This window comes from Bufo bufo, chromosome 1 (assembly GCF_905171765.1).
Source record: "Bufo bufo chromosome 1, aBufBuf1.1, whole genome shotgun sequence".
Classification (NCBI taxonomy): Eukaryota; Metazoa; Chordata; class Amphibia; order Anura; family Bufonidae; genus Bufo; species Bufo bufo.
Window position 1 is genome coordinate 810,542,211 of NC_053389.1, and position 72,077 is coordinate 810,614,287.

Sequence of the window (72,077 nt, forward strand, 5' to 3'; positions counted from 1 at the left end):
CCCGCCTGACGACTAATGTCCCCTCGACTCAGAACAACTATAATTGGGAGATAGAAGATTGTCTTACATGTGACTCCAGTGGAGTTATCTACCTTCTCCAGTGCCCCTGTAACAGACAATATATAGGACGTACCAAGAGGCCATTCAAAAAAAGAGTGGCCGAACATATTGCCAACATCAGGAAGGGGTACGATAAACATTCCCTATCTAAACATTATAAAGAGATGCATAATCAGGATCCATCAAGTCTGGTGTTTACGGCACTGGAGAAGGTGGAGAAACACTGGAGAGGCGGTGATTTTATCAGACAAATGTCTAGGATAGAATCCAGACGCATTTATGAATTTGGATCTCTACAACCGAAAGGCCTTAATTCGGAGTTGGAAATTTTTGGATTTATGTAGGTTGGATGTCTCGAGGCCGACGGCACGTCGCATGCTAGGCCGTCTATCGGCGCTGCGACGTGTCCTTGGCTCCGAGATACCCACCCTTCTTTCTCTATCAAATCCGAATAATTGTATCAAACTCTAGGATTCCTATGAAACTTTCAAGATTCCTCACATTTATTATTTATTGTTTTATATTCTTATATTGATATTTTAATCTTGAAATTTTTTTTAATAATATTTTATTATAAAAAGTCATTTTATAAGTGTTGGCAATCAGATATAAGTTTATATTTCACATAATGATATATCACACCAATTGGGACATCTGGGCCAAAAAACGCATGTGTCCCCAAAAAAACGCATAAAAAACGCATGGAAACTGCAAGAGAAAAAAAAATTTTTTTTATTTTTTATTTTTTTTAAAATCAAGGCTGTATAGAATTATCCCTTGATTATGTGGGAGGATTCCCTTGCAAACTGGGAGTAGCATGAACAACAGGTGTCCGAGATTTGGGAAGCAATCAAAGGAATGGATAAAAATGGAGGCAGAGCAGGCAGACACTTGACCACTGAGGAAGGGAGAGTGAATCTACCCGTAACGCGTATGGTGAAACAAGTGATGTACCTGCATTGAAAAGCCTCCGATAATATTGTATGGCCATACAGAAGAAAATTTATACAGTAAAGGATTAACTATTCTTATCGTCGAAAGCTGCACCAAAGGAAATTGCGGAACAGAGTGGCAACTCCTGCGATCTTTGGAACTCCCGCGAAATTTAAACCAGCTTGCTGTATGGAGCGACTGAATAAGCCGGCAAATATTTAAAGCTCCATTGAAGCAATAGGGAGAAAGCAGACGCTAGACGGTAAGCCAAACATCGATTTAAAGTTTTCTTCAATCCAAAGCTCATATCGACCATAAAAGGATCAGCTATAAGAGACTTTTCACATTATCAGGATTCCTGTGGACACTTTATGAACATATTGCGCTCCCAGTGAATACACCTACAACATTTTCAGTGACATTCAGTTTCCCAAATTGGGATAGAGCGCTAGAAGATCCCCTCTTTCCCAAATAACAGCATATACTTGAAGTTTCTTGGTGTGATATATACTATTGAATTTATCGACACTATTGAGTCATATGAATATAGTGTTGATCATATCTACCACAATATATGTGACTGTAATGTTGTATATTATTGCTACATTGTTCTTATAAATTTTATTACTTGTATTTTATGGGGATATAATAAATATTTTCTGCACATGTCAATTTGGTTGCCAAGTGTATGAGTGCTCGCTCATTACTCTATTACTATATCTGATGAATACTGCATTGTGTAGGCTTCAGTGTGATAATACAATAACTGGTCATTGTGTGTAGTTGTGGCCAATTAGTTATTGTGACGGACTAATATTCTCTTTACATGGGACAACGATCTAGCAGATTGTTGGGAAGAAAGTTTTGCTTCCTGACAGTCTGCTGATCGTTAATGGAGGAGACCGATGCATTTCCATGCACCGAGCTCCTCCAGAGTACGGGGAGGAGCGATCGCTAATACCATCTCTCTTCCCCATACTGTCTCCCTGCAGCAGATCGTGTTTACACTGCACAATCTGCCACTTAGAAACGATTATCTTTTGTGCTGCACAAAAAATACAATTACCCGATGAACAAGTGTTTTGCTTGTTCATGAGGTAATTGCCAGTGCATTTATACCGCCAGGTCATGGCTAACAATCCTCACTAGTAACACTGGTTAGCAACGATCCGTTCAATTGTCGGCCCGTGTAAAGGGCCCTTAAGAATCTATTGGAGTCTCTGTGTTTAGGTTTGAAATCCTTCTGAGTATAGCTTAATGTAATCATGCCCTTGCTTAAAGAGGACCTTTCACTAAAATAAAAAATGTAAACTAAGTATACAGACGTGTAGAGCGGCGCCCAGCGATCTCCCTGCACTTACTATTATCCCTGGGCGCCGCTCCGTTCTCCCGGTATAGGCTCCGGTATCTTCATATGTTCGGTTCAACTGGGAGGAGCCTGCCGGCGTCTCCTTCTCCCAGGCTGTAGCGCTGGCCAATCGCAGCGCTCAGCTCATAGCCTGAGAGAAAAAAAAAACTCTCAGGCTATGAGCTGAGCGCTGCGATTGGCCAGCGCTACAGCCTGGGAGAAGGAGACGCCGGCAGGCTCCACCCAGTTGAGCCGAACATATGAAGATACCGGAGCCTATACCGGGAGAACGGAGCGGCGCCCAGGGATAATAGTAAGTGCAGGGAGATCCATGGGCGCCGCTCTCCATGTCTGTATGCTTAGTTTAATTTTTATATTCTAGTGAAAGGTCCTCTTTAAGTTCTTTTATACATAATCCCTAAATATCATGGCTAAAATAAAAATTCTTGAGAAAATCTAACTCCAGCCTCCTGTGTAGTGCCATCCAATATAGCAGGTAAATAACAAGGCAAATAGCACAGGAGTCAAACTGCTGCCCTTATCGACATGGCTTAGGCTGGTTACGTATTATACACAGCTCAATAAATGAATATTCATGAGTGGCCATTTTGATTTAGATGTTCATTCAGTGAGAAGGGTGATAATGTGTGCTTTAGGATGTGTTGTTTGTTTCATATATATTAGTGTTTAAAAGTTTGTGAACCCTTCAGGATTTTCTGCATAAATTTGACCTAAAACCAAAAATATTAGACTTGGTTACTTATTTATTGAGGTAAATGATCCCTTATCACGTCTGCGAATGTCAGAATTATGTGAATCTTGAGGCCTTTTTGACACATCAGAGAATCACAGACATATGCTCTCAGTGTTCTCCACAGATGTGTGCTGTCCGTGGTCTCCACACCAGAACATTGGCGTTTTTTTTTATGTTTTCTTATATCAGTGGGTCTGTGGTGACACCATGAAAGCTTGACCTGTTTTGTCCGTGATTGCACATCCTTCTTGCACATAATAGTCTGTGGGTCTGTAGATACCACCAGCACAATATGGATGTCGTCCATGTTTGTGCTTGGTTTTCACAGATTGTTACTAGAAGATGCTCTGGAAACCAATTTTCAGCCAAGCAATATCCGTGAAACACAGATGGCCTGAAAATCACGGAATCACAGATCGAACATGCATGGATAACGGACAGTGTTATGGATGAAACACGGACATTCCCCGGACATGGACATGTGAATGAGGCTATAGGATTGGGAGATAATTTGAAGGTTAAATTATAGTCTGTCACCCTATTGATTGAAAACAATCAGTTATAAGTTACCTGTTATATTTAAAGAATAGGGATCTATAAAAGTGTGATCTTCACAACATGTTTGTGGCATGGACAAAGATTTTTGAGGACCTTGGTATGAGTTGTCAATGCTAATCAGGCTGGAAAAGGTTACAAACACATCTCTAAAGAATATGGACTCTCCATATACAGATTGTGTACAAATGGAGGAAATTCAAGACCATTATTTCCCTCCCTAGGAGTGTTTAAAGAGGACCTTTCACTAGAATAAAACATCTAAACTAACTATACAGACATGTAGAGCGGCGCCCAGGGATCCCCCTGCACTTACTGTTATCCCCGGGCGCCGCTCCGTTCTCCCGTTATAGCCTCCTGTATCTTCATAGTTAGGCTCCATCCAGGGGAACCTGCCGGGGTCTCCTTCTCCTATGCTGTAGCGCTGGCCAATCGCAACGCTCAGCTCATAGCCTGAGAGAAAAAAAAGCCTCTCAGGCTTTGAGCTGAGCGCTGCGATTGGCCAGCGCTACAGCATGAGAGAATGAGACGCCGGCAGGTTACCCTGGGTGGAGCCTAACTATGAAGATACCGGAGGCTATAACGGGAGAACGGAGCGGCGCCCAGGGATAACAGTAAGTGCAGGGGGATCCCTGGGCGCCGCTCTACATGTCTGCATAGTCAGTTTAGATGTTTTATTCTAGTGAAAGGTCCTCTTTAACAAACAAAGATCATGCTACGAGCAAGATATAAAAGTCCACAAGGTCAGAAAGGAACCCAAGGTAACCTCTAAATTGCTATTGTCTGCAATATGGACCACAAAAGAATATGTTCTACAGTCGTGGCCAAAAGTTTTAAGAATGACACAAATATTAGTTTTCACAAAGTTTGCTGCTAAACTGCTTTTAGATCTGTTTCAGTTGTTTCTGTGATGTAGTGAAATATAATTACACGCACTTCATACGTTTCAAAGGCTTTTATCGACAATCACATGACATTTATGCAAAGAGTCAGTATTTGCAGTGTTGGCCCTTCTTTTTCAGGACCTCTTGCAATTCGACTGGCAGGCTCTCAATCAACTTCTGGGCCAATTCCTGACTGATAGCAACCCATTCTTTCATAATCACTTCTTGGAGTTGGTAAGAATTAGTGGGTTTTTGTTTGTCCACCCGCCTCTTGAGGATTGACCACAAGTTCTCAATGGGATTAAGATCTGGGGAGTTTCCAGGCCATGAACCCAAAATGTCAAAGTTTTGGTCCCCGAGCCACTTAGTTATCACTTTTGCCTTATGGCACGGTTCTCCATCGTGCTGGAAAATGCATTGTTCTTCACCAAACTGTTGTTGGATTGTTGGAAGAAGTTGCTGTTAGAGGGTGTTTTGGTACCATTCTTTATTCATGGCTGTGTTTTTGGGCAAAATTGTGAGTGAGCCCACTCCCTTGGATGAGAAGCAACCCCACACATGAATGGTCTCAAGATGCTTTACTGTTGGCATGACACAGGACTGATGGTAGCACTCACCTTTTCTTCTTCGGACAAGCCTTTTTCCAGATGCCCCAAACAATCGAAAAGAGGCTTCATCGGAGAATATGACTTTGCCCCAGTCCTCAGCAGTCCATTCACCATACTTTCTGCAGAAGATCAATCTGTCCCTGATTTTTTTTTTGGAGAGAAGTGGCTTCTTTGCTGGCCTTCTTGACACCAGGCCATCTTCCAAAAGTCTTCGCCTCACTGTGCGTGCAGATGCGCTCACACCTGCCTGCTGCCATTCCTGAGCAAGCTCTGCACTGGTGGCTCTCCGATCCCACAGCTGAATCCTCTTTAGGAGACGATCCTGGCGCTTGCTGGACTTTCTTGGACGCCCTGAAGCCTTCTTAACAAGAATTGAACCTCTTTCCTTAAAGTTCTTGATGATCCTATAAATTGTTGATTGAGGTGCAATCTTAGTAGCCAAAATATCCTTGCCTGTGAAGCCATTTTTATGCAACGCAATGATGGCTGCACGCGTTTCCTTGCAGGTCACCATGGTTAACAATGGAAGAGCAATGATTTCAAGCATCACCCTCCTTTTAACATGTCAAGTCTGCCATTTTAACCCAATCAGCCTGACATAATGATCTCCAGCCTTGTGCTCGTCAACATTCTCACCTGAGTTAACAAGACGATTACTGAAATGATCTCAGCAGGTCCTTTAATGACAGCAATGAAATGCAGTGGAAAGTTTTTTTTGGGGATTAAGTTAATTTTCATGGCAAAGAAGGACTATGTAATTCATCTGATCACTCTTCATAACATTCTGGAGTATATGCAAATTGCTATTATAAAAACTAAGGCTACTTTCACACTTGCGGCAGGACGGATCCGACATGCTGTTCACCATGTCGGATCCGTCCTGCGGCTATTTCGCCGTGCCGCCGGACCGCCGCTCCGTCCCCATTGACTATAATAGGGACGGGGCGGAGCTCCGGCGCAGCATGGCGGTGCACGCCAGACTAAAAAGCCTGACATGCAGTAATTTTAGTCCGGCGGCCTTTCGCCGTGCACCGCCGTGCTGCGCCGGAGCTCCGCCCCCGTCCCCATTATAGTCAATGGGGACGGAGCGGCGGCACGGCGAAATAGCCGCAGGACGGATCCGACATGGTGAACAGCATGTCGGATCCGTCCTGCCGCAAGTGTGAAAGAACCCTTAAGCAGCAACTTTTCCAATTTCCAATATTTATCTAATTCTCAAAACTTTTGGCCACGACTGTATAAATTTCAGAATGATTACACAGATCCACAAAAAATATGAATGTGTGCATGGTCCTATAGAAGTCAATGGGTCAGTGTGGTATCTAAAAAATGTGGATAGCACACAAATGAAAAATATGGTCATGTGCATTAGTTTCTGCAAGCACCATTCAGATGAATGGGGTTGTTGCAGAAATGTTTTCACCAAATTTGCTGTATGAACAAACCCTTAGGCTGAGTTCACACGGGCGTTGCGGGAAAATGTGCGGGTGCGTTGCGGGAACACCGAGTGCAAAACATTGTAATGCGTTTTGCACTCGCGTGAGAAAAATCGCGAATGTTTGGTACCCAAACCCGAACTTCTTCACAGAAGTTCGGGCTTGGGATCGGTGTTCTGTAGATTGTATTATTTTCCCTTATAACATGGTTATAAGGGAAAATAATAGCATTCTGAATACAGAATGCATAGTAAAACAGCGCTGGAGGGGTTAAAAAAAAATGATAATAATTTAACTCACCTTAGTCCACTTGATCGCGTAGCCCGGCATCTCCTTCTGTCTCCTTTGTTGAACAGGACCTTGAACAGGTGAGCATTCATTACAGGTAAAGGACCTTTGATGACGTCACTCCGGTCATCACATGATCCATCACCATGGTAAAAGATCATGTGACGTACCATGTGATGACCGGAGTGACGTCATCAAAGGTCCTGTTCCTGTAATGAATGCTCACCACAGGTCCTATTCAACAAAGGAGACAGAAGGAGATGCCGGGCTACGCGATCAAGTGGACTAAGGTGAGTTAAATTATATATTTTTTTTTTAACCCCTCCAGCGCAGTTTTACTATGCATTCTCTATTCAGAATGCTATTATTTTCCCTTATAACCATGTTATAAGGGAAAATAATAATGATCGGGTCTCCATCCTGATCGTCTCCTAGCAACCATGCGTGAAAATCGCACCGCATCCGCTCTTGCTTGCGCATGCTTGCGATTTTCACGCAACCCCATTCACTTCTATGGGGCCTGCGTTGCGTGAAAAACGCAGAATATAGAGCATGTATAAGTTCTACATAAAGTATTTTTTTTCTTACCATCTAAAATAACGTATCTCAGATGGAAACGGTTAAAATGGATGCAAAATGTGCATAAATGAGCATAACGGATGCTTAACCACTTCAGCCCTCCTAGCTTAAACCCCCTTAATGACCAGACCACTTTTTACACTTCTGACCTACACTACTTTCACAGTTTATTGCTCGGTCATACAACTTACCACCCAAATGAATTTTACCTCCTTTTCTTCTCACTAATAGAGCTTTCATTTGGTTGTATTTCATTGCTGCTGACATTTTTACTTTTTTTGATATTAATCCAAATTGACCAAAAATTTAGCAAAAAAATGCCTTTTTTCGCTTTCTGTTGTAAAATTTTTCTAAAAAAAAACTACATTTCTATATAAATTTTTCTCAAAATGTATTGTTCTACATGTCTTTGATAAAAGAAAAATGCAATAAGTGTATATTTATTGGTTTGGGTAAAAGTTATAGCGTTTACAAACTATGGTGCAAAAAAATTAATTTACGCACTTTGACTTTCTGAGCACCTGTCATGTTTCCTGAGGTTCTACAATGCCCAGACAGTAGAAACACCCCACAAATGACCCCATTTCGGAAAGTAGGCACCCTAAGGTATTCGCTGATGGGCATAGTGAGTTCATGGAAGTTTTTATTTTTTGTCACAAGTTAGCGGACAATGATTTTATTTTTTATTTTTTTCTTACAAAGTCTCATATTCCACTAACTTGTGACAAAAAATAAAATTTTACATGAACTCGCCATGCCCCTCACGAAATACCTTGGGGTATCTTCTTTCCAAAATGGGGTCACTTGTGGGGTATTTATACTGCCCTGGCATTTTAGGGGACCTAAAGCGTGAGAAGTAGTTTGGAATCCAAATGCGTAAAAAATGCCCTGTGAAATCCTAAAAGCACTCATTGGAATTTGGGCCCCTTTGCGCACCTAGCCTGCAAAAAAGTGTCACACATGTGGTATCACCATACTCAGGAGAAGTAGGGCAATGTGTTTTGGGGTGTATTTTTACATAAATATCTCTGTAAAAGACAACTTTTCCCATTTTTTTTTATACAAAGTTGTGATTTTACAGAGATATTTCTCTCACCCAGCATGGGTATATGTAAAAAGACACCCCAAAACACATTGCCCAACTTCTCCTGAATACGGCGATACCACATGTGTGACACTTTTTTGCAGCCAAGATGCGCAAAGGGGCCAAAAGTCCAACGAGTACCTTTTAGGAGGGCATTTTTAGGCATTTGGATCCAGATTTCTTCTCACGCTTTAGGGCCCCTAAAATGCCAGGGCAGTATAAATACCCCACATGTGACCCCATTTTGGAAAGAAGACACCCCAAGGTATTCCGTGAGGGGCATGGCGAGTTCATTGAAGATTTTATTTTTTGGCACAAGTTACCCGAAATTAATATTTTTTTTTTTCTCACAAAGTCTCCCTTTCCGCCTACTTGTGACAAAAAGTTAAATCTTTCATGGACTCAATATGCCCCTCAGCGAATACCTTGGGGTGTCTTCTTTCCAAAATGGGGTCATTTGTGGGGTGTTTGTACTGCCCTGGCATTTGAGGGTCTCCGCAATCATTACATGTATGGCCAGCATTAGGAGTTTCTGCTATTCTCCTTAGGCCTCATGCACACGACCGTTGTTTGGGTCCGCATCCGAGCCGCCGTTTTGGCGGCTCGGATGCGGACCCATTCATTTCAGAGGGGCCGCAAAATATGCGGACAGCACTCCGTGTGCTGTCCGCATCCGTGGCTCCGTTCCGCGGCCCCGCAAAAAAAATATAACATGTCCTATTCTTGTCCGTGCTTTGCGGACAAGAATAGGCATTTATATTGCCGGCGCCCGTTCCGTTCTGCAAATTGCGGAAGTCAACACGGGCGCCTTCCATTTTTTGCGCATCCGCGGTTTGCGGACCGCAAAAACGGCACGGTCGTGTGCATAAGGCCTTATATTGACATACGGGTAATGAGATTTTTTTTTTCCGTTCAGCCTCTGGGCTGAAAGAAAAAAATGAACGGCACAGATTTCTTCATTCGCATCGATCAATGTGGATGAAAAAATCTCTGCCCAAAAATGTGCAAAAAAAAAAAGCTGCGATCGCTAATAAAGATCTAAAAAGCTCAAAAGTGATCTTTATAGCGCTGCAGCGATTTTACGGTGTTTTTGCAGTGATCAGAAAAAAAAACATTTCTGTCACTGCGGTGGGGCGGACTGAACGCAAGTGTGCGCACAAGATCAGGCCTGATCGGGCAAAATGCGGAAAGCACATTGCCGGTGTCCGTGTTTTGCGGATCCGCGGATCCGCAAAACACATACGAACGTCTGAATAGAGCCTTACAGGGGGGTGATCAATGACAGTGGGGTGATCAGGGAGTCTATTTGGGTTGATCAGGGGTTAATAAGGGGTTAAGTTAAGTGACAGAGGGGGGGATGTAGTGTAGTGTGGTGCTTGGTGCTACTTACAGAGCTGCCTGGTGGTCGATCCAAGCAAAAGGGACCACCAGAGGACCAGGTAGCAGGTATATCAGACGCTGTTAACAAAACAGCGTCTGATATACCTTTCTGGGGTTAAAGAAATCGCATCTACAGCCTGCCAGTGAATGATCGCGGCCGGCAGGCTGTAGATCAACTTGTTTACCTTGCGATCCTGTGAATGCACGCTCATGTGTGCGCGCGTTCACAGGAAATCTCGCGTCTCGCGAGATGACGCGCCGATGCGTCAAAGAGGAATAACTCGGCCGCCCGCAGGACGCATCCCTGCGTTAGGCGGTCGGGAGCTGGTTAAAATGCAGGATCTGTTTTATTGCTTTTTTTCTTTCTTCTGACTGATCAGAAGAACGGAAAACTAACAGTAATGTGAACGCGGGCTTGGACGGTAGTGCTATATAGTACATTATACCTACTAATGTCACCTGTTGTGTGCATGTTGTTTCATAAGCACCCCCCATTACAGTAGTAATGTAGCACCAATGTACCTACAGTTCATGGGTGAGGGAGGGGAGGGCCTGGGGTAGAAGGTTGGAGGGACCAGAGATGGGTAGTCAGCGGTGCTTGGAAAGGACCATGGGGGCCCAATTCAGATTCCTGCTATGGGCCCAATGAATTCTATGTACGCCCCTGCCTATAGCTATTCTCCTTGGAAGGGTCATAGATTTCTTATTAATGAGGACTGATAGCGTACAATGCTTATATAAGAAGTAGGGGATCCAGCTGTTGAGCTATATATGGTTGAGAGATTTGTGTCGTCAATCTTTACATAACTGTATGTCATGTCATCGTTCTTGATATACTGTACATGATCACATTCTGATCCATGAGATATCAACAGCCCTCCTTCTCTTGAAAATATATACTCTTATCTCTTTAGAAATTGTATAGCTATCTCTCCTTCCTTCTCTATGAGAAAATGCTACAGACCTCTGAGGGTGGACGTTATTCTAACACACAGTAAGAGGTGACCTAATCTTTACCCCCCTTCAGCACTGCTTTGGCTAATCAGCTTAATGAGTTCTGAGAGAATTGTTAGAGAGGGGGTTAGTGTGACAGGTAGAGAAGAAGCCCTGACATTTGTCTGTAAAGAAAACGAAGGATCTTTCTTCAATATTGCTCCAGTAGTCAGGAAAATATCCCTAAATTATTGAGAGCAGATCATTTATAGGAATAAACTTCTCATTTTTGGATTTACATCTGAGGACGAAATCATAAAGTCACATGAAAAAAATGCCAGAAGATGATGGACTTACTGTATTATGAAGTCTACAGGGTGCTGAAACATGACACACAATCGAACTACTGAGTAGGACTAGAGAATCTGACAGCAGTAGAGAAGAAGGAGAGATTAAGAGGAGGAGAGCGAAGAAAAAGAACCATCCAATAAGTAGAAGATAGGGTAAGGGAAAAAAGCAGATTAAAGATCAGGATTAGGTTTCTCTCTGGCTCTCTCCATCTTCTTGTCACTGCACAGATCTGTGGATCTCTAGGAATCTACAACTTTCCAAGCCAACCTGGAAGAAAACCACTTGTGTCAAAGTTTCTGATCAAAATCCAGGATGCCCAGGTTAGTATGTATGTCACAGGTATTTAATTTTATGTCTAGAAAATGTTTTTTGTGTATGTTTAGAGATTAAAGATCTTCTGCTATTGGGTAGAGTAGAAATTAATTTGAAAGTATATGCTAAGAGAAACAGTCCTAAGAGACTAAGATTATATACAGTGAAATCTCTCCAACTCTACAGCTTAAAGTTGCATTGCAAAATATTATGCTAGAGGGCGTGATCTGCTCAAAGAAAATGGTCAACAGGCATAGTATAGAGGATGGTGCTAAAATCTGTTAAAGGAAATCTAGTCTTGATAAAAAAAGCTTGTCTTTTTAGGAGAGTTTTCACTACATGTGGTAATATAATCATAGATTTATTTATTTTTGCTGTTGCACCCTATGTGTCCAGTACGGTTTCTGTACAATGTGTATATAATTGTGGTCCAAGTTTAACTGTGCTACTGTCACAAAGTAGATGTTACCATGATAAGATTGTCCAAATCCTGCTTGACCTCTCTGTATTCTTTGTAAGGAAGATCTTGGCACCGAGCATTCATTTCTAGGGCAACGACTGCAAAGTCTTAAAGATTTACACTGCAATGTTCTAAAACTTGTCATTCTTTATGTTTTTTACTTGATTCTTCCTTTCTGAACTCTCGCCTGTCAAAATTTGACACAAATAACCAAGAACCTTTTCATCTACCTTCACAATGACTTCCAACCGTCTTTGAGATTGTGTTGACATCATGCCTCATCCAAAATCTCTACTTTTCCTTTCTAACCACCCAAGGTGGACCATATCATCTTCAACAGTTTTATATTTCTTGGTTTTAATCATCTTACCAAACACAATTTGGGCAGCCACCTTTCGAATTGGATTAGTGGGTCCTTGGACATGTGACCCATTGATAGCAAAGGCTCTTCCAGATGTGGCAGCTCGCCTGGCTATCTCTGACTTAAACTCAGACCATAGACTTGCCTCTGGTATTTGGTTTGACCATGTGTTATTGACCCAAGGATGTTCTGCACCCCGTGCTTTTGCAGCCTTTGCTCTTATGGAACATTCAGTGGCTGCTTTTGTTGGACCAGCCAACCCTGCCTATTGTTCTGCTGCAAGTCTACTTACAAAAGGTTGGAATAAACCAATGCTCTCTTGGTCTTGCCTTGGAATTTTGAGTCCTCTTCCACATCCAGTTCACATTATTTATGCTGTATTAAGCTTCTTTCACTGGGCTGGTGTAGCTGTGGTCATGGCACCGCAAGAGCATTGGATTGGTGCTGGTAGAGAGCTAGCCGATGCTCTCCGTAACTGGGGCCTTCCAGTCGGACCAGTTGTTACCATGGAAGAGGGGATAGACGGAGCAAGAGAAGCATTAAAAAGGGTAAAACGACGGCGAAGAGTGAGAGGTTAGTTGTTTAATTATATATATCTTTAGTTATATTTTTCCCCTTGATTCTCTCCGTTTTCCACTACTTATGCTACCAAACACAATCCTAATCCCAAGTATTTGGTTTATGATGGTGTACTGTATATGCAAGTGGTGTGGTGGCACTAAAATAATAATAGGACAAGACAATAACGACAATTTATATAAAATAGTTAAATAATCTCTTTCATCTTCCATAGTGGTGGTCATGTGCATGCACTCCGTCTTGATTGGTGGAGAGGAGCAACGTCATCTTCTAGAAATAGCTCATGAACTTCGCATGACAGATGGCACAATGGTTTTTATTCCCTATGACACCCTTCTGTACAGTCTTCCATATGACCGCCCTTTCCCTGTCTTCACCAACAATACAAAACTACGACGTGCATATGATGCTGTCCTCACTGTAACCATCACCTCTCAGCATGGCAACTTTTATGACACTTTTCAAGATGCAAAAACCAATGATGAAGTTCCAAGAGATATTGATCCAATGGAGGTAATTCATATTTGCATCTAGGTCACTTAATGGAACTAAAGTTGGTTTAACTACACTATCTTAATTTATACTTTTGTTTTGTGCCTACCTTTAGGTGTCCCCACTCTTTGCAACTATCTACAACTCTGTTTATCTTATGGCCAGAGTCATTGAAAGGACTTATCGATCAGGACAGAAAATAACAGCTACATCCATTGCACGACATGTTGGGAATTTACAAGTGGAAGGTTTTGGCTACCCGCTAAACTTGGATGAAGATGGAGACCCCCAGACACCCTATGTCATTCTGGATACAGATGGGGAGAGCAGATTACTTACCCCTGCATACAGTATTAATACAGCCACAGGAAACCTACATTACCTGAGGAAGATCCATTTTCCGTTCAATTATCATCCTGGCACGGACTCTGACTGTTGGTTTGATCGGAGCTCAATCTGCATTGGAGGTTTGCCATTATGTCACTATTGATGGTTCAATTTACAAAAGGGTTCCTTTTTTTTTTTTAACTTGCTTTGTACATTCAAATGTCATTAATACATATCATCATTAAGGTCTAATAGGTTATTCCAGAGATTTAACGTATTGGCCCTGACCTACGGTGTACCATTTCTTGTACTGTGTCTTTTCATATGGCAGAAAGACATTTGGGCCTCCTCAGGCATGTGGTGTGCTTCAATATTCACTCCATACAGGGTTATCTATCCTTAACTACCAATAGGTTCTTCAGCTGGAACTTTTTCTCTACTGTTGTGTCAAAGCCTGAGACTACCTGATGTTCCGTTGTGATGTGATAGACCAGTCCAACCCTAAAATTTGAATTCTTTAATGACTTTTAGTGGTGGCCAGGGAACAACCAAAATTCTAATCAGGTTTTCACCTACTGGATTGACTATTGACTATGACTGCTAATTCTAGGTTAGTTCACATAAATAGTACATTAGTACATATCTGTCTTGCTTTTATTTACAGGTGTGGATCCTGCATTCGTTCTGCTGATTTTTATACTGCTTGCAAGCTTTGTGCTTACAGGAGTTTCCCTCACTTGCTACATAAGGTAAGGTCTTTTACTTGCCTCTAGATGGTTTGTCTATGGGAGGACTTGTGTATAGTGATGAGCGGCAGGGGTCATATTCGAATTCGCGATATTTCGCGAATATTTTGTAGAATATTCGTCGAATATTCGCAAATTAGAAAATTCACGATTTTTTTACTCGAAAAATCGGAAAGGTAATGATTGTGTAATATGTGAATTTTCGTAATTCAAATTTTCGGATTCGAATTTTTTTATTGCGAATTTTTCAACTTACAAGTATTAGACAAAGAAGATTATAGCACTATATTAGCTAAATTGCTCTATATTCGATTTTTTTCGAATATTCGCAATATTGCTATAACTTACTTTTTTTAAATATTCGTAATATTCTAAAACAAGAATATATAGCAATATAGCGAATATTCGAAAAAAACGAACATAGAGCAATTTAGCTAATATAGTGCTATAATCTTTTTTTTTATAGTTGTAATTTTTTTCCAATCTGAACTTCAGATGAGAAAAAAATTATAACTATTAGACAAAGAAGATTATAGCACTATATTAGCTAAATTGCTCTATATTCTTTTTTTTTCCGAATATTCGCTATATTGCTATAACTTCGTTTTTTCGAATATTCGTAATATTCTAAAACAAAAATATATAGCAAAATTTGCAAACACTACTACTCCTAAAGTCAAGTATATTGCAGCCTTCTTATTGGCCCACAAGCTAGAAGCAGTGAGGGATCATGTGTACTGATAAAAAAATAAAATAAAGAAAAAATAAAAAAAAATCTAAATTACGAATATATACAACTATATTCGAAATATTCGCGAATTTTCGAAGTACCTATATTCACGATAAAAATTCGAAATTCGAATATTAGTGATCAACACTACTTGTGTATACAGCATCAATAACCTATGTCGAAATGTTAATAAACATGTTAGGTCACAGTGGTATGTCATTGGTTTACATGGTACAGACCTAGGTGAGTGGAGGATGGTGGGATTTTTTGGGGATTAAAAGCTTCAAAGTCTCTTTACACCTGGTGATACCTTCTCCTCTTGTAATGACTGCCACATTTTCACCTGTTATGCAATTATATCTCAGGGTACTTTCACACTAGCGTTATTCTTTTCCGGCATTGAGTTCCGTCCTAGGGGCTCAATACCGGAAAAGAACTGATCAGTTTTATCCTAATGCATTCTGAATGGAGAGCGATCCGTACAGGATGCATCAGGATGTCTTCAGTTCAGTCTTTTTGACTTTTCAGGACGGAACCGGCATTGCATTCTGCGCATGCTCAGACCAAAATAAAATTGAAAAAAATAAATGCCGGATCCACTTTTCCAGATGATACCGGAGAGATGGATCCGGCATTTCAATGCATTTGTCAGACGGATCAGGATCCATCAGTTTGCGTCCATATTGCCGACTGACTGCCTGCCGGAATCCTCTGCCGCAAGTGAGAAAGTACCCTAACAAAACTGTTTTGGTGAAGCGGGTAGCAACTTCCCAAACATTATTGTTAGTGATGGACGAACATCGTCCGGGACGGTTCGTGAACGCGATCACGAGAACGCAATCAAAAGTTCGCGAACCGCAAGTTCTCGGCGGGCCCCATTTACTTTAATGGCAGGCGAACCTGAAAAGCCTTCAGCTCATATTTGCAGCCACCAAATACTTACTAGAAGTGCACAAATAGTCCCACAACATGGACAGTGACATACCAGAGGGGGATCAATGGCAAAAGTTCCCACAAAAAATATGTGTCTTAATCAGGGGCCATTTTTTTTGTGTCTTAAAGGGAAATTCTCTTAAATGTGCCCTGTTGCGCTACCTAAATGCACTATATAGAAAGTACATTATTGGTATATAACACCCCGCTTCAATCACTTTTTTGGGGGGGGGGACTGGTATATCACACCAGTAGAAATTATTTTTTCCAATAATGCTTGTCCCTCTATATACCTGCAGTATCGCAGCAGAACCACACACAACTGCCGCACAATACAAATGCACTATAATATACCGTCTAACATAGAAAGTATATTATAACATTGTACAAGGAAGGCAATCCATTAGAATATACATAAAGATAAAACGTAACCTTTAATAATGTTACTATTAAGGGCTCATTCAGACGGCCGTATGCAGATCTGTTTTTTTTGTGGATTAGATGCTGACCCATTCACTTCTATGGGGCCCTTTTCTATTCCACGGTTCCGCAAAACAAATGAAACATGTCCTATACTTGTCCGTGAAAATCAGGACATGGCCCCATTGAAGTCTAGGGGTCCGCAAAAATACTGAATGCTATCCGTTTTTTTTTATGGACATGCTGAACTGTCTGCAAAAAAAGGATCCGCATTTCTGCGGACAGCATATGGCCATCTGAATGAGGCCTAAGGGTCCATTCACACGTCCGTAAGTGTTCTGCGGATCCGCACATTGCCGGCACTATAATAGGAAATGCCTAATTTTGTCCGCAAATGCGGACAGCACATTCCGGCCCCATTGAAAATGAATAGGTCTGCACGCGTTCCGCAAAATTGCGGAACGGATGCGGACCCATTTTGCGGACGTGTGAATGGAAAAGATATCCCTCAAAATAAAAAAAAATTCAATTATTAAAGTTAAGCAAAAAACATAGATGTGGTCGGCAATTACAAGTGCTCGGTGGCACCAAATCAGAAACCATATGTCCTACCACAATCCGGGGGGTTCCAGTGCACATCGATGAATCCCGGAGGGAAAGCAAAAAACATCCATCCCTGGGCTACATGATGATGTGGTATTGAAAGACAGGGTGGGCAAAGAACTGTCCCTGATATTGCCCTACAGGGGGTGCTATTCTGGCCCTGATAGCCCAACCACAGAACACCCGCCCTGATAAGAGCGACCCCGTCCGGAACCTTACCCTATATAAAAATGGCCCTAGTAAGCCCCTAGCCCCTAGGCCCCTGACTTCCAGGTAATCACTATATAGATCTATATTATAAGTATATCGCACCCCTCTGTGTATCACACCTATCGATAGCACACCTATACTAGTGCTTAAAAGGACTTTTGTGGCCCTATTAGTTAGCGTTTGGTGTCCCTAACAGCCTGTCCCTGCTCCACACAGCAACCTCTCCCTACACTGGCAAAAGACTGAATGTAAAATGGCGGCCAGATCCGGTTTATTTATAAGGTAGGGGGTGTGTCCATGTGCGGAAAAATGTCTCAATTGGCTGTCCTGTACCACCTGATGGAAGTGTCATGGGTCAAAGTTCTTCACAATGTAAAAGAATATGGCGGGCGCAAATATCTCCATATGTTCGCATGTTTGGCGAATCACGAACACGCAAAGTTCGCCGCGAAACGAACCGCAAGGCCATCTCTAATTATTGTATCCTGGCTAATAAAGGAACCAATAATCATATTCCCTAAGACCCTTAGTATGGGGATAACTATGACTGAATGGCTACTCAAAGGGGGTTGTATCATAGCTACAACCCCAGTCTATATGGACTTAGTCAGGACCCTCTCCTGTGAGAGCTACTCCTACTTTAGATTCTTTCACTTCTCTCATGCAGTAATACATTTCCTAGAAATTTTGAAATGTATAAATGGAGGACATGCAAGACATGGTTGCGCCTGGTCTTCCAGTGCAGAAGCCACCATGTTTTGGGGGTTGTGTGGCTTGCTGCAAATTTGCACATAGAAAACAAGTGAATCACTATCTGATAGCCAGGGGCAGTTTACTTCTAAAAACTGGTTGTTGTGTAAAGACAATACTTTTGTGGGCGCATGCTTGGATGAAATGTTGGTGCATAGAGATAATGGTGCCCATTATCACAACTGGGACAACCTTTTCCATAGCATCACCTACTACCACAGGAGCAGTGATGGGGCCATCTTAGATGAACAATCTCAGTTTGTAGCGCTTACAATAACTAAATTTTTTTCTCCATACAGGAGAAGAATTCAGCAAGCCAAACTCATGAAAGGTCCTAACAAAATGATTCTTACCATGGATGACTTAGTTTTTATATACACTCAAAGCAAAAAGGTGAGAACTAGTTGGATGGTGGAAGAAGGGTAAGCAGAAGTCAGCGAAATCTTAATGTAGGCCTCTTGTTTCTTTGCAGAAATTGTGTGATGATAGCAGGTCCAGTATACTGGGAAAAAGTGTCAGTGAAATCAGGACTCCACGTCATTCCATATCTGGGAAAAGTATTGCAGCAGCTACTCCATACACAACAAGCGTGGCAGTCTATGAGGTGAACATTGTTCATCATGGTGGGGCCTTCATTAAGCAGGTTGTCTGAGGTGAAATGAAAATGGTAAAAGGAAGGGAAGTTGCTAAAGCAATCCTTCCAACTGCTGCAGCCATGATGACCAGGTGACCTCTGCAGCCATTCACTGCCTTCAGCGGAGACTTAGGGGCGTCTCCTTCTCATAGGCTGTGAGCTCTGCGCTGCGATTGGCCAGCGCTACAGCCTAGGAGAAGGAGACGCCCCTAAGTCTCCGCCTACTATAACCAAGTCCCGGAACATACCGGAGGACATAACGGGAGAACGGAGCGGCGCCCAGGGATAATAGTAAGTGCAGTGAGATCCCTGGGCGCCGCTGTATATGTCATGATACTTAGTTCACAATGTCAGGATCGGTGAAAGGTCCTCTTTAAGACCATCCTATATTTACTCAGTTTTTTGATCTCCCTCCAAATAAAAGAATCACTCATTTATTTGGATTAAAAGTGTTTGTAGAGCAGCACTCACGGACGGAAAAACGGCCACACCGGCAACGCAACAGCCAAACCCCAACCGCAGATCCTTAGCAGTCAACCATATAGCAAATGAAAAGAGGTAGCAGCAGCATCTCCGGTGGATCCTTTATTCGGACGGACTTTACAGAAAGTGTGCCATAAAATTAAGCAGCAACGTTTCGGCTGTATCCCAGCCTTTGTCAAGTCAGGCTTCACAAAGGCTGGGATACAGCCGAAACGTTGCTGCTGAACTTTATGGCACACTTTCTGTAAAGTCCGTCCGAATAAAGGATTCCACCGGAGATGCCTCTTTTCGATCATTTATTTGGATTTCCAGCTTCTTAACGTGCATCCCATTTTTTTTTATATTGATAAAATTCACCCCCCCCCCACCGAGAGGGAACTGTGAAAGGAATATCTATTTAGCCGCTCCCAAGCTCCAAGTAAATATAAGTATAAGTGGATATTTGATGTAAATTTTATGCAAAATGGAAATGAGATCCAAAGGTCACAATATTCCTTGTCATGTTTATACTGGTATCTCTTATGGAAATGTATTGATGACTCTTGTTTCTGGACATGTATTATGGTCAATAATCCAGTGACATGATTTATCTGTTACCATTCTCTAGGGGGATTGGGTATGGCTGAAAAGATTTCCTGGTGAGAAGCTGGGAGATATCAGACCAGCTACGAGGAACGCTTTCTGCACGGTAAATGAGTAATCTTCTGCACTTCTAAGGTCAATGATTTGAAAAGCATTTTCTTAAAACCACCATATTGTAACTATATAAAGCTTTATATTTTGATGCGTTTTTAACCCTGGAATGAGGACTTTTACTAAGAAAGATAAGTCCAAAGACTTAGTCTGCAGATCTTTTTGCTGTGTAATTAGAGTAGTCATTCCCGAAAGGTTGAGAGCATTAAATCCTGTGGTAGGCTTTTCTGCTAAGTAGGTCTTGTTTTCATCCAGTCTCTTTACACACATAGCAGAAACATGTTGAAGTATATCTAAGACAGATGGTACAATAGTTGGTTATTTTTGGAGAGCCAATGGGCTCAAGAATTTTTAAATATACTGTATCTGTGTCTCTATAATACATAGGTGGATCTCAGTAAATTAGAATATCTTCGAAAAGTTAATTTATTTCAGTAATTCAATAAAAAAAAGTAAGACTCATATTCTATAGATTCATTACACACAAAGTGATCTACAGGGTGGGCCATTTATATGGATACACCTTAATAAAATGGGAATGGTTGGTGATATTGACTTCCTGTTTGTGGCACATTAGTATATGTGAGGGGGGAAACTTTTCAAGATGGGTGGTGACCATGGCGGCCATTTTGAAGTCAGCCATTTTGAATCCAACTTTTGTTTTTTCAATAGGAAGAGGGTCATTTGACACATCAAACTTATTGGGAATTTCACAAGAAAAACAATGGTGTGCTTGGTTTTAATGTAACTTTATTCTTTCATGAGTTATTTACAAGTTTCTGACCACTTATAAAATGTGTTCAATGTGCTGCCCATTGTGTTGGATTGTCAATGCAACCCTCTTCTCCCACTTTTCACACACTGATAGAAACACTGCAGGAGAAATGCTAGCACAGGCTTCCAGTATCCGTAGTTTCAGGTGCTGCACATCTCGTATCTTCACAGCATAGACGATTGCCTTCAGATGATACGAGATGTGCAGCACCTGAAACTACGGATACTGGAAGCCTGTGCTAGCATTTCTCCTGCAGTGTTTCTATCAGTGTGTGAAGAGTGGGAGAAGAGGGTTGCATTGACAATCCAACACAATGGGCAGCACATTGAACACATTTTGTAAATGGTCAGAAACTTTTAAATAACTCATGAAAGAATAAAGTTACGTTAAAACCAAGCACACCATTGTTTTTCTTGTGAAATTCCCAATAAGTTTGATGTGTCACATGACCCTCTTCCTATTGAAAAAAAAAAAGTTGGATTCAAAATGGCTGACTTCAAAATGGCCGCCATGGTCACCACCCATCTTGAAAAGTTTCCCCCCTCACATATACTAATGTGCCACAAACAGGAAGTTAATATCACCAACCATTCCCATTTTATTAAGGTGTATCCATATAAATGGCCCACCCTGTACTTCAAATCAGGGGCATAACTACCATAGCAGCAAACCATGCGACTGCTATGGGGCCCTGGGCAAGAGGGGGCCCAGTCTTAGGTGCGAATATCTTCTCTTCTACTGGAGGTGAAAACTTAATCAGGGCTCTACTCTCTAAAGGAACAACTTTTAGCAAATGAGGCAGTGGAAAAATGGCCCAAGGGTCATTGAAAACGGTTTAGGCAGAAACCCTTCTGTCCTGTGGGGGGGGGGGGGGGCTGGTTTGATCCTTGCTTATGGGGCCCTTACTTCTCTATGTACTCCACTGCTTCAAATGTTTATTTATTTTAATGTTAATGATTATAGCTTACAGCTAATGAAAAACCAAAAGTCAGAAAATTTTAATATTGTAAAAAAAGTTCAATCTTGTAGACTCTTGGTGTCACCCTGTAATCAACACAAACACCTGCAAAAGTTTCCTAAGCCTTTAAATGATCCCTCAGTCTGGTTCAATAGGCTACACAATCATGGAAAAGACTGTTGACTTGACAGTTGTCCAGAAGACAGTTGTTGACACCCTCTACAAGTGTTGTATCCAAGCTTCTTGATGGAAAGTTGAGTGGAAAGGAAACATGTGGTAGAAAAAGGTGCACAAGCAAAAGAGATAATCACAGCTTTGAAATGATTGTCAAGAAAAGACCATTCAAGAATTTGGGGGAGAGTGACAAGGAGTGGATTGCTACTGGAGTCAGCCACACATAGACATATCCAGGACATGGGCTACAACTGTCATGACCCAGAGACATCAGAAGTGTCTTACCTGGGCTAAGTAAAAAAAAAAAAATGACTGGGCTGTTTTTTAGTGGTGCAAGGTCCTATTTTCAGATGAAAGTAAATTTTGCATTTCATTTGAAAAATCAATGTCCTACATTCTGGATGAAGAGTGAAGAGGCACAAAATCCAAGTTGCTGCAGGTCCAGTGTGAAGTTTCCACAGTCAGTGATGGTTTGGGGAGCTATTTCATCTTCTGGTGTTGGTCCACTGTGTAATATCAAGCCTAAAGCCAGTCCAGTCATCTACCAGGAAATTTTAGAGCCCTTCATGCCTTCTTTTGCTGACAAACTTGCTCACACTGCCAAAAGCACCAATACCTGGTTTAATAACCAGCAATGACTGGCTAGCAAACTTGCCTGACCTAATCCCCATAGAGAATCTATGGGGTATTGTCAAGAGGAAGAGACACCAGACCCAACAACAAGCAGACGAGCTGAAGGCCGCTATCAATGCAACCTGGGCTTCCATAACACCTCAGAGGTGCCACAGGCTGATCTCCTCCATGCCACCACGCATTGATGCATTAATTCATGCAAAAGGAGCCCCAACCAACTATTGAGTGCATACACTGGACATACTTTTCAGTAGGCCGACATTTCTGTATTAAAAATCATTTTTTCAATTGGTCTTATATAATATTCTAATTTTCTGAGATCCTGACTATTGGGTTTTCATTATCTGTAAGCCGTAATCATCAACATTACAAGAAATAAACACTTGAAATAGATCACTGTGTGTGTAATGAATCCATATGATATATACAGTCAGGTCCATAAATATTGGGACATCAACACAATTCTAACATTTTTGGCTCAATACACCACCACAATGTATTTGAAATGAAACGAACAAGATGTGCTTTAACTGCAGACTGTCAGCTTTAATTTAAGGGTATTTACATCCAAATCAGATGAACGGTGTAGGAATTACAACAGTTTGCATATGTGCCTCCCACTTGTTAAGGGACCAAAAGTAATGGGACAGAATAATAATCATACATCAAACTTTCACTTTTTAATACTTGGTTGCAAATCCTTTGCAGTCAATTACAGCCTGAGGTCTGGAACGCATAGTCATCACCAGACGCTGGGTTTCATCCCTGGTAATGCTCTGCCAGGTCTCTACTGCAACTGTCTTCAGTTCCTGCTTGTTCTTGGGGCATTTTCCCTTCAGTTTTGTCTTCAGCAAGTGAAATGCATGCTCAATCGGATTCAGATCAAGTGATCGACTTGGCCATTGCATAACATTCCACTTCTTTCCCTTAAAAAACTCTTTGGTTGCTTTTGCAGTATGCTTTGGGTCATTGTCCATCTGCACTGTGAAGCGCCGTCCAATGAGTTCTGAAGCATTTGGCTGAATATGAGCAGATAATATTGCCCGAAACACTTCAGAATTCATCCTGCTGCTTTTGTCAGCAGTCACATCATCAATAAATACAAGAGAACCAGTTCCATTGGCAGCCATACATGTCCACGCCATGACACTAACACCACCATGCTTCACTGATGAGTGGTGTGCTTAGGATCATGAGCAGTTCCTTTCCTTCTCAATACTCTACTCTTCCCATCACTCTAGTACAAGTTGATCTTGGTCTCATCTCTCCATATGATGTTGTTACAGAACTGTGAAGGCTTTTTTAGATGTCGTTTGTCAAACTCTAATTTGGCCTTCCTATTTGAGGCTCACCAATGGTTTACATCTTGTGGTGAACCCTCTGTATTCACTCTGGTGAAGTCTTCTCTTGATTGTTGACTTTGACACACATACACCTACCTCCTGGAGAGTGTTCTTGATCTGGCCAACTGTTGTGAAGGGTGTTTTCTTTACCAGGGAAATAATTCTTCTGTCATCCACCACAGTTGTTTTTGGTGGTCTTCCGAGTCTTTTGGTGTTGCTGAGCTCACCGGTGCGTTCCTTCTATTTAAGAATGTTCCAAAAAGTTGTTTTGGCCACGCCTAATGCTATCTCTCTGAGGGGTTTGTTTTGTTTTTTCAGCCTAATGATGGCTTGCTTCACTGATAGTGACAGCTCTTTGGATCTCATCTTGAGAGTTGACAGCAACATATTCCAAATGCAAATAGCACACTTGGAATGAACTCTGGACCTTTTATCTGCTCATTGTAATTTGGATAATGAGGGAATAACACACACCTGGCCATGGAACAGCTGAGAAGCCAATTGTCCCATTACTTTTAGTTCCTTAACAAGTGGGAGGCACTTATGCAAACTGTTGTAATTCCTACACCGTTCACCTGATTTGGATGTAAATACCCTCAAATTAAAGCTGACAGTCTGCAGTTAAAGCACATCTTGTTTGTTTCATTTCAAATCCATTGTGGTGGTGTATAGAGGGAAAAATGTTACAATTGTGTCGATGTCCCAATATTTATGGACCTGACTGTATGTTTCCCTTTTTGAATTGAATTACTGAACTAAATAAACTTTTCAATGGTATTCTAATTTATTGAGATGCACCTGTGGGACAATGAGTTAGAGACCCATTTGGCTAATTTCTCTTTGGGAATCTCCAAGCAAATGTAAAATTTGAATTACCTACACTATATCTAAATGTAACTTCCACATTTCTCACAATCAAATCCTGCTCATGTAACTTCAGGATTCCTAAACTGGTTTGCGTTTTATTTGTCATGGTTATTTAAAATCTCGCTCCAATTTCAACCTCCCACCCAATCTGACATCATAAATAAAGATATGCTATTGCATGATGAGCAGCATTGGAAGGACACTTCAAAGAGAACATGTCATTATGTTTCCCCGTAAGAAATACACATAGTGGGGTGTACAGGTCCTCTAAGCCAGTGTTTCTATATGCATCCAAATTAGAGTATTCTTTTCTGGCGAAAGAACAGAATACTGGAATTGCTGGATCTGGCATATGCCGGACACTGCTGAAGCCCCGAAGGATCATCTCTATGCTGATGACTGTACCTCATCCTGTGACATCAGCATTACTACAAAACACTAGTGATTGTCCAATGTCTCTGACATCATGTCCTCTCTCTATGCGAAACTGAATCTTTCCAAAACGAAACCTCTTTTGTTTTCCTCATTTTTTAACCTACCTAAACCTGATATTTCCCTTTCATGTTGTGGCATTACCATAATGCCTAGGCAGCTTACCTGCCATCTGAGTATTTAAGGCTGATCTTTCCTTCACCCTCTATATTCAATCTCTTGCCTGCTCATGTCACCTGCACCTCAAAAATATCTCTCCAATCTATACAGAATGCCAGGCTAATCTATCTGTCCAACCTCTACTCTGATGCCTCCACCCTGTGCCAGTCATTGCACTGGTTGCCCACACAGTATAGGATTCAATTTAAACTTCTCACTCTCACCTATAAAGTTCTCCACCTTGCTGCACCCTTCGTTATATCTTCTTCCTGATTTCTGTCTACCACCCTACCCGGCTTCTCTGCCCTGCCAATAGTTTATGACTAGCATCCTCCATAATCTAAACCCTTTGCTCCTGTCTCCAAGGCTTCTCTTCAGCAGCATCGGTTCTCTGGAATTTCCTACCCAATGCAATTGGGTTAATTCTGAAAATCCACAGTTTTAGGTACTCCCTAAAGGGTGGCCTATCAAATATCCTAATCTAACTCTTTTACATTTACCCCCCACCTCTTCAACCTCATACTTCAGAGCCTGATCCATCATCCAACAGTATCCACCACACCACATGCATTGTAGATATCAGCTGGTGACTGGCATATGTAGCTTTATATCTCCCCCCCCCCCCCATCTTGTATAACACAAGCACTTGTTACCTTCCGTGTCACCCCTATATCCTCATAGATTGTAAGCTCTTGTGACCACAGCCCTAATTCCTCTTGTTTTAATTGTTGAATTGTTTGTTGCACTGATTTTGTTCTGTACGTGAACTCTCTGATTGTAAAGCACTGCAGAATATGTTGGCACTATATCAATAATTACTATCCCATTCACTATAATGGGGTCTGGAGGGTTTCTGGCATAAATACTAGTATTCTGTCGGATAAGCAGTGATTTTTCCCTTTTGCTGGAATCTCCAATGGAGCCTCCTGTTGGGACCTCCTCTGCAGAACCTAGCTACTCAAATTACATAACTGAGGACAGTGCATGAACCCATATAGACACAATGTAAGTGTACACCATTTGAGACTAGTGTGGAAAGTTTTCATTATCCTCTACGACAATCTTTAGTAGCCAGTTGGAAGATACTTGTGATCTATGGGGGTCATTTACTAACCAGAAATAAGTATATACAGTACAGACCAAAAGTTTGGACACACCTTCTCATTCAAAGAGTTTTCTTTATTTTCATGACTATGAAAATTGTAGATTCACACTGAAAGCATCAAAACTATGAATTAACACATGTGGAATTATATACATAACAAACAAGTGTGAAACAACTGAAAATATGTCATATTCTAGGTTCTTCAAAGTAGCCACCTTTTGCTTTGATTACTGCTTTGCACACTCTTGGCATTCTCTTGATGAGCTTCAAGAGGTAGTCCCCTGAAATGGTTTTCACTTCACAGGTGTGCCCTGTCAGGTTTAATAAGTGGGATTTCTTGCCTTATAAATGGGGTTGGGACCATCAGTTGCGTTGAGGAGAAGTCAGGTGGATACACAGCTGATAGTCCTACTGAATAGACTGTTAGAATTTGTATTATGGCAAGAAAAAAGCAGCTAAGTAAAGAAAAAAAGAAGAACTCCTTCAAGACTGTTGGAAGACCATTTCAGGGGACCACCTCTTGAAGCTCATCAAGAGAATGCCAAGAGTGTGCAAAGGAGTAATCAAAGCAAAAGGTGGCTACTTTGAAGAACCTAGAATATGACATATTTTCAGTTGTTTCACACTTGTTTGTTATGTATATAATTCCACATGTGTTAATTCATAGTTTTGATGCCTTCATAGTCATGAAAATAAAGAAAACTTTTTGAATGAGAAGGTGTGTCCAAACTTTTGGTCTGTACTGTATATATATATGGCGTATTCCTGGTGCAGATTGCGGCACAAAGGTTATTTGTGCCGCAATCTGTGACTTTTCCCCGCTCATGCCAGGTCTAAGAAAGACGGCGTGGTCAGGGAAGGGGACAGGTCAGCAGGCCCGTCTCAATTATCATTTTCAAATTGTAACAGAAAAAAACTATTATAACAGAATATTTTTCCCCATTATCCTTTTTTTCAGCTTCGTGAATTACGACATGAAAATGTGAATCTCTATTTGGGTATGTTTAATGACATGGGAGTCTTGGGAGTAGTAACGGAACATTGCTCTCGTGGAAGCCTGGAGGATCTCATCCAGAATCAAGATATGAAGCTTGATTGGATGTTTAAATCTTCACTTCTTCTTGATCTTATCAAGGTAGGCACATAACAAGGCAAAAGAGTATGAGTGGTGGAGCGTGAGTCTCTCAGACCTCTATACGAAAAATGTACCTGGCCTCATCACCCAACAGGCTACTATATTCATGTTGTATAGAATCTATGTGATTATTTCACTGTACAAGTAGAGATGAACAAAGTTTTGAAAAATTTGATTCAGCAACTTTGGCGAAGTTAGACAAGAAATTTGATTTGTTACAAATTAATTTGTTGGGAATTGCTATAAATCAGGCATAGCCATGCCACTCCACCTTAGGGAGCCATGCTCCAGGCGGGTTGCGACCATTCTGTGGTGAAGAACAACATGGCTAATTAGCCCGCAGCTGCCTTTCATTCAATAATGAAGACCCCAATGTATAGTCCTTCTTCATTGTCAATGGCCGCGTGGCACCTTCAAACAGGGGCTGTTGATGGTATGGGGTTTGGCTGGTTGGGTGGGGGCACAATATGCAATATGCTCCTGCAGGTTATTTGACAGTAAACACAGAATATTAATCACCTCTGACATACCCACTACTCCAACCCCAGCGCTCTCCTGCCATACAGGTGGGAGCCCTTCTTCTGCCATCTGCTTTTCCACATCCTCTAATATCGATGGGAATATGTCATCAGGAACATCCAGCTCCTCCTTTCTCTGCATCTTGATGACCTTTCTAGGACATGGAGACTTTGAAGGATCATTTGGAAAAAGTAAAACCAGCAAAAGATGAGGATAGTCATCATTAAGACCTGGCCCCCGTAAGGGGTGCAGACTGGATGGTATTGGTTGGCAAGCTGGCAGTGGAATAATAACGGCTTCCATCTTATTGGTATTAAATTACATATCTTAGTTTTCGGCTGATGTAGGAATAAGTAAATATTGGAATAAATAAATAAAACTGATGCAGAATAAGTCTCCCTGCAGTCTCCCTGCACTGTCCCTCTCCAATATTCTTCTATTAATCATTTTTAGCAACACTGTCCCTAGCGCATGAGCGCTTGCCACGTCTCTCCTTATGCTCAGCTCACAGGACAATTTGTTTATTTATTTAAATATTTTATTTAATTATTTATTTATTTATTTAATCAGCGGGTTGTCATAAGTATTTTATTTATTCGAATATATAGTTTAATTTTGAGACTATTTATTTATTGTCATATTACTTTTATATCCAATCTTAATGATTCTAAAGTTAGGCTATTGATGGGCATGCTAAGTTCCAGCTATTTAAAGTCACATTGATATGTAGGGGTTAGGAGAGTACATCCATGTTCCAGCAGAAAAAAAAAAACTAAAATCACAATTTTATTAATATACGTTAAAAAGATCCAGAACGGACCTCCAATACCAAAACAAAAAATTACAAAAAAGTGGTTTACTGATAGACTGCATCCAGATAAATAATGATGCTACTGGGGAAAGGGGAGTAGATTATCCCTATATTTACCCCTATCCTAAAACCTCAGCCCAGGGAGGACCCCTGATGGTGGAGACCCCCTGTCCACGTTCCTAGGCTATTATTCACCCTACGTTATCCCTACGGGTTAATATACCAATATAGTCTGGATACCCCCGGGTATGAGGCAAGGATAATGAAGTACCAAAAGTACAAAAAATACTGGATGCTAAAGACAAAGTGCATATATATATAGTCAGGGTTGACCATATAATCAACAGCTGAAATAAACCTCGACGCGTTTCCCCCTAGTCAATGCTATGGGATCATCAGGAGGTAAAGATATCAATGATAGCGGTCTATCTAGCACTAATGTAACACAATATATACTGGGTCAAAACCAGGTTACATATCAAGATAATCGCTTTACATATAATTTATGTGATTTAAGTGGGGAGCGTTCTGAGACCGATCCACTTAAGGTGTAGCACCATTCCAAATCAGCCACAACCACAGATATCATATGTGGCTATAATGTCGGTGCTGCGGTCACGAATCCTGATTCTGAAGGCCAGAGAAAAGTGTGTTCCACATCCTGTTGGGCAAAAGTGATCATATACCAGTATCAAGACGATGTTCAACAATAATATACATCGAAATAGCTGTGATATAGTGCACACTCACAGTTTGGAGGTATAATACACCCCAATCAGACAGCGTTCCTGTCGTCCCACTGTGGAAAGCCTTGATAAGACCCACACTATGATCGAAAAGACAGGGTCACCAGTTGTAGATCAGCAAGTGAGTGTTGATCCATTCAATGCATATAGTCCATTCAACTTACATATTACAGGCCTCCTTTCAGTTGGCGCTCCCCCTGGTAAGCGATATACTGATGTACTGCAAGCATATTTAAAGCGCTACCAATTAGCGCCACAGAGACCATTGGTGGACAGTAGGCCTTCCGGCAATGACGTCTCTTCCTGGTCGTGGAACGCAAGAGCGTTCCAAGGAGTGATTTCCGGTCCCCGTAAGACAAGTTCCGGGCTTTGGAACGCATTGCGTTCCAAATCGTATATCCGGTGCTCAGATAGCCCCGTCCACATGTCCCGGTCACATGGCCCTATTCAGTTTCCTGTTGGTGAGCTGCAAGTTAAGCTCCTAGCGTCTGCATCTTGCGTTCCACATGCATCTAATCACTTATTAAAGATGCAGGTAGTGCCAGTTCATAAATACATCATATCGTGGGGATTAATATAGTCAATAGTCAGACCCCACTTGTTCAAGAGCAGATCAACTAGGTATTTATAGGGTCATGTGATCCCCAGATGTTGTCCAAGATTACAAAGTAGCGTAAATAGAGTTATGCCACAATTATGTAATTCTTCTTAAAGACGATCCACAGTCAGTGCCCGTCTGTGGACAATGACATGATATAAGTCACTGATGTCCATTCCAATATATCAGATTTTGATGCTTTACGCATCAGGCCTAATTTTGGAAACACTACAAGGTTCACTGTAAAGCTTAGCCGTCAATCTACAGATAGGGACATCACAGGAACAGCCACGCTTATAAGAAACAGGAGAAGGTTATTCTTTCATTTATGCCCAATGGGGCCTGGAATCTAAAACGATGAATCCATGTGCATTCTTTCTGTAATATTTTCCTGTCCCAGTCCCCGCCCCTAGGTGACAGTTGGACCAGTTCCAGGACGGAAAATTTCAAGCATCCACGGTTCCCCCCGTGAGTTTCATTGACATGTGAGGCTACTGGAGTGATGTTCTTTTTAATTACATTATTCACATGTTCGCATATTCTCCTCCGTACCTCTCTGATTGTCTTGCCTATGTAGTCCTTTGGACAAGGACACTGGCAGATATATATTGCCCCCTTGCTACGACAATTACAGAAATCCCTGATTGTAAAGACTTGTCCAGTGACTGCACATGTTATTGTCTTGGAGGTGGAGATGTACTTACATGCTTTGCATGATCCACACCTAAACATCCCCGCAGATTTGCGGTCAAGCCACGTACCTTCCCTAATGGGGGAGTATAGTGGCTGTGGACAAGGCGGTCTTTGAGACTCTTACCACGTCTAAAACCAACACTCGGTTTCTCTGTCAAGATGTCACATAGATCTGGGTCCATCCAAAGTATGGGCCAATATCTATTAAGTGTCATCATGACCTGTTCGTTAGCCGAGTCAAAGGTGGATATGATTCAGGGGGATTTATTCTTATCATGATCTCTATGCTTAGGGACTAAGAGGCTGGTTCGATCTCTGAGGATATCCCCTCTCTCTAAACCTCATTTGCAGCTTCCTCGCTTCATTGTAGAAAGTTTGATCGTCCGGGCAATTCCGTCATACACGGAGATATTGTCCCCTCGGTATCCCCCGTTTGAGGGGTATGGGGTGATGACTCTCCCCAGTGTAGAAGGGAATTTGTGGCGGTCGCCTTCCTATGGATGTCGGCAGTTAGTTTGTCACCGACCATCGTAACACGGACATCCAGAAAGGCGATCGTCTTGGGATCAATCTCGAACGTAAATTTGAGGCCAATTTGGTTATCATTGAGCTCAGCTACAAAGTTACTGAATTCATCTGACCCACCTTTCCAGACCAGAAAAATATTGTCGATATAACATGTCCAGACAATAATTTTGTCTGTCCACCACATGGTCTGGTCTGGAAAGATGCAGGTGTCCTCCCACCAGCCCAGGAAGAGGTTGGCATAGGTAGGGGCACAGGGACTCCCCATCGCCGTCCCCCTGAGCTGGTGGAAGAAACGTCCATTAAATAAAAAAAAGTTGTGGGTCAGTATGAATTCAAGAAGCCTCAGGATAAAGCCGTGCGATCCGACGGCTCCTGAGGGCAACATTCTCAAAAGTGTCACTGGGCATGCGCCGAGCCCAGTGATGTCTTCTTATCGCTGTTGCCCTCAGGAGTGGTCGGATCGCACAGGCGCAGGCAGTAGGCGGTACTGCGCCTGCGCAAGATTTCAGCCGGACTAACTGAAGATTCCAGGTGCGTGGCTTGAATGAATTAGCTGACGTAGCAGATGGGGCGGCGCTGTTAAACTAGGCTGTGGGACGATACTACATAACGATGAGGCGTGCTTGGGCTCTAAATAAAGGCGGTCTAGGCAATGCAGGGGGGCGTTACTATACGTAAGCGTCATGTGGACATAGTATCTGTTTTATATATAGATTTGAAATAAATACTTGGACTATATAAAGGATTATGCCACACCATCTTTCCATTTTGCTATAAGTGAGGTAGTCACGCATGCACGTGACCGTCTATATTGAAGTCTATGAGAGTTATGGAGACAGTAACTGAAAAAAACTCATATTTCTGAGAGGTAGTGTTACCAGAGGTGAGCATTATACATTATAGTGACTGTTGGAGGCTTACCAAGAAAATACTGGTTCTCGAACTTTGGAAAGGTCAATACCTTTATAAGGCTCCCAGGCATGTTATAGCAAAGTTCCTATTAAGCCCTGCTTCTGGTAGGACTCAATAGGAGCACTGCAGTCTTACAATGGACTGCAGTGGTAGACCATTGCAGGCTATGCGTTCTCAAGATCGCATGTTCAAGTCCCCAAGGGGAAGTAAAAAAAAAACTTTAAAAAACAAACAAAAAATAAACAAAAATAATTGTATACCACACTCAGGTCACTGCTACAGCCATTTATTTCAATAATATATTACACAAGTGGGCATGTCATCTCTGCAGCTAAGGAAACAAGACCAGTGAAGAGCACCTTGGTCAGTTTGTTTACTATAAAAAGAGACAGAAAGGGAGAAAGACCAAGTCCTCCCTATGATCCAGCCCTGCTCATGTGTTTATACGTTTCTCTCGTATTTCATTGTAGGGTTTGAAGTTCCTTCATCACCGGGAAATAGCTCATGGACGTCTTAAGTCTAGGAACTGTATAGTAGATGGTAGATTTGTTCTTAAATTGACAGACCATGGTATGAATCAGCTTTATGAAGCACAAAGATTAACTCCAGTTGAATCCAAACCTGATGGTAAGCCTCTCAGATGTGAATGTATCTTGTAACATCTACTGCACCAAGTGTTTTGTATTGTCATCAATTCATAAAATTTGTTATTATTTTAGATCTGTTCTGGACAGCACCAGAATCCTTACGTGACCCACTTTCATGTCAGAAAGGTTCCTACCGAGGAGATGTTTATAGTTTTGCCATTATAATGCAGGAGGTTATTATAAGGGGAACACCTTACTGTATGTTGGAACTTTCTGCAGACGGTGAGAACACCAACATCTTACCTCTATCCTTCCATAGATCTTTCAAAAACTAGCCACTTATTTTTTTTCCTATTCCTTGCAGAAATAATACGTAAGGTTCGCCGTCCTCCTCCACTTTGTCGCCCCTCGGTATCTTTAGACCAAGCCCCTCCTGAATGTATTCATTTAATGAAACAGTGTTGGAGTGAGCATCCCGACCGAAGACCAAACATTGACCAGATCTTTGATCAGGTGAGGAGTGCCAACAAGATCAAAAAAATAATGACTGGACCTAAAACTACCCACAAATATCTATCTCATTGCCATCAAACACAGTTGAACACTTGTCCCTGGAAGAAAGATTTTGGGGATTTTCCAGTGATAACAGATGTGTTTTCTAGCCTCAGACCCTCCCCCAGCTTCAGATATGTTTAGTTTGTATATTCATATAAACTAAACACATATGCTTGTGGGAAGATTAACCCCTTCCCGACTGCCCACTGACTATATACATCCTATCTGCACATACCCCGTGCAGATAGCACGTATATAAATGGTCAGGCAGTGCTTTAATCCTAGCTCTTATCAGCGCTGGGATCAAAGGTCCTGCTCCTGCAATCTAGCAGGAGCAGGTCAGGTCCTGGCTGTCAGACACAGCAGGGACCTGAGGAGAAGACAGGAGTGGTTTATTACTGCTCATGACTTCTTCGGTGCCGGTAGGAGAGCACTGCACGAGAGAAGGGAGGGAGAGCAGAAAGTGGCCGAGCCGCTTCCTCTATTGGTCCCGCCGGTCACGTGACCACCGGGTGTCTCGGTGAAGGAGCAGAGCTGCAGGTTCTAAGGAGACCCTGATCAGCTCTGCCTGTGTGTAATGCCCCCACAGGGGCTGTTTTCCCCTATAACTGGGGCTCCTGTGGATGCCCCAGTTACAGTGGAAACAGTGCAAGTAAAAAAAAACATTAATAATATTTCAGTGTCCTCCAGAGGTCTTTAAATAACCTCTTGGGGGACATACTATGTACTAAAAAAAATAAATATATAAGTATAAAAAATGCAAATAAAGAAATGTAAAAAAATAAATTAATTAATTACTGTCATAGTCGCCCCACCCCCTTCCCCCGTTAACTCAAACCTATAGATGTCACAATTAATTTTTGTGTCAGTTTTAATATTTAAGAAATAAAAAAGCTATAATTTAAAAAAAAACTGTTTAATAAGAATTAGCGGTTTTCCCCAAATTAAACCTAAAAGAATCTGCACAAAAACCATGCTAATGAAAAGTGTGAAGTGAAAAACATCGCAAAAATTATTTTGGTAGTCAAACAAATCAAAAAGTTAGAGTCACTAAACCATCACATGCACAAAATCACATAAAATTGCCTGGACATTCAGGTCTTTTTTAGGCCCGGTCATGAAAGGGTTAATGTTCTTTACTGACTACAAAGTACAGCTATTGTATCTCTACCACTGATGGTTCCTCTCCGCAATCTACAGGGTGGGCCATTAATATGGATACACCTTAATAAAATGGGAATGGTTGGTGATATTAATTTCCTGTTTGTGGCACATTAGTATATGTGAGGGGGGAAACTTTTCAAGATGGGTGGTGACCATGGCGGCCATTTTGAAGTTGGCCATTTTGAATCCAACTTTTGTTTTTTCAATAGGAAGAGGGTCATGTGACACATCAAACTTATTGGGAATTTCACAAGAAAAACAATGGTGTGCTTGGTTTTAACGTAACTTTATTCTTTCATGAGTTATTTACAAGTTTCTGACCACTTACAAAATGTGTTAAATGTGCTGCCCATTGTGTTGGATTGTCAATGCAACCCTCTTCTCCCACTCTTCACACACTGATAGCAACACCGCAGGAGAAATGCTAGCACAGGCTTCCAGTATCCGTAGTTTCAGGTGCTGCACATCTCGTATCTTCACAGCATAGACGATTGCCTTCAGATGATACGAGATGTGCAGCACCTGAAACTACGGATACTGGAAGCCTGTGCTAGCATTTCTCCTGCGGTGTTGCTATCAGTGTGTGAAGAGTGGGAGAAAAGGGTTGCATTGACAATCCAACACAATGGGCAGCACATTGAACACATTTTGTAAGTGGTCAGAAACTTGTAAATAACTCATGAAACAATAAAGTTACGTTAAAACCAAGCACACCATTGTTTTTCTTGTGAAATTCACAATAAGGTTGATGTGTCAAATGACCCTCTTCCTATTGAAAAAACAAAAGTTGGATTCAAAATGGCCGACTTCAAAATGGCCGCCATGGTCACCAGCCATCTTGAAAAGTTTCCCCCTGAGATATACTAATGTGCCACAAACAGGAAGTTAATATCACCAACCATTCCCATTTTATTAAGGTGTATCCATATAAATGGCCCACCCTGTAGAGTTCAAGTGTCTGTTAACATCCTAAAATTCAACATGTACAAAACTGAATTCATCATCTTTCCCCTATCCCTTTACATCTCTCGACTTGAACTGTCAGTCACAGTAATCCACACTGTATATGGTATATATCCTTTGATTCTGTCTGTTCGTTTAGTCTGCATGTCCAAGCCCACATCATCTCCTGCAACCTTTCTTGAATCCGTTATTTCATAAATTTTGAGGGATCGTAAATGCTTATGCACACCCTCATCATCTCCAACCCCTTCTGTGGCCTCTCATGTAACACTGTTGCAATCCAAGACTAATTAATTTACCTCTTCCCTCATTCCATTACCATCTCTACTGTCTGCCAGTCACTTCACAGACTACTCATTGCCATGCAAAATCATTACAAATGCCTCACAATGACATGCTTGGTCGCCCACCACTTGTCCCTTCCATACATCTCTGCCCTAATCTCCCAATAACTCCCAACGTGTAATCTATGGTCTACCAACTGTCCTTTCATACATCTCTTTCCTAATCTTCTGACACATCCACACATGTCATTGCTGGTTCTTGTAAGACCTTCTTCTCTGATGTGTTCTTGTTGGTTTCTCGCATTATTACTGTCAAGACTTCTTCTGTGCATCCTTCATACTTTGGAACTCACTACTCCAACACCGCTACCATCCGATTGGCAAAAGCCACTTGAAACTCATTCTCCTTAGAAAAACGTACATCCTGTAATAACCTTACCACTTATACACTTGTAGAAGTAGCTTCTACCCTCACCAACTGTATCTTAAAAATTCCTTTCATAGAATGTAAGCCGGTTTCTCTCCCCTCAGTACTGTTATGTTACTCGGAGATGTCAAGTTTATTGTATTGGGCCCTATTCTGTTCAATATTTTTTAATGATCTTGCACGGTAAAATATCAATTTATGCAGATTACACTAAACTGTAAAGTAATTAACACAAAAGAGCACAGTATAATATATATATATATATATATATATATATACAGTCGTGGCCAAAAGTTTTGAGAATTACATAAATATTGGAAATTGGAAAAGTTGCTGCTTAAGTTTTTATAATAGCAATTTGCATATACTCCAGAATGTTATGAAGAGCGATCAGATGAATTCCATAGTCCTTCTTTGCCATGAAAATTAACTTAATCCCAAAAAAACTTTCCACTGCATTTCATTGCTGTCATTAAAGGACCTGCTGAGATCATTTCAGTAATTGTCTTGTTAACTCAGGTGAGAATGTTGACGAGCACAAGGCTGGAGATCATTATGTCAGGCTGATTGGGTTAAAATGGCAGACTTGACATGTTAAAAGGAGGGTGATGCTTGAAATCATTGTTTTTCCATTGTTAACCATGGTGACCTGCAAAGAAACGCGTGCAGCCATCATTGCGTTGCATAAAAATGGCTTCACAGGCAAGGATATTATGGCTACTAAGATTGCACCTCAATCAACAATTTATAGGATCATCAAGAACTTCAAGGAAAGAGGTTCAATTCTTGTTAAGAAGGCTTCAGGGCGTCCAAGAAAGTCCAGCAAGTGCCAGGATCGTCTCCTAAAGAGGATTCAACTGCGGGATCGGAGTGCCACCAGTGCAGAGCTTGCTCAGGAATGGCAGCAGGCAGGTGTGAGTGCATCTGCACGCACAGTGAGGCGAAGACTTTTGGAAGATGTCCTGGTGTCAAGAAGGGCAGCAAAGAAGCCACTTCTCTCCAAAAAAAACATCAGGGACAGATTGATCTTCTGCAGAAAGTATGGTGAATGGACTGCTGAGGACTGGGGCAAAGTCATATTCTCAGATGAAGCCTCTTTCCGATTGTTTGGGGCATCTGGAAAAAGGCTTGTCCGGAGAAGAAAAGGTGAGTGCTACCATCAGTCCTGTGTCATGCCAACAGTAAAGCATCCTGAGACCATTCATGTTTGGGGTTGCTTCTCATCCAAGGGAGTGAGCTCACTCACAATTTTGCTCCAAAACACAGCCATGAATATAGAATGCTACCAAAACACCCTCCAACAGCAACTTCTTCCAACAATCCAACAACAGTTTGGTGAAGAACAATGCATTTTCCAGCACAATGGAGCACCAGGCCATAAGGCAAAAGTGATAACTAAGTGGCTCGGGGACCAAAACGTTGACATTTTGGGTCCATGGCCTGGAAACTCCCCAGATCTTAATCCCATTGAGAACTTGTGGTCAATCCTCAAGAGGCGGGTGGACAAACAAAAACCCACTAATTCTGACAAACTCCAAGAAGTGGTTATGAAAGAATGGGTTGCTATCAGTCAGGAATTGGCACAGAAGTTGATTGAGAGCATGCCCAGTCAAATTTCAGAGGTCCTGAAAAAGAAGGGCCAACACTGCAAATACTGACTCTTTGCATAAATGTCATGTAATTGTCGATAAAAACCTTTGAAACGTATGAAGTGCGTGTAATTATATTTCACTACATCACAGAAACAACTGAAACAAAGATCTAAAAGCAGTTTAGCAGCAAACTTTGTGAAAACTAATATTTGTGTCATTCTCAAAACTTTTGGCCACGACTGTACATACTATTAAGGGCAGTATACTGTATATATACACTACTCACAAAAAGTTTGGGATATTTGGCTTGTGGGTGAAATTTCAGGATGGACCTAAAATGCACTCTAACCTTTACAGGTGAACTTAATGTGTCCTTCTCTAAACTTTTGAATGCACATGTCCAACTATTCAATGTTTCAGTACTTTTTGCACAACTTGCTGTTTTCTAACAAGGAACTTAACTGTAAAATTCACAACAGGTGTTTGATTTATGAATCGCCCAACAGATTTACTGGTTCAATTAGAATTGGTATTTAAACAGTCCTCCTCATCATGGTGTTCACATTTTGACATCATGAGATCAAGAAGACAACTAACAATTGATTAACAGTACTTCGCTATTGCGAGGCTTCAAGCAGTTTGTTCACAGACGGAAGTGGCCACTGAGCTTGGAGTGTCACAGAGTGTCATCAGCAAGTTGCAACAGAGATACAGAGAGATTGGAAGAGTCACAGAAAGGCATAGAAGTGGACGTCCTTTGGCCACATCCCCTCTTCATGCCTGCGTTATTGTGAACAATGCACTGCGGAAGCAGATGATGAATGCCACACAACTCCAGGCACAATTAAGGAAGGTGAAAGGCACCCAAGTGTCACATCAGACCATTCAAAACAATTTAAATCAGTGTGCTAGATGACCTGCAAGGGAACCTGACTACACTATAGGTGTCATCGTCTTGTATGGGCCAGGGAGCATCTATGTTGGGCCTCAGTGCTGTTCACTGATAAAAGTCGATTCATGCTGAGCAGAAATTATGTCCGTCAATGATGTTGGAGATGCCAAGGAGAGCGCTATGCATCAGCCACTGTTGTCACCAAAAGAGCCTTTGGTGGTGGTGTTAGTGTGGACAGGTGTGTCACTTTGCGAATGGTACAGTGACAAGCCCATACTACTTCAATAACATAATTAATCCAGTCATTGTGCCTCTTCATAAACAAAACACGCCTAATTTAATCTTCATGGACGACAAAGTGCCAGCTCATCGAGGTCTCATCATTAGGGAACAGCTGCTGGAGACTGGGGTACCTCAAATGGAGTGGCCTCCATGTTCACCAGACCATTGAAAACCTATGAGATCAGTTGAGTCTCCGTGTAGAAGCTTGTAACTCAGTACCACAGAACCTCAATGACCTGAGGGCTGCCCTTCAACAAGAGTGGAATGCCATGCCTCAGCAGACAATAATTTGACTTGTGAACAGCATGACACGTCGTTGTCAAGACGTAATTGATGATCAAGGCCACATGACAAGTTTTTGAGACACTGTTGTTGGCTTATGTTTCAATAAATTGTTTGAGATGAGGAAATCAACATTGCGTGCTTCTACTTAAATGCCCTACTTTCATGATATAATGTCACTGGAGCGGGAACTTTTTATGTTTTCTATAAATTTTATCCTAAAGCCAAATATCCAGTCTAGGAAAAAGACGACTAAGCGGAGATCTAATAACTATGTATAAATATATCAGGGGTCAGTACAGAGATCTCTCCCATCATCTATTTATCCCCAGGACTGTGACTGTGATGAGGGGACATCCTCTGCATCTGGAGGAAAGAAGGTTTCTACACAAACATAGAAGGGAAATCTTTACTGTAAGAGCATTGAGACTATGGAACTCTCTTCCTGAGGAGGTGGTGATGGTGAAATCACTAAAAGAGTCCAAGAGGGGCCTGGATGTATTTCTAGAGTGTAATAATAACACAGGTTATAATTATTAGATTTCATTGATCCGTGTAGTTATTCTGATTGGAGTCGGGAAGGAATTTTTTCACCCAAAATGAGGAAAAATTGGTTTCTAGCTCACAGAGGTTTTTTTTGCCTTCCTTTGGATCAACTTGCAGGATAACAGGCTGAATTGGATGCACAGATGTCTTTTTCAGCCTAACAAACTATGTTACTATGGTATGCTTGTGCAATAAACTTGACACTATAAAATAATGATGATAATAATAATAATAATAATAATAATAATAATAATAATAATAACAGTTTCTCATGTGAACCAAATTTAGCTTTGGAAAATGAAAAGGATTAAACATCAATAGAGCTAATCCAGATATTAGACATTTTTGTTTGGCCTACTTGCCTGTTCTATCTTTCTATTTTTTTTCTCCTTGGGTCACCTTGCATTTAGTTTAAGACAATAAACCGCGGGCGCAAAACGAACATCATCGACTCAATGCTTCGAATGCTGGAGCAGTACTCTAGTAACTTGGAGGACCTGATACGAGAGAGAACAGAAGAATTAGAGGTGGAAAAGCAGAAGACAGACAAACTTCTCACTCAGATGCTTCCACCGTGAGTGTTATTGATAGGACAAACAATTTAAATGAATAGTTCAGATTGAAAATTTGGATGAAATAGTTATATTTATAATTTTCTTGTGGATGTTCTTTCCCTCAGATCTGTAGCTGAAGCTCTGAAGACAGGTGTCCCAGTGGAACCAGAATACTTTGACCAAGTTACAATTTATTTTAGTGACATTGTAGGTTTCACAACCATCTCTTCCTTGAGTGATCCCATTGAAGTTGTGGACCTTCTCAATGATCTTTACACATTATTTGATGCCATCATTGGATCTCATGATGTCTACAAGGTGCAAGATTCTGAATTTTTTCCCATTTAAATATATACTTTGGATGAGATATGTATGTTCTGTAGTTTATGGTAGAAAAAAGTACTAAAATTGCCATGCTCTCTTTCTCTCTCTTAATAGGTGGAGACCATTGGTGATGCCTACATGGTGGCATCTGGGCTGCCTAAAAAAAATGGGACTCGACATGCAGCTGAAATTTCTAACATGTCTCTAGATATTCTAAGCTCTATAGGGTCATTTAAAATGAGGCATATGCCTGAAGTGCCAGTGAAAATACGCATTGGACTGCATTCTGGTGAGAAGAGGTTCAGTATGTTATAATCCTGTGTTTAACTACAATCATAACAGCCATGGTAACTGCTACATAGCCCAGAGACTAGGGGCTTACTCAATCACCAAAATTCCTTAGTTTTTATAGGGAAAAGCACAGTGGTGACTTTCTATTGCATTTCTCTATTATATGGCATCTTACTCCATGTTTTTACCACAGGGCCATGTGTAGCTGGAGTGGTTGGACTTACAATGCCACGATATTGCCTCTTTGGTGACACTGTCAACACCGCATCACGTATGGAATCTACCGGGCTTCGTGAGTGTTCACCTTGGTTTGTCCTTCGATAAAGGCTAGCTGACCCTTTGTTTTTAGATATAATGATTACCAATCATTTTCTTACTTTATTCACCTTATGGCTGAACGCCATATGAATGCAGAAGAAGATATATACAGTACAGACCAAAAGTTTGGACACACCTTCTTATACAAAGAGTTTTCTTTATTTTCATGACTATGAAAATTGTAGATTCACACTAAAGGCATCAAAACTATGAATTAACACATGTGGAATTATATACATAACAAACAAGTGTGAAACAACTGAAAATATGTCATATTCTAGGTTCTTCAAAGTAGCCACCTTTTGCTTTGATTACTGCTTTGCACACTCTTGGCATTCTCTTGATGAGCTTCAAGAGGTAGTCCCCTGAAATGTTTTTCACTTCACAGGTGTGCCCTGTCAGGTTTAATAAGTGGGATTTCTTGCCTTATAAATGGGGTTGGGACCATCAGTTGCGTTGAGGAGAAGTCAGGTGGATACACAGCTGATAGTCCTACTGAATAGACTGTTAGAATTTGTATTATGGCAAGAAAAAAGCAGCTAAGTAAAGAAAAATGAGTGGCCATCATTACTTTAAGATATGAAGGTCAGTCAGTCAGCCGAAAAATTGGGAAAACTTTGAAAGTAAGGGCTATTTGACCATGAAGGAGAGTGATGGGGTGCTGCGCCAGATGACCTGGCCTCCACAGTCACCGGACCTGAACCCAGTTGAGATGGTTTGGGGTGAGCTGGACCGCACAGTGAAGGCAAAAGGGCCAACAAGTGCTAAGCATCTCTGGGAACTCCTTCAAGACTGTTGGAAGACCATTTCAGGGGACTACCTCTTGAAGCTCATCAAGAGAATGCCAAGAGTGTGCAAAGCAGTAATCAAAGCAAAAGGTGGCTACTTTGAAGAACCTAGAATATGACATATTTTCAGTTGTTTCACACTTGTTTGTTATGTATATAATTCCACATGTGTTAATTCATAGTTTTGATGCCTTCATAGTCATGAAAATAAAGAAAACTCTTTGAATGAGAAGGTGTGTCCAAACTTTTGGTCTGTACTGTACATATACAAATTAATCAACTGAATAATCACGTCCTGTTCTACAAAAGTCTACTATCATGAGTACATTACAAAGAAATGGGTATTCAAGTATTTAAAAAAAAGCATGTCTTATTTTCCAAAGCCATATCTGTCCACAGGTTGTGTGTGGTATTGTAGCTCCAACCCATTAACATCTATGAAGTGTAATTGTAATACTAGAAAAAACACATGGACAGGTGTGCTGCTGTTTCTTCATAGTCATGGTTTCTAATTCAGTGCAATGCTATTTACCAATTGTATTGGTTTTTAAATATTTATGAGTGTACAGACATCCAAATCAGCATCCATATAGTACTCCACGTATGTTGTCAACCCATATTGACTCTTAACACCTTCATCCCAGCTTACCGTATCCATGTGAATGTTAGCACCGTCAACATCTTGAACTCCCTTAAGGAAGGATACAAGACAGAAGTGAGGGGCAAAACTGAACTAAAGGTAATAGGTTTTCTTTTCTAGGTAGCTCAATCTTGACATGTTCCTTTCACGCTATAAACTATTCCACTTTTGTTGGCTTGTAGGGAAAAGGCGTAGAAGATACTTATTGGCTAGTAGGAAAGGAAGGATTTAATAAACCTTTACCAAACCCTCCAGATATCGTGCCAGGGTAAGTATAGTATAGTCCTTTCTGAACCTATGATGTCTCAAGAAAGTGGGAAGATGGAATATTAGTTACCTGAGTTGTAAAACAATCACCTTAACAGCAGGTTAGCCATGAGACAAATACAACCTTTGTGTTAGATGCTGTATGTAAACTGTCCAAACTGTCCATATGTATAGGCCTTGAGAACATTCTGGCGAATTCCAAACAAGCCAAGATTTATTCATAGTCATATTTTTCATGTTACTCCTCACAGGGCGGGTAATCATGGAATCAGCCTTGATGAAATTCCGGAGAAGAGGAGAAAGAAGCTTGAGATGGAGAGGGCCATAGTCAACATGCAGAAAATGAAGTGATTGATCTGTCTTGTGCCCATAACTGTACCAGTAAAAGCCTTTGGCGAATCATGTGAACTTAATGCAGCATTCCTCTGCTTTTCTGTGGCAATCTCAACCTTGATATTTTCTCCAATGCTTTGACTTGATCAAATCAATTTGTGAATACAAAGATGACTTTTTTGGACATGTGATGCAGATAGTCCAGCCTGATATTACATATATCGCGTTGTGGTCCTCTGTAGTCAGATCTTATCAGTTCATCGACTATGTCCTCAACCTGAAAGATAATCTTCAGAGTAAAGACATCCTACCTACCACATGGAAGTCTTTCAGTAAATATTCCTCGCTGAAGATAATCTAAGCCATATTCCTTCTTAAGGTTATCTCACATCCAGCATTCTGAACATGGAATGGAGTCACTGGACTGAATTTAGCTTTCATGATGCCGAAGGACTTTTTATGAGGAGTTTATGAGACTTCAGAAATGTCACGTTAAGACACTGCATAATTGGTCTAATAAAAGTGTTATAGTATTTGGATTAAAATGTGGTAACCTTCTTTGATACTATGAATCATTACTAAGTTCTCTTCTTTCCTTTGATGGAATCCTATCTCTTCTTGGTCAAAGAAATAACAGAAACCCCTTGATCACAAATACAGCCAAGATCAGTAGCCCTAAAAACGGGTTGTGGCCAGTCCTTTGATGAAGTTTGGCCTCATGAACTTAGCAGAGTCATGCCTATGGAGCCTTTATGATGGCACATAGACCCCCTATGGTTCTGTTTGACAATGAATTAAAGGGCTTGTCTCTCAACCTTTAGTGGGAGCCACTCAAACTATTTTTTGTGAGAGCCACTACGTGAGGATCTAACTCTTGAGAGTATGTGGTACAGATAGTCCTTGTTCATGAAATAAATGGATGGCTTGAATCATCACAGCAAGGGTCACTACATGTCAGAGGCTCTCCACTTTGGGTACCCTGAGCCCTAATAGTGCATCCAGATGGGAAAACTGTATTCCAGGTTTACTCTCAACTAGAAAAAAAAATATTCTAGGGGACAGAGTATTGCTTCAGATTGAACATAGTATATAGTTTTTCATGAATTCCATGTAAATTGGTGAGGAAAAAAAAAATCGGCATGCCTCCATATAAAATCAGAGGCACATGGAGATACAGTATGGTGTTTAATTATGTAACTTATATGTAACTATAATATGTTCGTTTGTATGAGATCTCAAAATGATTGTATCTAGTTAAGAGGTAAGAGAATTCCTGGATGCATCTGGAAGTTCTGTATATAAGTTATCATTGAAATGTGTGACCCTGTAAATAAAAAGATTCAGTGTCAGTCAGTTCTTTAGAAGAAAACGTAGAAGCTGTAAATTATATTTGTATTTTTTTTTTTTTATGTGACTAGAATTTTTTACCATGATTAAAAGAGCGATGTAAAACATTTGTACAATGAGATCGAAATTTATAAAGTGTGCCGGGGAGATAGAAAACTTTCTGGCAGTAGAGGTATTTGAACCCACACCCTGAAGAGACTGGAGCTTTAATCCCATGCCTTAGAATGTTTGGCCACACTACATTACATGCTCATTTGATGTTCTTTGTCTTTAACCCAGTAACTCAAATTTCCATACATGTATGGCATTATGTGCAAGGGCTTGTAGGGAGTGGGCTGCTGCGCTGAGCCTGCTCCATACTCGGCGAATGCCAGTATGCAGCAGACACCTGGCCGCAATGATCAAAAGCGGTCATTTAACCACTCAGATGCTGCGTTCAATAGCAATCGCGACATCTGTGGAGTTAGGCAAAGGGAGGCAGCTCCCTCTGTCTTCCAATCAGAGGCCTAGCAGTGAAATTATGGTGCTCTGATTGGTCACTGTGACACCCTGGGGCCTGCTAAAGGTTCCCAGGCCTGTCATGGTAAACAACCTGTAGCGGCCTCCAGGCAGAATCCCATAGTGTCACCACCAGACATCTGAGAAGCTCTGACAGACGTCCTTCAGAACCTCCTCCTTGAGGTTCCTTTTGTTTTGCTTTCATTTTCTCATCTCGTTAGCCTCTCTCAGCTGTCATGTAGTTGCACTGATTGCATCCCTTTAAATCCCTTCCCATACTGCATCACTTTGCGGTTTATACAACTTCCTGGAGTGTATACATGCTGGAAGCTACTACTGAGTCTTCTACAGATAAGTTTTGTTCATTCATTTGTATTTCCCTGTTTGCTTGATTCGAGGTGACCCTGACTCCCTCCGTATCAAGTGTAGGGAGCCGGTGGTCGTGTCCCCTCACTATTTTAGGGTGTTCAGGTGTTATACAGTCGAGGTACGAGGATATGCGATCATCTACCATTGAGATTTTTGCATAGGCTGAGCAGTTAGGGAGAGAGCCAGGTCTGTTGCAGGGCTATCCCTTTAGTTCCTTAGTTTTGTATCCAGTCAGTTGGATCTTCATTTTGTGTCTTCTAGTTTTCTGTACATCTTCCGTGACACATAGACCATAATAGTTCTCTCTTATGGTATATGGGACAAGGGATCAAAGGCTCCCATGTTCTATCCCCCTTAGGGGGCTAAAAGCTATTCTGTAAAAAAACAAAAAACTAAAACATAGAATTATTAAAAGTTCACTTCCTTTTCCCAATTTTATATATAAAAATACATACACAATAAAAAAAATGAACATTACAGGTATTGCAGCGCCTGAAAATGTCTAAACTATTAAAATATTAAAAAAATGTTTCCTGTGAGGTGAACACTGTAATGGAAAAAACAGTAAAAACACGTGATTCACCATTTTTAGTCACCTCGTTCCCCCAAAAAATGAATAACAGTGATCAAAAAGTTGTAAATACCCCAAAAATGGTGCCGATAAAAACTGCAGTTCGTCCCACAAAAAACAAGCCTTTATACAGCTCTGTAGATGGAAATATAAAAAAAAGTTATGGCTGTCAGAAAATGGCGATGCAAAGAAAATGTTGATTTTTTTCAAAGGTTTTTACAGTTTTTTTTTTAAGTAATAAAACAAAATAAAAACTATACAAATTTGGCATCTTTGTAATCTTATTGACCCACAGAATAAGGATGTCATGTCATTTGTAGCGCACAGTGAATATCAAAACCCCAAAAACCTTGGCGGAATTGTTTTTTTTCTATTTTGCTTCCAGGTGATAGTGGAGCTGTGGAAGCTCTGTGTTTTGGAGCTGAGGAGTTCCACCATACTGCAAGGCTGAGAGACGCATGAGAGCCGCCTGCTGAGAGACTGATGCCCTAAAGCCTGCTGTGGACTGCCAGATGACATGTTTTGTTCTGTGGACTCTTGCTGTGTGAATTAACATCAGGACCCTGCCAAGTATTGTTTTTCTTTTCTGTCTTTTTGTGTGATTAAACACTGAACTTTTGCTTTTCAACCGTGGTCTTGCCTCTGTATTGCGTCCGCTTACCCTGCCTACCAGAGCAAATTCCTACAATTGGTGTCTTGGAGCGGGCAAGCGCAGTGAGGCTGGCGTGAATGCCGAAATATTTTTTTGGTTTGCACACGGCTGTATGTCATTTATCAAAGCGGCTAGATTCAAACCTGTGTCACGTGACAAAATGGAGGCTTTTGTAAGGCCCTCATAGAGGCTAATCTGCAGCAGCGAGAGACCAACCTGCAGCAACGCAAGGCTAATAAGCAGCAGCAAGAGACCAACCAGTTGCTGCTACCACACGTGATGGCTTTGCAGACAGCAGGAGCAACCCCAAGCGTCCACGATGCCCGGAAAGCAGTCTGTGCAGCGATCCCTAAAATGACCCCCGCAGACAACATCAAAAACCTACCTGGCGATGTATGAGAAAGTGGCCATTAGGGAAAAGCTGCCCCAAGACCAGTGGGCTGAGGTCATCACTCCTTTTCTGGCATCAGAGTTCCAGCGGGTGTATTTTGACTTGCCGGACGATCAAGCGGCCGACTACTCAAAGGTAAAGGGTGAGATTTTGGCAAGACTGGGGGTGAATGTGCTGGTCCGGGGCCAGTGGGTGCATCAGTGGGGGTTCAACCTGGCTGAGCCCGTGAGACCCCAGAATTATAACCTGTTGAACCTATTGCAAAAGTGGCTACAACCTGACGTGCTGAGCCCCACTGCTATGCTGGACCGGTTGTTAGCAGACAGGTTCTGGAGGGCTCTGCCGCCCCCTCTCCAGCAATGGATTGGCCAGGTCTCTCCAAGTAATGTGCTTGAGATGGTCGACTTGGGGGAGCGCTATGAGGCGACCCAGAACTTGCAGGAGAGTTATTTTGGGAGGGGGTCAGTCAAATCCCGTAACTCTCCACCCCGACGACTAGTGCCCACCAAACCCGCCCGGTATGTAACCCCTGTGGACCCCGCTCCAATAATCTGCTGGCGGTGTCAGGAGCCTGGCCATGTTCGAGCTGACTGTCCACATCAGGGGGAATCCATGGACACGAACAATGTTTTCCGTCAATCATTGTATGCCAGGAAAATGTGTGCAGTGGGTGCTCCGGAGTCTCTGAACCACCTGTGCCTGTGCCTCCAGCGGAGGCTCTGTTGGACTCAGGGAGTCTGGTGACCCTGGTAAGGGCTTCCCTGGTATGCTCCGCTGAGTACACGGCCGTAAGGTCAGAGTCATGTGTATACATGGGGACTTAAAAGATTACCCTACTTCTATGGTGTCTCTGTCCATGGTTTCCGGCAGGTGGACCCACGAGGCGGCTGTCGCAACCAACCTACACTATGAACTTATAATAAGGAGAGACTGTGGCCGGTTACGAAAGTGACTGATACCCATGAGACAGGGGTAACCCTAGCAGAGTGGCCCGGCTCAGGGGGGAGACCAGAACCCTGGGATCCTGAGTCCGAAGGGCCAGCAGTAGGGGTGACCGCCACTTTGGTGGAAGAGGGGGAAACAACCGCCACTTTGGTGGGAGACATGGAGGACTTGCCACCGGGGCCTGAGCTGGCAGACCTCAATGTCTCTGGGGATAATTTTGGTACTGCACAACATCGGGATCCAACCTTACTTTGAGCCTGGGAAAATGTACTAATAATAGATGGTGAACCACAACAAACAGGGGCAGAGTCGATGTTCCACCGTTTTGTGGTTTGTCAGGATATGTTCTATCGGGTAAATCAGCTGCGAGGTGAATCCATTGAACAGTTAGTGGTGCCCCAGGCTTATCACAAACTCGTGTTATAGTTAGCCCACCAGCATGTTCTCGGGGGTCATCTGGGAATGCAGAAAACACAGGACCGGATACTACAACGGTTTTACTGACCCAGTGTGTTTAAAGAGGTGGACGAGTTCTGTAAGTCTTGCCCGACCTGCCAGGCAACTAGCCCCCAGCACCTTTTTCGCAGTCCCTTGGTACCTCTCCCGATCATCGAGGTACCGTTTGAGCGAATCGCTATGGACCTAGTAGGCCCAATACCGAACTCCGCTAGGGGACACCAACACATCTTGGTTGTCCTTGATTACGCCACTCTGTACCCGGAAGCAGTGCCACTGCGACATACATCGGCGAAATGTATAGCTAAAGAGCTAATGGAGATTTTCTCCCGAGTGGGGCTACCTAAAGAGGTCCTGACTGACCAGGGGACCCCTTTTATGTCCAAGGTCATAAGGGAACTCTGTAAGTTGCTGCATATTAAACAGTTAGGGACGTCCGTGTACCATCCACAAACGGATGGACTGGTTGAAAGGTTTAACAAAACACTAAAAACCATGTTAAAAAGGGTGTCGTCCAAAGATGGAAAGGATTGGGACCTTCTTCTGCCCTATCTCATGTTCGCAGTGCGAGAGGTGCCCCAGGCCTCTACTGGGTTCTCGCCCTTCAAATTGCTATATGGCAGACATCCTCGTGGCTTGTTGGACGTAGCCAAAGAGGCATGGGAACAACAACCCACTCCGCATAAAAGCGTCCTTGAATATGTTACCAAGATGCAACAGCGGATAGAGACAGATTTGCCTCTTGTCAGGGAGCATATGGAGGCCGCTCAGCGAGCCCAGAGTCGGATCTATAATCGGCAGGCTCATGTCCGGATCTTTAACCCGGGTGATCGGGTTTTGGTTCTGGTGCCGACCGTGGACAATAAGTTCCTAGCCAGGTGGCAGGGGCCCTACGAGGTACGTGAAAAAATTGGAGAGGTAAATTACAAGGTACGCCAGGGAGGCGAAAGCCGAAGCAGGTTTACCATGTTCATTTACTAAAACCTTGGAAGGATAGGGAAACCTGTACGGAAGATAGCCCACGGTCGGGCTTTCTAGGGCAAGAGGTTCCGGCTCCTCTGTCTGATGCAAAGGAAGCGGTTGCCACAATAAAAATTGCTGAGAGCCTCTCCTCTAAACAGGCTCAGGAAACCAGGGAGTTCGTTAGTCAGAACACGGATGTGTTCAGTCCTATAGTCTTCATTCCCAAGTTAGACGGGACATTACGGTCTTGTAACGATTTTTGGAAATTAAACGAAATATCTAAGTTCGATGCATATCCCATGCCTCGGGTAGATGAACTTATTGAGAGGTTAGGCCAACCCAGGTATTTTTCTATTTTGGACCTCACCAAAGGGTACTGGCAGGTACCCTTGACGGAGGCTGCCAAAGAGAAAACTGCCTTCGTTACACCAGAGGGGCTGTACCAATATAAGGTGTTACCCTTTGGCCTGCATGGCGCCGCCACCACTTTCCAACGTCTAACGGATATTGTACTTCGTCCACATTGGCGGTACGCCTCGGCTTACCTGGACGATATTATCATTCACAGTACCGACTGGGAAAGTCACCTGCCTAAAGTACAGGCCATAGTGGACTCCCTTCGAAAGGCGGGACTAACAGCTAACCCAAAGAAATGTGCGATAGGGTTAGAGGAGACTAAATACCTTGGGTATGTCATAGAGGCGATACAGAAATAGAGGCGATACGGAATTGGCCCCGACCTGCCATCTCTAATCAAGTAAAGTCGTTCCTGGGAATGGTGGGCTATTACATGAGGTTTGTCCCCCATTTTGTCACTTTAGCGGCTCCGTTGACAGGGCTCTTAAAGGGACGGAAGTCCGTGATAGTCTGCTGGAATGACCAGGCGGAAGAGGCTTTCTCCGCTTTGTGGTACAGACTGATGCCTCCGAAGTAAGCCTCAGTGCGGTACTGTCTCAGGAAGTCAACGGGGAGGAGCATCCCGTTGTCTTCCTCAGCCGTAGGCTCACTCCAGCGGAGACCCGGTACAGTATAGTGGAGAGAGAGTGCCTGGCCATCAATTGGGCACTCTCCACTATTATCTGTTGGGGAGGAAGTTCCGTCTGGTGATCGGTCACTCCCCTCTCAAATGGATGAGCCAGGCCAAAGAAAGGAATGCTCAGGTCACCAGGTGGTTCTTGTCTCTACAAAACTTTAAGTTTACAGTAGAACACAGGGCAGGCCGGTTACAGGGAAACGCGGATGCCATGTCCCGAGTACACTGTCTGGCGTGTGTTCACCCCTTCAGGGTTGAACAAAGGGGAGAGGTATGTAGGAAGGCGCAGGGGTCCATCATTGACGGAAGGTGCGTGTTACCGAGGTTCCTGGCCTCGGTGAGATAGGAACCGGTAGTTTAGTGTGTCAGTAGCAGCTAGGCTGTCTGACATAATGTTTTTTACTTAGTGTGGTTGTAAAGCCGATCTGGGCCGGTACTTATTGGGAACAGCCAAAGAGCAGGGTGGGTGGCTGTTCCCCTCATTTCAGGCCAGGTTTTGGGCTGGGATTTAAAAACCCAGCCAGCAGCTCAGCTGAGTGTGGAATGATCCTCCAGGTGATAGTGGAGCTGTGGAAGCTCTGTGTTTGGGAGCTAAGTAGTTCTGCCATACTGCAAGGCTGAGAGCCACATGAGAGCCGCCTGCTGGGAGTCAGGCGCTCTAAAGCCTGCTGTGGACTGCCAGGTGACATGTTTTGTTCTGTGTGAATTAAAACCAGGACCCTGCAAAGTATTGTTTTTCTTTTCTGCCTTTTTGTGGGATTAAACACTGAACTTTTGCTTTTTAACCGTGGTCTTGCCTCTGTATTGTGTCCGCTTACCCTGCCAACCAGAGCAAATCCCTACATTACATACAATGGGTACACCAAGGGTAACCTAAGTAAATGATAGGCAGACCTACCATAAAAACTAATAATATACAAGTAATTTGCTTTATATTTGGGCATATACTGTATGGAGGATGGAATCTAACTTAAAGAAAACATCCAAAGTGTAACTGTATAACTTTTTATCTAGCAGGTGGTGGTACTTATTCAGTGGAAATGACGTTTACAGACTGTGGGTCTCCCCATGTTGTGTCCTCACATGCTTAGCTAAGGGGTCTCCTTATTATTACGTATGTCGTTGACATATTCACCCACCTTCCTGCGGAGTTCCCTTGTGGTTTTGCCCACATATTTGATCCTGAAGGAACAGGCAGCCTTGTAAATCAACTTGATTTTGTAGCTAGTCCCTTTACGGTGCTCCTGAACACACACCTCTTTTGCAAAAATCTACATGCTACATAGCTACTACAGTGAAAACACCCTAGGCCAGGCCAGGTATGGGCATATTAGGGATGACAAGTCAGCCCTGCTTTGACCCACTCTGGATTTGGATCTGCCCCTTCTGCTATTCCACTCCAGTGATACGGTAAGACCTTTCTTTTTATGGGCACTATTCGCATCTTGCGCCTTTAGACTCATCTGATCACATGGTATAAGAGATGTAAGGGCATAATTACCTGCAGTTTACTGTGCATTATCTGAGGCCCTTATCCAGTTTTAATGATTATTTTGTGAGCTCTATTTTTAATTGTTTGCATTAAGGCATACCTGAGTTTTAAAAAAAAAGTTTTCATGATTTCTGTGCTTCATTGTAGAATCATAACTGTGGAGGAGCTTCCCTAATGTCTTCGTCAGCCATATTATTGCTTGCTTCACTTGCATAGCTAGATGCATTACTCTCACAAGCAGGGGGCGTATCCCTTCTCTGGAATCTGCCAGTACTGTTTGCATTGAACTCACTTCATACTATGTTTGTTTTCTTCTATGGAGATCAGAAAGCTGATAAGCAGGGAGAAGCAGTTCTATCAGACTCAGAAGCTCAGCTAGATCTGACACACCTGTGTCTCTGTTGCTAGGGATCAATCTTGCCTGATAATAGGCAGTGGACTGCAAATTAGGTGAAAGTGAGACCCCTAGTGGCCATGACTGACAACTGATTTTCTTTTCCAAAATGAAGTGATTTTGAAATGTGCTATTTACACCATTCTCTATTACATGAATGTGTGGTAAAGTGCAGGGACTTAACCCTTAGTGACCACCGATACATGTTTTTACGGAGGTCACTAAGGGGCCTTAGGCTAGGCTGCTGCTTTTTTATGAGAGCCGCGGACCTGCTCTAACAGCCTGGTATTGGCTGGAGTGCCGATCCAGGCTGTTTAACACTTTACATGATGCAGGCAATGGCGCCCGTCACATGTAAAGGAGTGACAGAGGGAGTGGACTCCCTCTGTCTCCCATCGGCACCCCGCAAATGCGATCGCGGGGTGCCGATGTGTGCGACGCCTACATGGCTTCCGATGTAGGCCCTGGTCCCGGCTGCAGTAATTTCCAGCAGGCTGTTCCTCTCTGGCGCAGCCTGCTGGTCAATGTTAAAATAGCATTGCTATTAAAATAAAATGCATTATAGGAATAATGCATTCCATTTTAAAAGCAATCAAAATACTGTATGTTATAGTCCCCTTGTGGCACTATTAAGTGGTAAAAAAAACAACACATTTAATAAATAAAAAAAATTCCATTAAAAAAATTACACTTTTTTTCCATTGAAAATATGCTTTTCAGTGAAAAAATTTGCAAAAAAAACAAACCCCCGTATATTTGGTATTACTGCGTCCATAATCACCCGTACTACATAAATATCACATAAATTATCCCCTAAGGTGAACGCTGTAAAAAATAAAAAATAAAAAGACAGAATTGCTATTTTATTCTTAGTTGCCACCGAAAAAACGATCAAAAAGTCATCAAAATGATACCAATGAAAAATGCAAGTCATCCCGCAAAAATTAAGCCCTCACGCAACTGCTTAGAAAGCAAAATAAAAAGGTTATGGTTCTTGGGAAGCTGCAATGTAAATATATTTTTTTCTTTTAAAAAGGGGTTTTATTGCAAAAAAAAGTTGTAAAACCTAAAAAAACTCTATGTATTTGGTATCACTGTAATTGTACTGACCCAGAGAATAAAGATATTATGTTATTTATACCGAAAAATGAACACCGTAAAATTTATCCCATCTCCCTCCCAGAAAGCGTTAATTAAAGTTAATCAGAAAATTATGTGTGCCCCAAAATGGCGCCATTAAAAACAACAACTTGTCCCGCAAAAAACAAGCCCTTATAAAGCTATATAGACGGAAAAATAAAAAATGGTAGCTCTTGGAACGCGACGATGAAAAAATGAAGAAAAAGGCTTGGTCAGTAAGGCCCAAAACAGGCAGGTCACTAAGGGGTTAAAAGCTACATTTTAATTTATTGAGGTTCAGTGTGATTGAGCATGTGGCTCAAGTTGTTACTCTGATTTAATCACCCTGACCTTCATAAGAACTAAATATAAAAGCTGTAGAACCAGTCCTTTTGACAAACTAATCAATGTCACCCATAGAATAGTTTTGTTTTTGGGATAATTCCTGTGTCTTTACAGTTACTAGAACCATATTTACCTATTTTGATTGAGCATGTGGCGCAGGTTGTTACTCAGATTTACTAAGCCTATAGATGGCGGAAGCTTAGGTAAGCTGCCCAGACCTTCACCAGATTTCACTAAGGCGGGATAATAAATCTGGTGCAGGGAGAAACACATTTCTCTTACTCTAAGACAACAATAGGTTGGCTTACTTTTAGCCTTTCTGAACTAGCCCTTACCTCCCATAAGCCAAATCCCCTTTGAGCATGTAAAAAAAGATAGCGTGGAAACCCTTCATGTGCCATATTGCCAACTTGCACCATTTTGTGCCACTTTCGTAGACAGATTTCTGGTGCAGATACATTATTAAATCTGGGCTTTTATGTTCTCACTGAGGTGTTATGTTCATGTTGATTTTAATCTTCTGTACAAACATTGCAAAAAACAGAACAAGTAGAGATGATTGGACAGTATTACAGTTGGTGGCAAAATTTGGATATGCAGAATGAGGGTTTGTTGGTGGCAAATCACAAATTGTGTGCCCATTATGCAAAATGGGTCATATGCAGTCTCCCCCTTTTGATCAGTGTTGATTGTGGCATGTTTGAGGTGCATTGATTTGTCTTTAATCATCTGAAATTTGTGAAGGTTTAGAATTAGTGATTGTTTTATGACTGGGACTATGAGATATGCATGTACGGTAATTATATGTACTTAAATATGAGAGTTAGGCATCTACTGTTCCATAGTGTAATGGACTCTGGATTTTGAGTCTGAATCTTGGTGGAACTTCAAGCTTTTAAGATATTACTATCAGTATGGATATTTTCTCACATATTGTAAGACATAAGCATCTAAAAATATACATATACTATAGTCACTGTAGCTATGTGTGTCATGGGGAAAACCACTAAATTGTACTTTTGTTGGGACAATAGTCTCAAACCTCCGAATGCTCCAAACCTCTCTGCCACTCTGTTTTCTAGCTTTACGGGGAGTCTGTCACCAACTCTAGTCATTTCACATTGTTCACAGACAACAAATGGTTCCTTTGTTTGGCTTTTCTGTGGCTGTAATGCTCCAAAAAACAACTTTAAAGACATATGCAAGTGCCCAGAGGTGGTGTCTAGTTCTGCAAATGCCCAGTTCCCCTGTGGTTTCTTGTGGACAACTCTTCCATGTTTAGCTGCCAGTGAGCCCTATACACACCTGATGTCACTCTACTCTGCTCTTCGAATCCCGCGCTTGCACACATCACCAGTGGGCCCAGTTATACGTTGTATGATACCCACTGTGGGCAGCGGCATTGATGAATAGACTGCACATGCACTGCTTACTTACCAATTTTGCACCAGTAAGCGGCTCGTATGCAGTCCATTATTTGATGAGCAGCAGAGGAGAGTGACATCACGAGGACACTGGGCTTGCTAACAACTAAACATGGGAAAAGAGATCCACAAGTAGCCTCAGGGGGCCTGGTGACTTGCAGCGATAGACACCACCTCTGGGCACTTGCAATCCTCATTTGTATATGTCTTCAAAGTTTGTTTTTTGAGCATTGCAGTCGCAGAAAACCCAAGGAAAGGTACCATTCATTATCTGGGTATTTGACCCACAGTGCGGTAACAGAGACCCTTTAGTTTCATTTGCATTCACTTTTTTTCCTTATACGTTTCCCTTGTGGTTCCTGGTTTTCAACGTGTAATATTTTCTCCTTTGTAAATCTGCAGTTATTCTGATGGATGTGACCTAGGGAATGCCATAAATTTAAAACAATATAGAGATTAACTTTATTTCTGGGCTGTGGCTTTGATCCAATTACGGTCATATGATATCTCTCTTTCTCATCTCTGAAATTTGGGAGGTAAGACCAAACCAACAAGCAGGTTCCATGGTTTAATGGTTAGCACTCTGGACTTTGAATCCAACCAATCTGCATTCAAGTCTTAGTGAACCCTTGTGCATTTATTTATATTTTTTTTGTGATCACCACTTGTAAATATGAGAAATAGCAGTCCATAGGGTGGGACATAGGAGTGCACAAAATGAGGTCGAACAAATTGAAAATATACCAGCTAGGAATATAGGATAGTGATAAGCATCAGGTATAGGTGTGGGAGATAGTACACGTTTCTGAAGTCACGATACCTGCCTCCCTGACTGCCAATATGGTCAGCTAAAAGTCATACATGAACATGACAATATATGAAGACATCATAAGAGAGTAAAAAGTATTCAAAAAGATATTTAATTGTCACCGAGGAAGAGTTTTTGCCAAATCACTTTTTCCAGGCCAAACTCATGCTCCTCATGAAGGATTTGTTTTGAAGTAAGTTTTCCAGAGCGGTGTTTGTTTCTTGAGGGTCTTTCAATAGAGGGCATCTCCAAAGATGTGGGAGGAGAAATAACAGGTAGAGAGATGGGAGCCTAATCACAGTGGGAGCCCAATGTCGGAGGATGAAATTTTACAAGTCCAATTGTTTCAGAAGACTCTTGGTATTAATTTCTATTAAGAAAGAGGATTCCGTCTATTACTGTCTGCAGGGAAGTAGCCTTCTATGTATTATGTGCAACATGCCGCCCCCAGAGCCCCCAGTCTTCAGAAATGAAGAGTGGTTATGCAGCCTGAATAGTTTTCGTGTCACGGTGCTCCTACCTGAATACTGTCGCTCCCTAGGGTTAGGCGCCATAGCATTCAAAGAAGAGAGTTGTAGTTTGTAGAGAAAAAGCCAAGTCCAGACTTGATAAAGTTTAACAGTTCTACTTAAATAAACTTGCATCCAGGCAATATTTGATCTTTCTCTGGCTCCAGCAGGTTTTACGGTGCACTGGCAGGTGAACTTGAATACTTGGCTTTATCTCTCTGCTGTGCTAATCTCTTGCTTCAGTCTGGTTACTGGACTTTATGACAGTTCTGGTAACTTTGAGTGGGATGCCTTTTGCTGTTGACCCCCTCGCAATATACAGTTTATGAACTGCAAGGAGTCAGGGTACTTTCCATACTGCTTCCAAGGTCTCTGGCTACAGGGGAGCTCCCATCACTGCACCATGTTGTCTCATCTCCTTCCAACTCTCAATTCCCGTACCAAATGATTATAGCTTCCTGCAACCTCACCCTTGGTAGGAAGTAAGACTAGCCCACTTCTGCCAAAATCAGGGAGAATGGAATGGTATGTGCCATTCTATCTAATGATCTCTCTCTGCCAGGCACACTGCCACTTTCTGGTAAACCAGGCATAGTGCATGAAATACAATGCTTAAGTTACATAGCAATACTATTAAGTCACTTTATCAAAGGACCTGAAATAAAATACACAGATGACATTATTTGTTAACAACAAGAAGAAATCACAGCCGGCACTACTAAATGCGGTCCGATGTCAGCAACACTTCTCTTTCAGCAAACATACAGTGAAATAGGTGGTGCTCTGCCAGAGCTAGCAGACCAATAATCGCATAAATACTGTAAATAGAAGGAAAAAGCGGCACTCTCCGAATCTTCACAAATCGCAGCTTTATTACCGGTTAAAACACTGCGGATGCGGGTCACAAGTGCAGCAAAGTCAGGCAACAGCCGTTTCGCGCTAATATCGCGCTTTGTCAAGCCCACTATGACGTGAAAGGGGAGCGCCATAAATACCTGTCTCCTCCCCGCACGTCACAGCCAGACAGGTGTATCAATCACATCTACGGATCACCTCTACAAATAAATAAAGATCGATTGTAACAGGTATCGGTGCCATGCGCCTCATAGAACATGTTAAAGATGTGCATCAAGGCAATAAAGAGGGTTTGAAATGTACAGGCATCGAGAGGGTTAATCTACCTGTGAAAGGTGGAGACGGGAAACGTATTTTGTTGCAGAGAGAGGCCGAATGGATAATTAAAACCGAAGCTATGGGAGGATTAGGCTTTTATAACAAGAACGATCTTGCTGTCTTTGTATGATTTTAATGCTTTTATTTATTTGTAGAGGTGATCCGTAGATGTGATTGTTACACCTGTCTGGCTGTGACGTGCGGGGAGGAGACAGGTATTTATGGCGCCCCCCTTTCTCGTCATATCGGGCTTGACAAAGCGCGATCTTAGCGGGAAACGGCTGTTGCCTGACTGCTGCACTTGTGACCCACATCCGCAGTGTTTTAACCTGTAATAAAGCTACGATTTGTGAAGATTCGGTGAGTGCCGCTTTTTCCTTCTATTTATTTAGGACATTATTTGTTAGCCATTAGAGACAATAGCTAGGTGTAGGAATGGTAGTGCCCGCTCTGGGGTACTACATATGCATTTGTCTCGAAGGACATCATTGATGGGTTTCAACAAACATCTTTTTCTCAGTGTAACGTGCTAGATCTTGAAAGATTGAGATTGCAAGCTCTTCAAATAGAAGGGAGGTCCTTCCCCTGCCTCCATTTAAAATTGTTTCCTTTAGGCCTCATGCACACGACCGTAGTTTGGGTCCGCATCCAAGCCGCAGTTTTTGCGGCTCGGGTGCGGACCCATTCACTTCAATGGGGCCACAAAAGATGCGGACAGAACTCCGTGTGCTGTCCGCATCCTTTGCTCCATTCCGTTGCCCCGCAAAAAAAAATATAACATGTCCTATTCTTGTCCGTTTTGCGGACAAGAATAGGCATTTCTACAATGGGCCGCCCGTTCCATTCCGCAAATTGCAGAAGGCACACGGACGGCTTCTGTTTTTTGCGGATCCGCGGTTTGCGTACCGTAAAAAACTGAACGGCAGTGTGCATGAGGCCTTACTCTGCAGTCCAGCAGATAGATACAAGATCTCTCAAGGGTTCCGTCGTGTTAGGTCGCGCCAGCGTCAAGACGATCTCTTCAGGGCAGGAACCTAACACTAAATATTACTGCCACTGGTGCCATACTGGTCTCCATTAAATTCAGGGAATGCAAGTTCCACATGCATGCTGAGCCCACACTATATTGTACCTCTTGTGGTGCCACAATGGTCAGTGTTCCCTTGTGGCTCCTGGTTTTCAACGTGTAATACTTACTCCTTTGTAAATGTTGTTATTCTGATGGTTGTGACCTTGAGAATGCCATAAAATTAACAAATAAATGAACTTTATTTCTGGACTGTGGCTTTCCAGGATCCAATTACTGTCATATAAGTATTTCTCTTTTCCCATCTCTGAAATATCGAGGTAGGAGTATGCTGATAAGCAGGTTCCATGTTGTAATGGTTAGCACTCTCGACTTTGAATCCAGCGATCTGAGTTCAAATCTTGATGGGACCTTCTGATTTTAGTTTTGTGATCACCACTAGAAAATATGAGGAATGGCAGTAGGGTGGGACATAGGAGGGCACACAATGAGGTTGAACAAATTAAAAGTATACCAGGAAGGAATATATGATAGTGATAAGCATCAGGTATAGGAATACGGAGGCGCATTTGAAGTGCTGGATTTACTTTCTTGGAAAGGAGAGGGAGATAGTACATGTGCCTGAGGACATGATAGCTACCTCACCTACTGCCAATATGGTCAGCTAAAATTCATGCATAAACATGTGTCATGCCCTGCTCAGACTATGTGCGGAGGTCTGCCAGATTAGCAGCACGTGTCTAGTCATTTGTTTGTTTTGGAGTCGTGCTAGATCCGCCTCCCTTCAGGTGCACTTGGTGGGGTCGTGGGTTTAAATTACTCTCACCCCCAGTGTACCGTGCGGGTTATAGCTTCTGTCAGGCTGTGGAAGCAAGCAAGGAGGAATTGGCTGTTCCTGCTCAGATAAGATAAGTTGGTTTTGGATTTCTTTGGTTTGCTGTCTAGGCTGTTTGAGTGTTGTCTGTACCCTCCAGGTTCTGAGGGAGCAGGCTGCCCATTTTCCCCTTTCACCATCTCAGGGATTCTAGGGTATTTTCAGCCCAGGCACGAGGACACATTATTCCCACCTTCAGGGTCTGAATGTGGGCTTAGCAGAATAGGGAAAGCTGTTAGGGATTTGCTAGGAGGTGACCTTATCCCCAGCTTCTCTCCTAGAAACTTGTTTGTTTTGTTATCTGTGTATCTTATATCCTGTCCGCCGTGACAACATGACAATGACATATGAAAACACCAGAAGAGAGTAAAACGGATTCAAAAACATATTTGATTCTCGCTTAAGAACACTCAGGCCCAAAGCAGATACAGTTTTGGCAAATGACTTTTTCCAGGCTGCACCCCTTTTCAGAGCAGTGTTTGTTTCTTGAGGGTATATCAATAGAGGGCGCCTCCAAAGGTGTGGAAGGGGAAATGACAGGTAGAGTTAGATCAAGAATGGAAGCCCTATCTTGGAGGGTGACGCTTTGCAAGTCCAATTTTCCCAGAAGACTCTAGGTATTATCTTAGTTTCTAATAATGAAGAGCATGCCATCTATTATCGTTTGTAGGGAAGTAGCCATCTATGTAGTATGTGCTTGTCTTGAAAGACGTCATTGATAAGTTTGAGCAAATGTCTTTTTCTACATGCTAGTTCTTTTCAAACAGAAGGGAGTTCCTTCCCTTGGCACCATTTTAAATAGCTCTCTGTACTCTGCAGTCCAGCTCATGGACATGCCATCTCTCGTGGGGTCTATCTTATTAGGTTTGGGGTGGAGAGATCTTTGGGCTTTCTCGATTAGGTTTTATTCTTTGTGGTCATCCTCAGAATGTTGGTAAAAATCAGTTTGTCAGAGGATGGAGGAGATTCCTGCCCGACACTTTCAGAGATACCATTCATCTTGAGATTATTTTGTCTGCCTCTGTTGTTTTGATCATGTATAAAGCTGTAAAGAGAGTTTATATAGAATTGGCACATTTGTAAAATTTGTGCCACAGCTTCGGAGCACTCGCTTATGGTTGAGCATTTTCTGAAGCTTCACATCTGAAGCCAATATGGCGCATGTCTTGTTTTATTTCTTTCAAGGGCTGTGAAGCAGAAGTCAAGGCTTTTTGCAGAAATAAAGGTGAGATTGGCAGTTCAGGATCACCTTGTGTGTCCTCATCGTTGCAGGAACAAGTTCCTATGGTTGGCACAGCTAAGTGTAGATTTATGAGACTGTACCAGCTTCCCCCCAGAGCCAGATATAGAAGCTGTAGAACCTGCTCTTTTGACAAACTTGTCAATGTCACCCTTAGGGTATGGCCACACAGTCAAGTTTCTGCATGCATTTTTGGAAGCCAAAATCAGGAGCTGATAAAAGATAAGACCTTATTGTCATTGTAATTTCTTAAACCGAAATCTGTTTCATAGTTCACAGACTTATGCAAACAGCCATGTATACATTTCCATATATAGATACAGAACCATAATTCTATTTGATAATTACAAAAAGTGCAAATGTGCAGTCCCCCTAATCATAATCCATCAAAATAGATCTGAATTGTAAACCTGAACATACATGCCATACTTCCCACCCTCCCCTGAATACACCATCCCAACTTTAGCATACACAACATATCAATCAATCCAATCAATTTCAATTACAAATGTTATTAAAGTGCACATGCATTTGTGCAAACATATGTGAAGAAACATTCCTATTGGCCGATGTAATTGGCCTACAAAAGAAGCTGTTCATCATTTTTCTGTGATTTAAGGGTCCTATATCTCCTACCAGATGGTAACAAGTCAAACATATCATGGCCTGGGTGGGTTGAATCCTTACCACGTGTTCGCTTATGCAATCTTTCCTCATATACCATGTCCAACCTCGGAAGCTCAACCCTGACAGTTCTCCATGAAATCTTGACAATCTTGACAGCCATATCTCTGCTGTTCTCTCCCATGGCACTAACATACCACATAGGAGAGAATACTTTCAAACGTCTACAAAAATCAATTAAAAGCTGAGACAGAAGCCTGGCTTTCCTCAGTCTCCTCAAAAAGAAGAGCCTCTGCTGGGCCTTCTTTACCAAATAGGACGTGTTAATGCTCCATCTCAGATCAATATTCTATATCTTCTTGAAATACTCCCTTTTTCTTTCTAATTATCCAAAAGCCAATTGATCACGTCGTTCTTAAAACACCAACTTGCTGGGACTGTGTTTGAGTTGATTTTTCAGGGCTACTTGCAATCCTCTGCTGGATTGGAACTTCAGCTGTCCTGATCGATGGAGGCCTTGGTTTCATCATGTTTGGAACAGAGCCAGTTTGATGCTTATGGTCGTTTTGTTCCTGGGTACTTGTCGGCAAAGGTCTCTTGCGTTTCCTTAATCGATCTGCTACGCACATGGCCTTCCACAATCACTAATTCACTGTTCCATGGAGAACACCATCTTTCTGACACAATAGGCCACTTTTATCAAACTGATTAATAAATCTGTCTTAGTTGCCCACAGCAACCAATCAGAGCTTTTAGTTCCTACAGGGCTCTGAAAAAAATGAAAGCTGAGCTCTGATTGGTTGCTATGGACAACTAAGACAGATTTACTATTAGGCAGTTTGATTTGAAGATATTGGAGACTGACTACTTTTTCATGGGCCAGCCTGGTATAAAGAGGGGAGAGTACCATTTTCCTTGTTTTCCTGAAATCAATCATAACCTCTATTTTTAAGCTACATTAAGAACCACCTAACTAGATTTTAAACCTCCTCCCTATAGTAGCCCTCATCATTTCCTGATAACAGACCCACTACTGTGCTACCATCAGCAAACTACACTATAGTGTTAGATGGGCACATTGCTACACAATCATGAGTGATGAGCGTAAAAAGACCTGGACTGAGAACACATTCTTGTTTAAGGGTCCATTCACATGTCCGTAGTGTATTACGGATCTGCAATACACCCGGCCGGCACCCCCATAGAACTGCCTATTCTTGTCCGCGGACAAGAATAGGACATGTTCTATTTTTTTGCGGAGCCGCGGACCAGAAGTTCCGGGCCGAAGCGCGGAAGTTCCGGCCCGAGCTCCGGAAATGCGAATGTGGAGAGCAGATAGTGTGCTTTCCGCATCCTGTTCTGCCCCATTGAGAATGAATCGGTCCGCACCCGTTCCCGACCCATTTGTGGACGTGTGAATGGAGCCTAATAGTAAGGTGGAAGACTTACAATTTCCCTCCCTAACCCTTTGTGGCTAATTCAGAAGGAAATTCAGAGCCTATTCCCTAAATCCGAGATTAAGCTTCTCCACCAACTTCTGGGGAGCATTAAAAGTCGAATTAAAATCAAAGAATAGCATTCTTGAATACGTATATGGCAAGGGGATAAAATATAAAGGATGACTATTCTTTTTTTCATTTACTCCTGGTTTTGGCTTCCAAAACTGCATGTAGAAACCAGACCCTTAGAATTAACTATTAACTTGTTTAAGGATAGTTCCTGTGTCCTTAGGCCTCTTTCACACGGGCGTTGCGGGAAAAGGTGCGGGTGCGTTGCAGGAACATGCACAATTTTTCCGCGCGAGTGCAAAACATTGTAATGCGTTTTGCACTCGCGTGAGAAAAATCGACATGTTTGGTACCCAAACCCGAACTTCTTCACAGAAGTTCGGGCTTGGGATCGGTGTTCTGTATATTGTATTATTTTCCCTTATAACATGGTTATAAGGGAAAATAATAGCATTCTGAATACAGGATGCATAGTAAAATAGCGCTGGAGGGGTTAAAAAAAATAAAAAATAATTTAACTCACCTTAATCCACTTGATCGCGCAGCCCGGCCTCTTGCACACTTTTACCATGGTGATGGATCATGTGATGGACCATGTGATGACCGGAGTGACGTCACCACAGGTCCTGTTCCTGCACACAGCTAAGATGAAGAGCGAAGGAGATGCCGGGCTGCGCGATCAAGTGGATTAAGGTGAGTTAAATTATTTTTTTTATTTTTTTAACCCCTCCAGCCCTATTTTACTATGCATTCTGTATTCAGAATGCTATTATTTTCCCTTATAACCATGTTATAAGGGAAAATAATAATGATCGGGTCTCCATCCCGATCGTCTCCTAGCAACCGTGAGTGAAAATCGCACCGCATCCGCACTTGCTTGCAGATGCTTGCGATTTTCACGCGACCCCATTCACTTCTATGGGGCCTGCGTTGCGTGAAAATCACCGCTCATGTGAACAGCCCTATAGAAATGAATGGGTCGGGATTCAGTGCGGGTGCAATGCGTTCACCTCACGCATCGCATCCGCGCGGAATACTCGCCCGTGTGAAAGGGGTCTAAGAGTTGCTAGAACATATTTCACCATGTTGACTTGTAGAACATCTAAAGAGATGAAGTAAACAGACAGTTTGTAGGAGCGGAGCTACAATTTACATAGTGGCAAAGAGAAGTAATCTTACCAGTGTAAGGAAAGTGGGTTGTCCACAGTCAGTAGAATAAGCATGGCTACATCTCAGGGCTCGTGAGCATGAGCGAGTTTTCTGTCCTGATGCGATGCGTGTAGCGAACGCATAGCATCCAGACTGAATCCTGACCCATTCATTTCAATGGTTTTTCACACATCATCTTTGCAGAAGACATCCGAAGGCAATGGAAAAAACACACGCACTGAACACAATCTCAGACAAAACTGATTGAACTTGCTTGCAAAACCGTGATTTTTTTCCCCTGAACAGATAGTAACGCAAACCATATCGCTCATTTAAAAGCGGCCTTAGGGAGATGTTTGTAGAGAAGCAGAAAGGCACAGTGATGTTTGTATTTCACCACAGGATGGCAGTAAAGTCCCAGGGAATAGCATTGAATTATTCGTAAGGGAATACACAATATGGCTAAAAGAATTATTGCCTTTTGGGATGGTTCCTCCACTAGGAGGTCTGTAAACAATGTTCTAGGGCCTACAATGTAGAGTGCAATGGATGCCTGACTGGGGAATCAAGAAGACCAGGAGTTCAGGTAAGTTTCCTGTCCAAGCACTGTTAGGCCTCTTGCACACGACTGTATGGCTTTTTCAGTATTTTGCGGTCCGAAAAAACAGATCAGTAAAAAATACAGATGAAGTCCTTGTGCATTCAGCTTTTTGCGGAACGGAACAGCTGGTCCCTGAAAGAACAATACTATCCTTGTCCGCTTTGCGGACAATAATAGGACATGTTCTATCTATAAAATGGAAGGCATACGGAGTACCTTCAGTTTTTTTTGTGGATCCTTTGAAATGAATGGTTCTGTATACGGTCCGTATATGGAACACAAAAAACTTAACGGAAACAGAAAAAAAAATGTTTGTGTGCAAGAGGCCTTAAGGGGTGGTGTACTGTGTGCTCCAGGCAGATGTGATGGTGGCAAAGGCTTGTCTTTCCTTGGCTTTGCAGTAAATTCACTTGGATGGCACCTCCTCCTGGGAGTGAGTGCACCTGGGAGTCTGCGTCTGCGCAATGAGCCTCTAAAGCAGAGTACAATAGAGCAGGCGGCAATATCAGATGCATTGCGTCTGAAAAAATAAAATAAAAAGAGCTGTCAATCAAGACTGAAGGAGGCAGGAAATTTTTTAGATGAGAGATAGAGGTATGAGGTTGAGCTGGGTGCAGGCATTCTCGATCCTGATTAGGTATCTCAATAATATCCAACATTTCAGTCCTATCCCAGGACCTTTGTAAAGTCAGGAAATGTTGCTTCTGAGACATGGGTGAATAAACTTTTCTGCACTTTTTATTCAAGCCATTGGAGTGCTGCAGTTTTCCTTGGATAGATGTACAGTGAGGAACAGAAGTATTTGAACACCCTGCGATTTTAAGTTCTCCCACTTAGAAATCATGGAGAGGTCTGAAATTCACATTGTAGGTGCATTCCCACTCGGGATCCGAACCCCACCCGAACTTCGTCCCGAACCCGAACCCCATTGAGGTCAATGGGGACTCGAACTTTTCGGCACTAAAAAGGCTGTAAAACAGCCAAGGAAAGGGCTAGAGGGCTGCAAAAGGCAGCAAAATGTAGGGAAATGAATTAAAATAATAATACAATAAATAAAAATTAACCAATATCAATTGGAGAGAGGTCCCATAGCAGAGAATCTGGCTTCATGTCAGCAGAGAATCTGGCTTCATGTCATAGCAGAGAATCAGGCTTCACGTCACCCAAAACTGGAACAGTCCATTGTCAGATATTTAGGCCCCGGCACCCAGGCAGAGGAGAGAGGTCCCATAGCAAAGATTCAGGCTTCATGTCATAGCAGAGAATCAGGCTTCATGTCATAGCAGAGAATCATGTTTCACGTCACCCAACACTGGAACAGGCCACTGTCAGATATTTTTAGGCCCCGGCACCCAGACAGAGGAGAGGTTCATTCAACTTTGGGTTGCCCCGCAATATAATGGTAAAATGAAAATAAAAATAGGATTGAATGAGGAAGTGCCCTGGAGTACAATAATATATGGTTAACGGGAGGTAGTTAATGTCTAATCTGCACAAGGGATGGACAGGTCCTGTGGGATCCATGCCTGGTTCATTTTTATGAACGTCAGCTTGTCCACATTGGCTGTAGACAGGCGGCTGCGTTTGTCTGTAATGATGCCCCCTGCCATGCTGAATACACGTTCAGACAAAACGCTGGCTGCCGGGCAGGCCAGCACCTCCAAGGAATAAAAGGCTAGCTCTGGCCACGTGGACAATTTGGAGACCCAGAAGTTGAATGGGGCCGAACCATCAGTCAGTACGTAGAGGGGTGTGAACACGTACTGTTCCATCATGTTAGTGAAATGTTGCCTCCTGCTAACACGTTCCGTATCAGGTGGTGGTGCAGTTAGCTGTGGCGTGGTGACAAAACTTTTCCACATCTCTGCCATGCTAACCCTGCTCTCAGAGGATCTGGCCGTGACACAGCTGCGTTGGCGACCTCTTGCTCCTTCTCTGCCTTCGCCTTGGGCTTCCACTTGTTCCCCTGTGACATTTGGGAATGCTCTCAGTAGCGCGTCTACCAATGTGCGCTTGTACTCGCGCATCTTCCTATCACGCTCCAGTGCAGGAAGTAAGGTGGGCACATTGTCTTTGTACCGTGGATCCAGCAGGGTGGCAACCCAGTAGTCCGCACACGTTAAAATGTGGGCAACTCTGCTGTCGTTGCGCAGGCACTGCAGCATGTAGTCGCTCATGTGTGCCAGGCTGCCCAGAGGTAAGGACAAGCTGTCCTCTGTGGGAGGCGTATCGTCATCATCCTGCGTTTCCCCCCAGCCACGCACCAGTGATGGGCCCGAGCTGCGTTGGGTGCCACCCCGCTGTGAACATGCTTCATCCTCATCCTCCTCCACCTCCTCGTCCTCCTCGTCCTCCAGTATTGGGCCCTGTCTGGCCACATTTGTACCTGGCCTCTGCTGTTGCAAAAAACTCCCTCTGAGTCACTTCTAAGAGACTGGCCTGAAAGTGCTAAAAATGACCCCTCTTCCTCCTCCTCCTCCTCCTGGGCCACCTCCTCTTCCATCATCACCCTAAGTGTTTTCTCAAGGAGACATAGAAGTGGTATTGTAACGCTGATAACGGCGTCATCGCCACTGGCCATGTTGGTGGAGTACTCAAAACAGCGCAACAGGGCACACAGGTCTCGCATGGAGGCCCAGTCATTGGTGGTGAAGTGGTGCTGTTCCGCAGTGTGACTGACCCGTGCGTGCTGCAGCTGAAACTCCACTATGGCCTGCTGCTGCTCGCACAGTCTGTCCAGCATGTGCAAGGTGGAGTTCCACCTGGTGGGCACGTCGCATATGAGGCGGTGAGCGGGAAGGCCGAAGTTACGCTGTAGCGCAGACAGGCGAGCAGCGGCAGGATGAGAACGCCGGAAGCGCGCACAGACGGCCCGCACTTTATGCAGCAGCTCTGACATGTCGGGGTAGTTGCGAATGAACTTCTGCACCACCAAATTCAGCACATGCGCCAGGCAAGGGATGTGCGTCAAACCGGCTAGTCCCAGAGCTGCAACGAGATTTCGCCCATTATCGCACACCACCAGGCCGGGCTTGAGGCTCACCGGCAGCAACCACTCGTCGGTATGTTGTTCTATACCCCGCCACAACTCCTGCGCGGTGTGGGGCCTGTCTCCCAAACATATGAGTTTCAGAATGGCCTGCTGACGTTTACCCCGGGCTGTGCTGAAGTTGGTGGTGAAGGTGTGTGGCTGACTGTATGAGCAGGTGGGAGAAGAGGAGGAGGAAGCCGAGTAGGAGGAGGAGGCAACAGGAGGCAAAGAATGTTGCCCTGCGATCCTTGGCGGCGGAAGGACGTGCGCCAAACAGCTCTTCGCCTGGGGCCCAGCTGCCACTACATTTACCCAGTGTGCAGTTAGGGAGATATAGCGTCCCTGGCCGTGCTTACTGGTCCACGTATCTGTGGTTAGGTGGACCTTGCCACAGATGGCGTTGCGCAGTGCACACTTGATTTTATCGGATACTTGGTTGTGCAGGGAAGGCACGCCTCTCTTGGAGAAGTAGTGGCGGCTGGGAACAACATACTGTGGGACAGCAAGCGACATGAGCTGTTTGAAGCAGTCTGTGTCCACCAGCCTGAATGACAGCATTTCATAGGCCAGTAGTTTAGAAATGCTGGCATTCAGGGCCAGGGATCGAGGGTGGCTAGGTGGGAATTTACGCTTTCTCTCAAATGATTGTGAGATGGAGAGCTGAACGCTGCCGTGTGACATGGTTGAGATGCTTGGTGACGCAGGTGGTGGTGGTGTTGGTGGTACATCCTCTGTTTGCTGGGCGGCAGGTGCCAACGTTCCTCCAGAGGCGGAGGAAGAGGCCGAGGCGGCAGCAGCAGAAGATGTAGCAGGCGGAGCCTGAGTGAGTTCCTTGTTTTTAAGGTGTTTACTCCACTGCAGTTCATGCTTTGCATGCAGGTGCCTGGTCATGCAGGTTGTGCTAAGGTTCAGAACGTTAATGCCTCGCTTCAGGCTCTGATGGCACAGCGTGCAAACCACTCGGGTCTTGTCGTCAGCACATTGTTTGAAGAACTGCCACGCCAGGGAACTCCTTGAAGCTGCCTTTGGGGTGCTGGGTCCCAGATGGCGGTGGCCAGTAGCAGACGGACTCTCTTGGCGGCGGGTGTTCTGCTTTTGCCCACTGCTCTCTCTTTTGCTACGTTGTTGGCTCGGTCTCACCACTGCCTCTTCCTCCGAATTCTGAAAGTCAGTGGCACGACCTTCATTCCATGTGGGGTCTAGGACCTCATCGTCCCCTGCATCGTCTTCCACCCAGTCTTCCTCCCTGACCTCCTGTTCAGTCTGCACACTGCAGAAAGACGCAGCAGTTGGCACCAGTGTTTCGTCATCATCAGAGATGTGCTGAGGTGTTATTCCCATGTCCTCATCATTAGGAAACATAAGTGGTTGTGCGTTAGTGCATTCTATCTCTTCCACCCCTGGGGAAGGGCTAGGTGGATGCCCTTGGGAAACCCTGGCAGCAGAGTCTTCAAACAGCATAAGAGACTGCTGCATAACTTGAGGTTTAGACAGTTTCCCTGATATGCATGGGGGTGATGTGACAGACTGATGGGCTTGGTTTTCATGCGCCATCTGTGCGCTTTCTGCAGAAGACTGGGTGGGAGATAATGTGAACGTGCTGGATCCACTGTCGGCCACCCAATTGACTAATGCCTGTACCTGCTCAGGCCTTACCATCCTTAGAACGGCATTGGGCCCCACCAAATATCGCTGTAAATTCTGCTGGCTACTGGGACCTGAGGTAGTTGGTTCACTAGGACGTGTGGCTGTGGCAGAACGGCCACGTCCTCTCCCAGCACCAGAGGGTCCACTAACACCACCACGACCATGTCCGCGTCCCTTACTAGATGTTTTCCTCATTGTTACCGTTCACCACAATAATAAAAAAATTATTTGTATTGAATTCAAATTCAGGCCTTTTTTTACAGGCACCTAACACTATCTGGCTATCTATTTAGGTACCGTATTACACTAATACAGGCACAACAGTAACGACAGATTGAGCTGAATATAAATTGTAGGCCTAGTATTTAGGCGCTGGGTGACAGGTATACATTTACGGACAGAATTAAACTTGGAAATGCACGGTAGCGTGTGAAGTTATTGAGGATGACACTATCCGCACCTTCAATCTAATATACCCTTTTATGGATAGATTTAACCTTGGCCTGATAGTAATTCCCTAAATTTGTGGTTTCTGCTCTAAGTTGGGAATTGTATTTCAACCCAGAACAAAAACTGTGCTTTAGTAGACACTAAATAGATTGACCAGCCACAGCAGTATCAACAGATTTAGCTGAATATAAATTGTAGGCCTAGTATTTAGGCGCTGGATGACCGGTATACGTTTATGGACAGAATTAGACTTGGAGATGCACGGTAGCGTCTGAAGTTATTGAGGATGACCCTATCCGCACCTTCAATCTAATATACCCTTTTATGGATCAATTTAAACTTGGCCTGATACAGCAGAAAAAAAATATTTAGGGGATTGCTAAGTTGGGAATTGTATTCAACCCAGAACAAAAACTGTGCTTTGGCGGACACTAAATAAATTGACCAGCCTCAGCAATAAACACAGATTGAGCTGAATATAAATTTTAGGCCTATTATTTAGGCGCTGGGTGACAGGTATACGTTTATGGACAGAATTATTTAAACTTGGAAATGCACGGTAGCGTGTGAAGTTATTGAGGATGACACTATCCGCACCTTCAATCTAATATACCTTTTTATGGATCAATTTAAACTTGGCCTGATACATCAGAAAAAAAATATTTAGGGGATTGCTAAGTTGGGAATTGTATTCAACCCAGAACAAAAACTGTGCTTCGGCAGACAGCAGACAGTATTACAATTGGCTAGCCACAGCTGAAACACCAGATTTAGGGTACTGCTATTTTGGCCAATTGTATTTTACCCCTCAATAAAATAGCAAGCACAGACAAGCCCCTGATGTAGGATATAGCAAAAAAATAACCACACTATTGATGGTTAAATGGACTTGGTGGCAGCTTGTGCTGGCGCACCACAAGACACAAAATGGCCGCCGATCACCCAAGAAAAAAGTGACATAAAAACGCTCTGGGCAGCCTAAAAACAGTGAGCAATTAAATAGCAGCAGTTCAATGATCCACAGCTGTAGATCGATCACTGAATGAAGTCTTTTGGAGGAGTTAATCACTGCCTAATCTCGCCCTAACAGCAGCAGCTGCAACCTCTCCCTACACTGATCATAGCAGAGTGACGTGCGGCGCTATGCGACTCCAGCTTAAATATAGGCTGGGTCACATGCTGCACTGGCCAATCACAGCCATGCCAATAGTAGGCAGGGCTGTGATGGCCTCTTGGGGCAAGTAGTATGACGCTTGTTGATTGCTGCTTTGCAGCCTTTCAGAAAGCGCCAAGAAAGCGCCGAACACCAAACCCGGACTTTTACGAAAATGTTCGGGTTCGGGTCCGTGTCACGGACACCCCAAAATTCGGTACGAACCCGAACTATACAGTTCGGGTTCGCTCATCCCTAGTCTGGAGACTGGCTATATTAGATAGTGTGGGGACTCGCATTGGTAGACAGGATTAGCGAACGTAGTATAGAGGCAACAAGTTCTTTGGATCAAACAGTTCAGTGTTTATTCACACTTTAGGCAAGTGACAAAACAAGCAGTCGTATTCAAACAAAAAGTTACCTTGCTGTGTTGGTGGTAATTCACACCATGCGGCAATTCTGCCTCAAAGAGTCCTTGCTAATAGCAGCACCAACCTGTTTTCACGCTAAACAGGTACCAAGCCTTCATCCAGACACAAGGCTCCCAGATCCCAACACAGAGACATGGCTTCTGAGCCCAGCTGCCTATTTTAGGACAGCCAGGTGCTGCCAATACCCAGACCGGCATTTAAAATCCAGTCCGGTATTTGACCTCACCTGGCTGTAAATCAGCTCAGCAGCACATGCTGGGAGGAAAATACCTGTTTTCCCAGACCAAACCTCTCACTGTGTCACAATAGATAGATAGATATGTTATTAGGTAGTCACCAAGCCAGGGTCGGCACAAGGAATTTAGCCCCCTAGGTGGGGCAGGCAATATACGCAACCCTGCCCCCCCTCCCGAAATCAATTAAAAGTGACCTCGCCTTACCTGAATCGTT

The 72,077-nt window shown here is 42.8% G+C and overlaps 1 protein-coding gene across 1 annotated transcript; it reads left to right on the forward strand.

Annotated features, from left to right (window-relative positions):
* The first annotated feature begins 12,238 nt into the window (after positions 1-12,238).
* Positions 12,239-43,639, forward strand: GUCY2D (guanylate cyclase 2D, retinal). Its single transcript, XM_040415855.1, has 18 exons — positions 12,239-12,899; positions 13,120-13,418; positions 13,513-13,864; positions 14,389-14,473; positions 18,416-18,509; positions 18,589-18,720; positions 19,841-19,921; positions 27,331-27,507; positions 32,785-32,941; positions 33,034-33,183; positions 33,266-33,414; positions 40,299-40,462; positions 40,568-40,760; positions 40,881-41,055; positions 41,251-41,349; positions 42,808-42,902; positions 42,986-43,071; positions 43,322-43,639. The coding sequence occupies exons 1-18, from the start codon at positions 12,239-12,241 to the stop codon at positions 43,419-43,421; spliced, it is 3,249 nt and encodes a 1,082-aa protein (XP_040271789.1). The 3' UTR covers positions 43,422-43,639.
* The last annotated feature ends 28,438 nt before the right edge of the window (positions 43,640-72,077 follow it).

Coding starts and splice junctions, on each gene's coding strand:
- GUCY2D (XM_040415855.1), top strand. CDS start 12,239: ATGCCTCATCCAAAATCTCTACTTTTCCTTTCTAACCACCCAAGGTGG. Junction 40,463..40,567: donor CTCACTCAGATGCTTCCACC/GTGAGTGTTATT, acceptor TCTTTCCCTCAG/ATCTGTAGCTGAAGCTCTGA. Junction 41,056..41,250: donor ACGCATTGGACTGCATTCTG/GTGAGAAGAGGT, acceptor TTTTTACCACAG/GGCCATGTGTAGCTGGAGTG.